Source organism: Andrographis paniculata, unplaced genomic scaffold, assembly GCF_009805555.1.
Source record: "Andrographis paniculata isolate CXL003 unplaced genomic scaffold, ASM980555v1 Contig70END, whole genome shotgun sequence".
Classification (NCBI taxonomy): domain Eukaryota; kingdom Viridiplantae; phylum Streptophyta; class Magnoliopsida; order Lamiales; family Acanthaceae; genus Andrographis; species Andrographis paniculata.
In genome coordinates this window covers 228582-300670 of record NW_026137607.1, presented here as the reverse complement: position 1 = coordinate 300670, position 72089 = coordinate 228582, and the positions used below count along the sequence as shown (strand labels likewise).

The 72089-nt window shown below is 29.0% G+C and overlaps 6 protein-coding genes across 10 annotated transcripts; 3 read left to right on the top strand and 3 right to left on the bottom strand.

Moving 5' to 3' along the window:
• The first annotated feature begins 701 nt into the window (after nucleotides 1-701).
• On the top strand, nucleotides 702-3216 carry LOC127264313 (transcription factor RSL2-like). 4 transcript variants are annotated; one of them, XM_051293783.1, is made up of 7 exons: nucleotides 702-744; nucleotides 895-1007; nucleotides 1541-2119; nucleotides 2217-2462; nucleotides 2557-2622; nucleotides 2715-2780; nucleotides 2882-3216. In XM_051293783.1, the coding sequence occupies exons 3-7, from the start codon at nucleotides 1550-1552 to the stop codon at nucleotides 2978-2980; spliced, it is 1047 nt and encodes a 348-aa protein (XP_051149740.1). In that variant the 5' UTR covers nucleotides 702-744; nucleotides 895-1007; nucleotides 1541-1549; the 3' UTR covers nucleotides 2981-3216. The 4 variants fall into 4 exon arrangements, with proteins under 4 accessions (XP_051149740.1, XP_051149737.1, XP_051149738.1 ...); XM_051293780.1 differs by having other exon boundaries at nucleotides 702-827; nucleotides 895-985; nucleotides 1581-2119; XM_051293781.1 differs by having other exon boundaries at nucleotides 702-1007.
• A 2219-nt stretch (nucleotides 3217-5435) lies between these two features.
• On the top strand, nucleotides 5436-10797 carry LOC127264447 (uncharacterized). Of its 2 annotated transcripts, XM_051293982.1 has the most exons (9): nucleotides 5436-5991; nucleotides 6349-6508; nucleotides 6594-6655; nucleotides 7500-7594; nucleotides 7683-7796; nucleotides 8073-8138; nucleotides 8352-8449; nucleotides 8904-9328; nucleotides 9511-10797. In XM_051293982.1, the coding sequence occupies exons 1-9, from the start codon at nucleotides 5619-5621 to the stop codon at nucleotides 10650-10652; spliced, it is 2535 nt and encodes an 844-aa protein (XP_051149939.1). In that variant the 5' UTR covers nucleotides 5436-5618; the 3' UTR covers nucleotides 10653-10797. The 2 variants fall into 2 exon arrangements, with proteins under 2 accessions (XP_051149939.1, XP_051149940.1); XM_051293983.1 differs by lacking the exon at nucleotides 5436-5991 and having other exon boundaries at nucleotides 6433-6508; nucleotides 7511-7594.
• Nucleotides 10798-33348: 22551 nt separating this feature from the next.
• LOC127264483 (cyclin-D5-3-like) lies at nucleotides 33349-35344 on the top strand. Its single transcript, XM_051294032.1, has 5 exons — nucleotides 33349-33978; nucleotides 34050-34139; nucleotides 34223-34517; nucleotides 34604-34740; nucleotides 34827-35344. The coding sequence occupies exons 1-5, from the start codon at nucleotides 33784-33786 to the stop codon at nucleotides 34980-34982; spliced, it is 873 nt and encodes a 290-aa protein (XP_051149989.1). The 5' UTR covers nucleotides 33349-33783; the 3' UTR covers nucleotides 34983-35344.
• Nucleotides 35345-44606: 9262 nt separating this feature from the next.
• LOC127264480 (probable strigolactone esterase DAD2) lies at nucleotides 44607-46107 on the bottom strand. The gene is made up of 2 exons (XM_051294030.1): nucleotides 45657-46107; nucleotides 44607-45229 (listed from the first exon to the last, which is right to left on the bottom strand). The coding sequence occupies exons 1-2, from the start codon at nucleotides 46025-46027 to the stop codon at nucleotides 44800-44802; spliced, it is 801 nt and encodes a 266-aa protein (XP_051149987.1). The 5' UTR covers nucleotides 46028-46107; the 3' UTR covers nucleotides 44607-44799.
• A 2924-nt stretch (nucleotides 46108-49031) lies between these two features.
• On the bottom strand, nucleotides 49032-52078 carry LOC127264526 (F-box protein At3g12350). Its single transcript, XM_051294095.1, has 2 exons — nucleotides 51065-52078; nucleotides 49032-49597 (listed from the first exon to the last, which is right to left on the bottom strand). Exons 1-2 carry the CDS (start codon nucleotides 51920-51922, stop codon nucleotides 49145-49147), a joined length of 1311 nt encoding a protein of 436 aa, XP_051150052.1. The 5' UTR covers nucleotides 51923-52078; the 3' UTR covers nucleotides 49032-49144.
• Nucleotides 52079-53761: 1683 nt separating this feature from the next.
• On the bottom strand, nucleotides 53762-55398 carry LOC127264424 (uncharacterized). Its single transcript, XM_051293955.1, has one exon. The coding sequence runs from the start codon at nucleotides 55180-55182 to the stop codon at nucleotides 54112-54114; it is 1071 nt and encodes a 356-aa protein (XP_051149912.1). The 5' UTR covers nucleotides 55183-55398; the 3' UTR covers nucleotides 53762-54111.
• Between the last annotated feature and the right edge of the window lie 16691 nt (nucleotides 55399-72089).

The window sequence follows — 72089 nt, the reverse complement described above, 5'->3', positions numbered from 1 at the left end:
AAAATAAATTACAAAAATATTTTTATTAGTGTCTTATATACAAATAAAAATATATTTATACAAAAAATTATATAAATATAAAATATTTTTAATGTCAATTATAACGACGCAATGAGAGAGCAATATTTAGAAGTACAACATATTTCATCGGCCTTTATTTTGATATAAATATGTGTTGATACAATGTTTGAATGTAAAATTAATTTTTAGTATAATATAAAAAATAAAAAATAAATGTTTGATTTAATGTTTTTAAAAGAAAAAATAATGAGATAAATAGTGTTTTTAGGAAAGATCTCTGGAACAAACAAATTATTAATTTATTCAGTTTACCACTTTCTTTCTGTTAGAGCATCTCCAACCGACCTCTATTTATGGTGTTTCAACCCTATTTTTGCGGCCATGCTGCTTCAACCATACGCCATTTCCAAATTTAGAGTTTGCTACAGTGCGCCATTTATTTATTTATTTATTTTAAATTTTATTATTTTTTAAAATTATAAATTTAAATTTTATTTTTAATTTTATTTTTAAATTATAAAAATAAAAAGTTGTTTAAGATAATAGAAAAAATTAACTATTTAAAGAATAATAATGAAAATTAAAATTATGATTAAAATAAAATTACGGAAGCAATTGCAAGTTAAGACTAAATAAATGGCATATTTGTAGATAGCCTAGTGACTTCGTTCATCCATGGATGAACTTTGGGATGCACCAGGAACTACTGAATTGAATTCGGCGGTAAGCTTGCTAGGGTTCATACCATACCGACCTCCCTGTTCAGATCGAATCAACAATTTACTCAAAAATTTTCTACCTCGAAGGTGAATTAGCTACCTCGCAGGGTTAATCCGAATATCCTCGAATTAATTATCTCTCTGCACCAATTAGGTTAGGGCATCTGAGGGACAAAGACCGAGTTTATCGCTTACAATGTCTGCTGCAATGGCGGAACGCCATACTTATCCTCACGATCGCAAAGGTCGACTCTCTCTCTCTCTCAGGTACATTTTCTTTATCCCTCCCGCACGAAGCTAGCTAAATAATTCCACGTTCTCCACCATTTTCTTAATCCCTTTTTAACCCTAATCACTCCTTCTCACCAAACTGCACCACATTATTATAATCTGTGGATGAATCATGAATGAATGAATCCGTCGCTATCAAATGATTAGGTGTAGACAGTTAGCAATTTTTATCTAAAATTAGTTTGTGCTTTCGTTCCGTGCACCAAGTGTTTGTTAAAATGCCTCAACAGCATATTATAATGTAGTACTTTTGTTCTTCCCTCCCTCGTGAGTTGTAGTTTGCCTGTTTTTGGCCCCACAGTGGAGACTTGAGTTTGGTAGGAACAAACATCATTTGTATCATTTTGGTATTGCAATTAAATCATTAAACAATTTGCTGAAGTCAATCCTCACTGCTCTAAAGCTCTGGTATAAATGTGATGCTCGATTATGTGTTTTTGTCATCGCAAATATCCGCCATTGTTGAGCTTCTCTTAAGCTTTTTTTGCTCATTTCTGTAAAATATATAGCAACTGTTAATGGAGACTTTTGGTGCATTTCTTGATGAAGAATGGGAATCATTGAGCAAACTGTTTTCCTGTGAGGATTCTGACTTGCTGCTGCATTTAAACGGCGGCCATGGCGGCGATTTGGCTCCGCCTTTCTTCCCAAATGTGGTTGGGGTTGAAGAGAGTTTGGGTTTCCCCTGCGGCGCAAACTTGTATTGTGTGTCGCCGGAGAGTAGCAACAGCAGTGAAGCTGACGGGACTGCGTTTTTTGCGACGAAAAACCACGGGGCGAATATTGGTGTTAATTTTCTTCAAGATGTTGTTACAACTCAAAATGCTTTCGATTTCTGCACCATGGACAGCACTAATGACGGCCTGATGGCGCCGCCGGTGTTTCCCGACGCAGAAATGGAACAGCTCCTCCAATTAAAAGCTAAAATTATTGATAATTGCCAGTTTGGCGACGCTGGAATCGATCTTGGAGAAAATGTCGAGACAATGCAGCTCAAGAGAAAGGTCGAAACATCGAATGTTCAAACTCCCGACAACAACGGATCATTTGATCAAAGTCCCAAGAAAAGAACCCGAGTTTGTAAATACGTGAGTACACGACCCCTCCCTCGACAGAACTCGTAAATTTTAAATAGATACAATAGTATCTCACGAACTGTTTTTTTTTTTTTTTCGATAAATACAGGAACAGAAAAACAAGAGGAACACACAATCATCGAGAAAGAAGAAAGCCGTCAAGAATGACGAAGAAGACAACAATGGCGGAGGAAATGGACAAACCTCGAGCACCTGCAGCTCCGAGGAAGACGAATTCAATGCTTCCCAAGAACTGAATGGCGGGTCGACTTCTGAATCGAAAGGCTCAGCGTCGAACGGGAAATCGAAGGCGAATCGCGGCCCTGCAACCGATCCACAAAGCCTCTACGCAAGGGTAAAAAATCAAATCTTTATTAAACTCCACGACGACAATCGATCATCTCATCCCTATATATAATCCAATCCTCGAACTCTTTTCTATTCTTCAGAAACGACGAGAACGAATCAACGAGAGGCTAAGGATCTTGCAGAATCTCGTCCCCAATGGAACCAAGGTAACCAAAAAAAAAAAAAATGTTGATCTGATCATCATCGACGACCATTTCACCTAAAAACTGAATTTTCCGACTGCCATTGATTGCATCAGGTTGACATCAGCACAATGCTGGAAGAGGCTGTCCACTATGTAAAGTTCTTACAGCTTCAAATCAAGGTATGTTCCTCAACATTGTATCGATCAAAATCACACAACAAATTTAGTAATAAATTAATTAATCATATCTAAAAATTATTTAATTTCTTTATTATTTGCAGCTGTTAAGCTCTGATGATCTGTGGATGTATGCTCCCATTGCTTACAATGGAATGGACATTGGACTTTACCAGAAGATTGCCCCTAATCAAATCAATTAAGCAATTTATTACATTTCTTGAATTCTCTTACAAAAGGGTTTCTTTTTCTTCTCCAAATCGTAGAATGTGTTGAGCCTTTCGAATACTTTATTAATACAGTCCGTACAGAAAAGAAGAAGCTGAATGTGATGAATTGACAGAGCTTGCAAAGCCCTAATTTTTTTGGCCTTGTATAATTACTACTGTTGTTACAGTGTATATTTATTGATTTTTACTATTGGAATAACAGAAAAGAAAAAGAGTATTTATATATTTTTATTTATTTTGCCTTGAGATATTGCTAGCCGACTCCGTGTCTCAAGAAAATTTTCAACTATGGAGTTAGCCCTGGGTGACAAAATTAAGTACGGCCCGAAAGTCCGATTCGAGTACGATACAAAAAAATTGTATTTGGATTTCAAAAATAGGTTTGAAAATTTTAGGGCCGTGCCTAGCTACGCTAATGCTGTGTCCGGGCTCACGAAGGTCGAGTCGTATTTGGCCCGACCCGGCGCGATTTTAATATTTAATAATTTAATTTTTAATAAATTTATATATAGTAATTTTTTAACAAAGGCAAAAATTACAAGATGACTTGATGGTAAAGGTCTTAAAGTTTGTATATGTTTCGTTGTGGTTCACTTCCCTACTTTTATTATTAAAATATATTTTATTCAAAATTAATTTAAAATTAAAAAAAAAATCAAAAAAAAAAAAAAGGCCGGCATGGCACAGCCCAGTTCACCGGGTCGTGCTCGGACCGGTCCTTCCATACCCGATTGCAATTCGGGCTGTGCTGGCCCAGCATGGCTTGAAATCGGTCGGGTCGGTCCAAATTGTCATCTCTAGTTGGCACACAATTGCTTATCTCTACTTAGGATGTGTTTGTTTTTGGGAATTTTTTTTAAAAATTTATTATTCGATCAAATCTTTTAAATTATATTAAAATTAATTTTATATTCAAAATATTAAATCAGTTCTTATTTATGTTACATCATATTATTATTTCAATTCAAAAAATTTATTATTTAAATTCCAACTTAAAATTCAAATTTCCGGACAAACGGATCCATTACTTCATGTTTTACTTTGGAGGATTATCGTAGATTCCTCTAAATTGAGAGGAATATATTTCTTTATAAAATTTTAAACTCAAATTTTGTTTTGTTTTTGTATATTTGATATTTTCAATGGTTTATATTTTATACTCTTTCTAATATATATATTTTTATTTTGTGTTGTTTACTAAGCATAAAAAATAAATACATATTTTTAAAATTAACTGATGGAATATTATTCTATAAATGATAAATTAAATATAAATATTTATATGTAATAAATACTATAATGTTGTACTTCCTCTGTTCCAAATAATTAATTCACTTTAACTGGGGTACACGTTTTAAGTATTATGTAATTAGAAAATAATTAAAAAGTATATTAGTACAAATAATTAAATTATTACAAATTACGATCAAGATAATTGAATAATTTAATTAAAATAAAAAATATAAATTATAAATTTTAAAATGTATAATTATATTTTTAAAAAGATAAATAGGACCAAAGATATGAAAAAAAAAATGTACGAATTAAGTAAGAGAAAAAATAATATTATTTTATAAATGATAAATTAAATTTAAATATTTACATTTTTTATAGTAATAAATCTATATCGTTGTATTAATATTAAAAAATTATACCGTTAAAATATTACTCATTGTCTAAATTCAAATATTTTATTTAGCATTCGTTTATTATATTCAAAAATATTTTTTTATTTTAAAAAAAATAATTATCATTAATTTAAAAAGATACGGCTTAAAATTATACAAAAATTTTAAAAATAAACTAATTATATATAATAAAAATAATTAATTATAAAATTAATACGTAAAAATAATAATAAATTATAACTTCACTAATAAAAAGTGAAAAATTATAAATAAAAGAAAATTTAAATTCAAAAGATAAATTTAATAAAAATATATTAAAGTAATTTCATAAATAAATAAATAAATTTAGTAATAAATATTTCGTATTTATAAACATAAATATTGCAAAGTTATATTATAACAATCTAAAATTTAAAAAGAAATATATAAAAAACTATAAAAATATTCTATATAATAAAAATAGTAAATGTATTGATAAAAAGTAAAAAATTGTAAAACAAAATAAAAAAAAGTCAAAATTCTGAGATTATATTGCAGAAATATTGAAAAAAATAAAATTCACAGTAAAACTCTTATATATATATATATACTGTATAATATAATATTACCTAAGACTCTTATTTACATTTTAATATTTTAAATATTAATTATTTAATATAAATTAAAAAAAATATAAAAATATTTTATAATGAAGAATATTTGTAAAAAAATTATACAAATCTGGATGGTTTTATCTGTTGATTTTGCCTTTAGTTATGGTTACTATCGAAAGTAATACAAATAGGTAGATGTATTGAAGCGAAAAGGGATTTTTCCCGTCAAAGTAAATTGAAGAGTCAGTCTCAAGGGAGAAGAAGGCTTTTAGCTTTCTCCATCACCCACAATTTCTTGAACCCTTTCCCTTCAATATATACCTACGTATACGCAAACGAATCGCTTCCAGTTATACGTATAATATACGCTCGAAACGATTGTTTGTTGAGATGCGGAATCGGTCTGTGAGCCAGAATCGGGGGGATAGCAGAAACCCTTCCCAGTCTCAGAAGTTCATTCCAAAGGGGGATTTGCGTGACCCTAATTCGCAACAAACCCTATCTAATTCCCTTCGCGGAGGCGGAGATGCGGCGTTTGCGTCGACAAGTAGGGTTAGGATGGGAGGCGATGGGGAATGGGTGAGCAAAGCATTTCCTACCGGAAATTTTGTAGTGTACTTGCCGCAGGATGAGGCGGTGGCGGCGGGGCGCGGCGCCGACGAAGGAGCTCTGGATCCTGTCGAATCGCAGCGCGTTGTTGATTTGTTGAATAGGGAATTGTCTCGGTTGCTCAAGCTCCGACCTAAAGCTTTCTGGAAGGAAGGTTGGGATTCTAGGGTTTTTTTTATTTCGATGAATTTGTTGTTTTTTCGATTATGCTTGATTGACTGTTGTTCTACGTCTGGCTTATGTTTAGTTACATTTGTCTTTTAGATTATGTGAGTAATCAGTAGAAGAAGGCCATTGTAGAAACCTTGTGTAGATTTTAGAATCAACATAAATGTTGTGTAGTGTGTGAAGTTTTCTGTAGGAACGTATTGATTTTAGCAAATGCTGTTAATTCATACGATAAAAATTGTTAGTATTATCATTTTGTCGAGTGTTTTATTGTATCATGAAGGTAAGAGTTTATAAAGAGGAGCCATTGTTTACCTGCAACTTTTTCGATTCTTATCTGCAGTGGCTACTGATGAATCATTGAGTGAGTTCCTTAAAAGTTTCCTGAAATTCAGAAGTAGATGGTATGATTTCCCACACCGTGGAACGCAGGGAGTAGTTGCTGGAGTGATTGTTGGCGAGTTTGATCTTTGCCGGAGGGTCTTCATGGTTCTATATCGAATGTAAGCTAAGAGGGACTCTTTTCTTTTATTTTGTATTTTTCATTTTCGTTTAATCTATCAAGAGATACAATCTCTATTGCCACAGATCATCCAACAGAGACCCGGGAGCTAAGGCCTCTGACACATTGAGTCAAAAAGATCATGAAGGTGTGCGTTCTTGCGTGTGATGATCTTTTTATTATTGTCTGCTAGCATTATAATGCTTGTGCGTCCACCCGAAATTGGTATATGCATTTATGTGGTCCCCATTAAGGTGATCTGATACTTTCTTGATCATTTTGTGTTCGTCATAATATTTATGGTTTGTTATTTCTTGGATCTTTTTGGGTTGGTTATAGTATATTTTGTTTGCGATTTTATTTGATAAACTGCGGTATAAAATTTTAAAGTACTAATTCGGATGTGCCCATTTCCATGGAAAAAGGAACATCCAGATAACTTAATCAACACTTTAACAGGCCATTAAAGCCTTACAATTTCTTGTTTAGATATTAATGCAATTTCATGACTATTCTGTCCATGAGTTGTCGAAATGTTGTTACACGAGTTAGTCTTTTTCCCATCTATGTCTGCATCTTAATTGAGGTAAGAAAACGTAATAACTTTTGGCGTGCACTTTTGGTTTTTTCTTTATTCAGTCTGGTTCAGATGGATGATGTTTCTTAAATGGATATTAGATTACGTTAAATCACGCAGAATAAGAGGAATTTTGATCTCCTCTTGATGGGAACCTTCTCTTCGATAGTAATACTTATAAAAAATCTCTGCTTCCGAATGAATATATGTTTGCTTTTAAATAAATGGGATAATTTTGGATTTGGAATTTTCCTGAGAGAATCAAAGGGATGTTTGCCACAAGAAATTATATATTTAGCTTTGTGGCTGCTGTTTTTATTTGATTTCAATACCGGTGGGGAACTACCAAGTTAATATTAATAAAAGTGTCTTTCAACAATTCTGCAAATGCATTTTTTTAATATTTTGTCTATAGCCCTTTTGCAGGACAATAAGTTGCTTGATTTGCCAACACTGTTGGATATATGTGCTATATACGGCCATGAAAACGAAGATTTGACTCATCTATTGGTATGGTTTTTTCACAAATTACAATGGTGCTGAATTTGTATCGTTAGCTACCTTCCGTCATTCCTTATACGATTACTTATATTTCCAGGTGACCACTGCAATGAAGGCACAACCCTATATCAACGATGATTTTCCTGTCCTGATATATCACTTCCTAAGCATTGTTCAGACAATGTATCAGAGATGCAGCTCAAGTTTAGAGGTCCTTTATATATCTATTCTTTCATTTTACCATGGTACTGTTTCTTTGCATTGAATTGTGTGGAATCTTCCGAATTTACCGTGATGGTGGTCTTTTGTATGGTTCCTGTAAGGAACTTGATGTTCATTCAATCTTGCGATATTAGCTGTCTTTTCGTTTTTTAATATCTATCTTAAAACTTATGGTTTGAATTATACGGTTCATTTGTTTTTTATTTGTCAATGTGAGAATATCGGTGAAAGCTAAAAAAAGGCATTTCCTGGACATTATACTCAGGTTTTGCTTAGCTCTGGTAGCCATCAAGACCAGGGATTCAGTAACGTTCATCATGACTATCTAGGGGTACTCTCGCTTTTGTCCAACTGGTTACGATCGTCGCTGAATTCACATATATTATTTACAATTTGTTCCTCTAAAAGCATGCATTTAGTACAAATTATTATAATGGCGCATGGCCTTTTACAAATGTTGGATTCCATAAGATATTTTTTTACCCATCGATGACGTATAGAGTATTCAACCTTAAATCTGGCCTTTTTCTGATTCTGTTCACAGGTTATGGACTTCATAAATGACTCGGTTGTATCATTGGATTCATTTGTTAATGCCTATAAACAAGCAGCTGCTTATTTCTCTTCCCCGGCCGAGATGGGGTATTTCATATGCTCCCCGATTTTGTTTTAACTTTCAAATGATCACTCTATTGATAGACTGTTTTTAATTTTTTTTTACTAGCACACCATTGGGTTAACTAATCACGTCAATTATGAGATATTTTAGTAAGCCATTGAGTCTTCGGTAAACATAAATCGACAGCATTAATTTGGTTGCAACTTACAACTGACACAATTTAAAACCAAATGTTCTTTACTCTTTATTGAGCATCTTTTTCTATCTTGGTGCTGCTAAAAAGTTGTGTAACTCCCATAACTTAGTTCAGTTTTATCCTTGACCGATTTTTTCTCTCTAACTTGTGGAAGAAACCGTGAATTGTGTTATTAGTAGTTAAAACCAATGAACCATGGGGGAACTGGTTGGCGACTTTCATCTGTAAACTGTTGCAATAATTTGCATGATCATTCGTTATCTGTTTTTTTGCCTGTGCAGTTATGGAAATGAAGACGTGCTGACCACACTTGCAAGACTGCATGACTCGCTTTTGCCGTCTTTGCAGAGGGGCTTTCGTGTTATTTTTGGTGTTGAAGATAGAAACAAAGAAACATCAAATGATGCCCTTTCAAATATTGTTATTAGTCTGAAGATGTTTTCGACAAGGATGGCACAACTCGGATGGAGATTACTGTACCTGTGCTATCTAAGCGATGAGGCATTCGAAGGTTGTGATCCTATTCCAGTTTCGACAAACATGTTCCCCGCAAATGTGGAGGATCCTACGGTGAGGGCGGACATTCTAATACAGACAATAAGAGATCTTTCCGGGGATCAGCCGCACGTTCCCGGGGGTACATTTATCCAGAACATCGAGAAAAACCACAAAATACTTAGTAGGATTGAGTTATTGCGAAAAGCAGGTAAGAATTTTGGTCGATTCATGTCTTTCAGCAAATCATAATTGTTCTTTAAGTACTTTTATAGTAGCGGCACTATTATATTCTGAGATTCTTTCAAATTCGAAGATATTCAAATTTATTTAATTTTCGTAGTTGCTGTCTATGAACTCGGGACTAATAGTGTTTTCAAAACTGGATTGAAGGTTGGCTATCAATGGACGACGAACAATGGCAGTTTCTGTCGAAGATTTTGGATAATCCACCGGCAGATGATACCAAAATGAAAACCGCCGCTCGCCCTGCGGCCGGCGGCAGCAGTATGCAAACAGACGAAGATGCGGCTATCATCGAGTCGAAAATCAGTCAAATAAAGGAGCTGTTCCCGGATTACGGCCGAGGTTTCTTATTGGCCTGCCTGGAAGCGTATAACCACGACCCGGAGGACGTGATTCAGAGAATCCTCGAGGGAACTCTTCATACGGAATTGACGTCTCTCGACACTTCTTCGGAAAGCATCCCCTCATCGAAGCCTCCGTCGGTAGCTGCAAACGACAAAGGCAAGGGGAAACTTGTGGAGGCGACAGTTTCTTCAAGCTCATCGTCGTCGTGGGTCGGGAGGTTTGTGCGGAAAAACAACAACGAATTGTCTGATCACGCGACGCTGAATGCGAAGAGGGAAAAGGAATTGGCGAAAACTGCGGCGCTCATATCCCAATTCGAGTACGAGGACGAATACGACGACTCGTTCGACGATTTGGGGTTGAGCGTGGGAGACTCGGGGGTAGACGAACCCGAACGGCAGGACGATAGACGAGGCGCAGAAGCCAACGACAACGGCGGCTCGACTTCCGGCGCCGCCGACGGTTCGAAATGGAATTCGCGGAAGAAGCCGCAGTTCTACGTTAAGGACGGGAAGAACTACAGCTATAAAGTCGACGGGTCCGTTGCAGTGGCGAATGTCAATGAGGCAAGATTGGTTAACCAGGCGCAGAAGGAACTGATCCACGGGCTCGGACGGGGCGGGAATATTCCATTAGGCGCCATTAGAAGATTGGCGGAGTCGGAAGAGGAGCAGAAGGAAAACGACGGACAGGGGGGCGATGAGGTTGGGGGGCGAGGGGGGCGAGGATCATTCAGGGGCCGGGGGAGACGAGGGGGCGCCCCTTCTCGGCCCCCGCAGGAGAAAGATGAGCAGGAAAACGGCGGCGGCCGAGGGGGGCAGGGAAATCACGGCGGCGGAGGGAGGAGGGGGAGAGGAGGAAGACATAATAATAACAACCATAGGAAAGACAGGGCGATGGGTAAGCATTTTTCTGGGATGCCTGGTCATTATGGTGGCACGTGACGTGGAGGTATATGTGTTTATACTTGGATACATATAAATACAGTTTGTTGTTTTTTTGTTTTGGGATATGGAGGAATTGTATTTTCGTCAGCAGTTTTGTATGGTAAGAAGGTTTTCAATTTTTTTATTATTATTATCCTTGAGTGTGTTATGAGTAATTTTTTTTTGAATAACGTGGGTATACGCAGTCGCTATTTGAAAGTGGCGCACTGGGTAAACTCTCGGCCGAACCTAATATCCTGCAAACCAGATCCAATGGGAAAGTCACACTAGGTGAACTATGTGTGCCAGGTGATCTGAAACGTCGAAGGTTTGAGAATCCATGACTTCACGCTGACAAGTTCAACTCCTACGTCACCACCAAAATAAGTTATTCTAACAAGTTTTTCATTTGGTTTGTTTAAATAAGTTATCCTAACAAGTTTTTCATTTGGTTTGTTTTGATTTAATTAGTATTATAAGATATTAATATAATTATTTTTGCAATATTTTCTTAATTAATATTATATTTTAATATAAGAATTAATATTCAAATATCATCGCCACAAAAATAAATGAGATTTTTAAGTAGGAAGAAGGTAGTACAATTTTTTATATCTCATATAAAAAAATATTCATTCAAATTATTTTATGAAACAAATACTCTTGTATCCATTTTTGCATATTTTATCTAATCTGCCTATATAAAAACACACACACATATATATATATATATTGAAATTAGTTATTTAGAAATTAAAATTATATGTATCAATATTTCTATAAAGAATATAATTTTAAAGAGTTTTTCCTCTCCTTCAGATTACACTCAGCTTCAACCAAAACAATACATATATATTTATATGAATTTAATTTATTTTTAAAATAAAATTAACATAAAAATATATCAATATGTATATTATTTTGTAAAAAATTTAAAATTTATATAATACAAAAAAAAAAAAAAAAAAAAAAAGAGAGAGAAACCCAAAATTTTTTTATAATGCATGCTCTGAGGAATAGGATATTGATAGTATTTTTATTTTAGGATTTTAAAAATAGTAGAAAATTTAAAATTAATGCTCCTTTATGCCACATTACCCGGATACATATTGAATTTAATGAATTAATAAGAAAATAGTTAAATAAGTAAAATAATAATAGGAAATTAATTATTATTTATTATCAATAAATTATACATAAATTCAGCATTGCAGAAAAAATAACATAATTATTCCAAACAGAAAAAACATAATATTGGACAGGTTTAGTGGGTTCTTTTGAGCAAGTTTTTTTTAAAATCTGTGTTCTATGAGCTTGAAAATTTTGAAGTATAAACCCCAAGTGGGCCGAGAGCCCATGAGACAGAAATGAAGTACAGAATTGTTGACCAAGCCCATTAAAGGCCCAATTAGTATATAATTGGATCTTCAAACATCGGCCCAGTATTAATTAATTAGTTTATTTATTTATTTATTTATTATACAATCCCATTTTTCATAAAATTTCAGGATGTGTTTTTTTTTTTGGTTTTTCTTCTCAATTTTTTTTTTTTTTTTAACAAATTTTTTGAAAAAATAAATAATCTATTCTTAAAAAATATCATAGTATTAAATACTCCATCCGTCTCTTTTGAAACTGGTTTTATAATAAATTAAGAATAATAGTATTTTATTGGTTAGTAAAAATGTGTGAGAGATTTTGACATTTTTGCAGTTTGAATTTTTTGTATAAATTTATTTATATGTAATGGTTTATTTGTAATTTAAATAAAAATTAAAAATATTTGAATATTAGTGTATAATTACTTTCTTAAAAAAAATAAAAAAAAATGATTACTTAAAAAATAAGACATACGAAAAATGGTAAAAAATATATTGAATTGAGAAAGAAGGAAATACTCCCTCTGTCCGACTCTAAGACATCATTTATAGTCATTGTATTTAAAATTAAAAATATTCTTATATTTATATAATTTTTTATACATATGTTATTATAATTGTATTGTAAAATACTAATAAAAATATTTTTATTATTTTTTTACTATATTTTTGTATAATAATTAATATTCAAATATGTTACAAAACTCGTATTATTTTACGACAAATCAAATGTTGCATTGGTGATTCAGCAAAGAAATATACCCACATTAAAAATGTATATCCTCCCTTCGTCCCGTTGGAAGGATGACATTTGCTTTTTGCACTTAAATTTTTAAATATTAGTATTATATTGGATTATAGTAAAAAAGACAAAAATATTCCTATTAATATGGTGTAATATAAAAATAATGGCATTTGTGTAATATATTATAAGTTGAAAGGGTATTTATTATGTTAAGTAAGTAGTACAATTACTAAATTAGAAAATAATAACTTTATTTTATTTTAAAATAGACAAAAATAAAAAATAATAACATTTCAATGAGACGTAGGTAATATATATATATATGCCCATTTATCTCTAATAAAGTCGTTATATATTCATATTCTATTCAATATATCGATTATTAGTATTAATATTATTTATTAATATTATTATATTAAGAAGAGGAGGCCATGTGATATGTGAGCACACTGAAAGGTATGATGAGATGAATGAGTTGCAGTCAAAGCTTTGGGAATCCAACCTCCTATTTTCTGTCTCCCAAATATTTCTATATATATTTTAATTAATTAATTTTAGGATACTTGGAATGTTTCTTTACCAAAAATTTTTCTTAAGTTTTATTATTTGAATTATGTATTTTCTGAAAAAATTATATTCTCTTCGTCTCGTCGAAAGATTAGTCATTTTTTATTTTCGTCTGTCCCAAAACAAGGTTATCATTTTCTAATTTAATAATTGTATTACCAACCTAACATAATCAATACCCTTCCAACTTACACTATATTATACAAATGTCATTACTTTTATATTACACAATACTAATGGGGGTATTTTTGTCCTTTCTACTATAATCCATTATAATACTAATATTAAAAAATCTACTTGTAAAAAGTAAACGGCAACCTTGTTCCAGGACGGAGGGAATATTTTTTCTTTTTACAAAATATTCCATTAAATATTATTTTCATATCAAATTTAAATCAATTTTTTTAAAAGAAAAAACTCATCAAAAGAAACACAACTGTGTCCGAAAATATTTTTTTTATACAGTAGATATGATAATTTAGATAAAATATAATTAGAGGTTTATAATTAAAATAAATTAATTCTATAAAAAATATGGAGATTTAAATATAAATAAAAATATATATTTTCATGTGGAGAGAAAATAAAAATAAATGAATTTTAGGGTGTGTTTGTTTGGGAGTTTGGATTTTGAGTTGGGATTTGAATATTAAAAATTTTGAATTTGAATAGTTGTATGATGTAATGTTTTGAATGTAAAATTGATTTTTAGTATAATATAAAAAATAAAAAATAGGTGTTTGATTTGATTTTTTTTTTTTTTGAAAAAAAATGGGATGAATAGTAGATTTAAAATCCAATCTCTCAAACAAACACATTGATTTTAAATGAGTTATGATATTATATATTATATAGTTAATTAAATTTATATATATCGTTTAGTATGTTTTAATTTAATAAATTTTCATATAATGAAGTATGATTTTTATTTAAAATGAGATGAGAGTACTTTTATAACAAATCAAAAAGAAAAATAATTATGTATTTGAATGACAAAAAAATATATTATTTATATATTATTAATATTTTAAAATTTATATGCAAAAAAAGTAAACAACTATATATTATGTACAAAGAAAGAATTTTTATATTAGCAACACTTTTTATACTATCTTTATACCATGGCCTTTTTATATTAATAGTTGAATATTAGTTATTATATATTTTTTTTATTTTATATAATTTGTCCATTTTTTTTATTTCAGTCTATCACACATAATTTTTTAAAAAAAATATAATTATACACTTTAATCGTATTTTAAAATTCATAATTTATAATTTTTTCATTTTAATTAAACTATTTAGTCATATTAATTTTAAATTACACGTCTTCCGGTAAAAGTAGTCCGATTTATAATTATTTTTACTAATATACCTTTTAATGATTTACTTATTACATCATATCTAAAATTTCATATCTCAACTAAAATGGACAAATTATATAGGACGAATTGAGTAATACTTGGTACAAATTAGGAAAAAAATATATATACCTTTATTAATTTCTTATAATACAAATACAATTATATTTGTAAATTAAATTATACAAATGTAAATATATTTTTAATGTTAAATATAATAACGTAAAAAATAAATATGTTCTTTATACGGAACAAAAGTAGTATTTAACCTAAAAACAACTAAAAACTAAAGTGTTTGTTTAAAGATTTGAATTTTAAATAACAAAATTTTAAATTTAAATAATTTAAGTTGTTCGTTTTTTATTTTTGCTTGAATGTGTTTTATATTTTAAGTATGATGAATAGTATTAATAATATAAAAAATAATATTTTATATTAAATTATTAATTTTTATAAATAAATAAAAAGTATATTATATATTGTATTTATATATATTGTATTTTTTTGTAATATAAAAAATAAATTTATTTTATTTGATTTCTAAGAATTTTATTTATGAATTAATAAAATTGTGTAAAGAAATTATTTATTATATAGTTATATCGATATGAATAGTTGGTTGGTGTCAAAGTGCAGAGCAGAGTGTGAGAGTGAGTGAGTGGCAGCCAGCCCACAACCACAAGGAGCTTTGAATTTACAGCGGAAGGGTATTCATGTCATTTTATATTATTTATGTGTCAGGAAATTTAAGGAGACTTTTATATCAAAACTACAAAATAATAATAATAATAATAATAATAATATTCTATCAGTCATGCAAATGTATACTCATTACATGTTTTAATAAAAGTGAGTAATAATTGTTATTTTTTTTTATAGTAAAAAAATACAAAAATGTAATAATTTTTTACTTAATAAAAAACGAAAATATTTTTTATGACAATTCAAAAAAAAAAGTGAACTTAGATTTGAATAACAGAGGAAGTATATTTTTTTCATCTCAGCTAATTTGTCCATTTTATTTGGGACATAAAGTTTCATGTATTATGTAATTAATAATTAATTTAAAAGTACTACCTTCATCCGTCTCTAAATGTCTCATTTACTTTTTAAATTTTGATATTTGAATATTAATTATTACATATAAAAACATAATACAAATTAAGCGAAAAATAACAAAAAATAAAAATAAAAATTCTATTAGTGTTTTATAATACTATTACAATGACATATGTGCAAAAAATTATACAAATATAAGATATTTTTAATGTTAAGTACAATGACGTAAAAGGTAAATGAGACCTTTAGAGCCGGACGAAGGAGTATATTATTAAAAATATTTATGATATAATAAAATAATTATGATATAATAAAAATAATCCTAAATTAGGACTAAAATGACTAAATAATTTAACTAAATAAAAATTATAAATTATAAAATTTTAAAATATTATTAAAGTGTATAATTATATTTCAAAAAAAAATAATAATTTATATGAGACGGACAAATTTGAAAAGTGGACAAATTAAGTGAGACGAAATCAGCACTATATTTATAACTCAAGTTTGAAAATTCTATATCATTTTCTCCTCATAATTTAAAATTTATGTGAGATTTTCTTTGAAATTTAAAAAATATTGCATAAAATTCTATTTTTTTAGGACATTTTTTACAATATTTGAAAAAATACAAAATAATCTCATGCAATTTTTAAAAAATTTATGTAATATTTTTTAAAATACGAGAGAGTTTCATGCAAACTAATAATATTCAAAACTTTTGCATTTTGTTTATATAAATTTTCAAATTACCTTTAAAAAAAAATATTATACCGTCCCTTAATAATCTATCCATTTTTTTATTTTGGTCTATTCCATTCATTTTTTTTTAATAATTGTACTGTTTGCATAACATTACAAATACCCTTTCAATTTATAATATATTACACAAATATCATTAACTTTATATAATAAAGGTAGTTTTCTTTCTACCTTTATTTCTATTACATCCCAATATAATACTAATATTTCTAAAATTTTATAAAAAAAAGTAAATGGATAGATATATATGGGACTGAGGGAGTATCAAATAACTATTTTCTCACATCAGATATTGCTCTTACGTCTTAATTAAAAATATAATTTTTTACTATTTTTATTCATTTCATTCAAAATTATTTATTTTCTACTTTAGTAAAAGTAATCATATATTAGTATCAAACTATTCTTAATTTTAACATAAATTACAAAGGTACTGTTACATATATATATATACTAGAACACGCTCTTGCGCGGTATACCGCGCGACTATTCTATAATGTAATGTAGTGAAACATTATTTATTTGAAATATAAACTGTAAAACAAAAATGTAATCGAATTATTTACGCTCAGGTCGGTGGGTCAGGTCGTTTGGTTTGGTCGGTTGGTCTGGTCGGTTGGTTAGCGGTCGGATAGGCAGGTCGGAAGGTCCTCAGTCGGTTGGTCTGGTCGGTTGGTCCTCGGCCGGATGATCAGGTCGGTTGGTTAGCGAATGGATGGGCAGGTCGGAAGGTCCTCGGTCGGTTGGTCTGGTCGGTTGGTCCTCGGTCGGATGGTTAGCGGTCGGACAGACAGGTCTGATAGTCACCAGATCGGACAGACAGGTCTGATGGTCTGCGGTCGGATAAAGTAGGTCGGCTGGTCTGCGGTCGGATAGGCAAGTCATCTGGTCCGCAGGTGGATAGACAGGTTGCTTGGTGGGTGCGGCCAAGGAGTCTTTTGGTCTAGCGATTGGTCTCTGGATTGGTCGGTTGGGCTATTTGAGTTCTGGAACTGGTGGAGGCGTTTGGCGAGGCGGTTGATGTAACCGACCAGACGACGTTTCAAAATGTTTCGTCTTGGGCGGTTGACGGCGGTTGCTGGCGACGGTTCCAAAACGTCTTTTCAAGCCAGTACAAAGGTAGGGTAAGAGCTAAATTGTCATTTTCGAAATGAGGGGCATGATAGACTTTTCAAGTGACAAATCCATACAATCTCGTGTATAACAACATACAAGTTTTAATACCCAAATCAACTAATACATAAGGTATTGTTACGTACAAAAATAATAATAATAATAATAATGGTAGCAGTGTCTTGAAGGAAGGTAGGACCCGAAGTCGGGTAGAAAAGTAGAAAAATTTGCGCTCAGGTCGGTTGGTCAGGTCGGGAGGTCCTCAAGATGGAAAGTCATCAGGAAGGAAAGTCCTCAAGTCGGTTAGTCAGGTCGGTTGGTTAGCGGGTCGGAAAGTTTGTAGGTCTGATGGTCAGTAGGCCGGATAGACAGGTCTGATGGTCAGCAGGTCGGACAGACAAGTCGGAAGGTCTGCGGTCGGGTAGTCAGGTCGGTTGGTTAGCGGGTCGGATGGTCCATAGGTCGGAAAGTCTGCAGGTCTGATGGTCAGCAGGTCGGAGAGACAGGTCGGATGGTCAGCAGGTCGGACAGACAGGTTTGATGGTCAGCAGGTCGGACAAACAGGTGCGATGGTCAGCAGGTCGGACAAACAAGTCTGATGGTCTGCGGTCGGATAAAGTAGGTCGGCTGGTCTAACAATTGGTCTCTTGAATGGTCGGTCGGGCCAGTTGAGTTCTGGAACTGGTGGAAACGTTTGGCGAGACGGTGCAAGACACGTGTCAATAAAGGAGGAATTAGTGGGCAGTTGATGTAACCGACCAGACCACGTTTCAAAGCGTTTCGTCTTGGGTGGTTGACGGCGGTTGCTGGCGACGGTTCCAAAACGTCTATTCAAGTAATATTTAAGGATTTAGATTTTTTATTTTCAAGCATCTTCAATCAACTTCAACAAAGCAAAGTCAGATTTGGGGATCACCACTTTAAATTTTCAGCATTTTAATTTTCCAATCAATTTCCTTTTATGTACCGTACAGTGTTTAGAGATTCCTAATCTCAGACGCTAAAAAATCAAATTTAAGGTGTTACGTACAAAAATAATAATAATAATAAAAATAATGGTAGCAGGGTCTTGAACAAAGGTAGGACCCGAAGTCGGGCAGAAAAGTAGAAAAATTTGCGCTCAGGTCGGTTGGTCAGGTTGGAAAGTCCTCAGGTCGGGAGGTCCTCAAGACGGAAAGTGGTCAGGTCGGGAAGTCCTCAGGTCGGGACGTCCTCAGGTCGGGAGTTCCTCAAGACGGAAAGTGGTCAGGTCGGGAAGTCCTCAGGTCGGGAGGTCCTCAAGACAGAAAGTGGTCAGGACGGGAAGTCCTTAGGTCGGGAAGTCCTCAGGTCGGGAGGTCGTCAAGACGAAAAGTGGTCAGGTCGGGAAGTCCTCAGGTCGGGAGTTCCTCAAGACGAAAAGTGGTCAGGTCGGGAAGTCCTCAGGTCGGGAGGTCCTCAAGACAGAAAGTGGTCAGGACGGGAAGTCCTCAGGTCGGGAGGTCCTCAAGACGGAAAGTGGTCAGGTCGGGAAGTCCTTAGGTCGGGAAGTCCTCAGGTCGGGAGGTCGTCAAGACGAAAAGTGGTCAGGTCGGGAAGTCCTTAGGTCGGGAAGTCCTCAGGTCGGGAGGTCGTCAAGACATAAAGTGGTCAGGTCGGGAAGTCCTTAGGTCGGGAAGTCTGCAGGTCTAATGGTCAGCAGGTTGGACAGACGGATGGTCAGCAGGTCGGACAGACAGGTCTGATGGTCAGCAGGTCGGATAAAGTAGGTCGGCTGGTCTAGCAATTGGTCTCTGGAATGGTCGGTCGGGCAAGTTGAGTTTGGGAACTGGTGGAAGCGTTTGGCGAGACGGTGCAAGGCACGTGTCAATAAAGGAGGAATTAGAGATTCCTAATCTCAGGCGCTAATTAATCAAATTTAAGGATATTTTCCATATCTTTGAATTTTACTTTTTGTCTGTTGAAAAAATACATCAACACTTTATTTTCATATTTTATTTTTTATTGTTGAAAAATTGCATCAACAACAATAAAAAATAAAATAGAGGAGAATATAGATGAAATGTTTGAGATAAGAAGGGTGACCCTGCATCTCTTTATGAGTTTTGAAATGTCAAAAATAGCAAGGATATTTTAACTTTGATAATTGTTACGCACAAAAAATAATAATAATAATAATAATAATAATAATAATAATAATAATAATAATAATAATAATAAGGATAGCAGGATCTTAAAGGAAGATAGACACGAAGTCGGGTGGAAAAGGAAAAAAAAATTGCGTTCAGGTCGGTTGGTCCTCGGTCGGATGGTCAGGTGCGTTGGTTAGCAGTCAGATAGGCAGGTCGGAAGATCCTCGGTCGGTTGGTCTGGTCGGTTGGTCCTCGGTCAGATGATCAGATCGGTTGGTTAGCGGTCGGATTGGCAGGTCGGAAGGTCCTCAGTCAGTGGGTATGGTCGGTCGGTCCTCGGTCAAATAGTTAGCGGTCGGACAGACAGGTCTGATGGTCAGCAGGTCGGACAGACAAGTCTGATGGTCTGCGGTCGGATAAAGTAGGTCGGCTGGTCTGCGGTCGGATAGGCAAGTCAGCTGGTCCGCAGGCGGATAGACAGGTCGCTTGGTTGGTGCGGCCAAGAAGTCTTTTGGTGTAGTGATTGGTCTCTGGATTGGTCGGTTGGACTATTTGAGTTCTGGAACTGGTTGAGGCATTTAGCGAGGCGGTTGATGTAATCGACCAGACGATGTTTCAAAACGTTTCGTCTTGGGCGGTTGACGGTGGTTGCTAGCGACGGTTCCAAAACGTCTTTTCAAGCCAGTACAAAGGTAGATTAAGGGCTAAATTGTCATTTTCGAAATGAGGGGTTGGATAGACTTTTCAAGTGGCAGATCCGTACAATCTCGTCTTTTCAAGCCAGTACAAAGGTAGGTTAAGGGCTAAATTGTCATTTTTGAAATGAGGGGTAAGATAGACTTTTCAAGTGGCAGATCCGTACAAACTCGTGTTTATAAGATATAATATACACACATAAAGGGTGTGTTTGCTTTGGGGGATTTCCCCTAAATTTGATTATTAATCTAAATTTTTTCTCCCAAAAAACATCAAATCAAACATAAATTTTTTATTTTTATATTATACTAAAAATCAATTTTACATTCAAAACAATGCATTAACACTTATTTATATTACATCATACAATTATTCCAATTCAAAATTTTACTATTCAAATCTCAACTCAAAATTCAAACTCCCAAACAAACACACCCTTACAAAAGAAAAGATATTAAAATTATCTTACATATTTTCACTAATTAATAAAATACTAATATGTTTTAATCTACTATAAAAAATCAAATTGACACTTTCGTCTGGCACCAAGAAAGTACTACTCCCTCCGTTTCCGCTATAGATGATTTATTTTTTCTTTTTAATTCGTATCACACTCATTTATAGTTTTAGTAAAATTTAACACTCTTAAAATTACTTAGCAAATATAATATAGTATTTAAAATATTTAAACACCTATGTTAAAATTTATTTTTAATGATATATATTAAATTTTATTTTGAAAATACTAACAATGCCACGAATATAAAAATTTAAAAAAAAAATATTATAACAATTATAATTAACCTACTAAATTAGATTACCTAAAATACATTATCTATAATCAAATGAGTCTATCTGAACCGGAATAGATGAAGTAATATTTATCTGAAGTAAGATTTTTTTTTTAAATAATAGTAATAAATAAATATTTAATATAATATCTATTATTAATTAAATAAAGTGTTAATATATTCTTAAAATATAGTTTAAATTTTATTTCTTATATATATATATATATATCCACACAAAGCCTAATTAATTCAATGGCATAGCTACTTTTTCATTTATTCATTTTCAATTCTCAAAATTTATTACTTTCTCCGTTCCATATAATTTGTCTCTATTTTTTATTTTCGTCCGTCCCATATAATTTGTTCTTTTCTTTTTTGAAAAATTGATTATACACTTTAATTATATGTTAAAATTTAAAATTTAAATTTTTTTAAATCTTAATTAAACTATTTAGTTATCTTAATCTTAATTTATAATTATTTTTACTAATACACTTTTTAATTACTTATTAATTATATTTTACCTAAATTCTCGTATCTACAGTAATAAGTCAATCTGATCTAGGACGGAGGGAGTATAATTCTTTAATTTAAAGTATGTATGTTTGGTACATTTGAAAAATATGATGTAACATACCTACTAAAATTGTGACAATATTTTGATAGCCATCCATTTATTTATAATAATTGGACCGGTTATAGTCGCTGTATTTTTTTAGCAAAAAAATACTTAATATATTTTTTAAAAAAATTAATATATCACTCATATTTATTATTTTTTATTTTCTGTATGATTCTCTGTCTCACAAAAAATTTAAAAAAAAAATTCATCAAAGTAAAACACAAAATAAACAATTTGTAATTTGGACTTTTACCACATATATTAAAAGATATTTGTAAAATATATTGACTAATAAGAAAATTATATATTGATAAAATAAAATTTAAGCAAGATATAAAAATAATTTCTTATTGTGTAAATGCCAAATTTATTAAATTTAAAAAATAATATAGTAATTGTGGATATCATAGAATGGTAAAAATGTACAGATTGGAGGCAAAAATAATAAATATTCTCTTTGTTTCTTAGCAAGAGATATATTTTGCCATTTATAGCATTATAAATAGTACTCTCCTATTTGCAAAAATTACTTTCATTTTTTCTGTAATTATAAATATTTGTCATATAAAGTGTTTGTAAATAATACTCCATCGGTCTCATATCTATATATCAATTTGTTTTTTACACGAAGTTTTAGAAATATTAGTATTATATTGAGATAAAGTAGAACTAAAGATAAAAATACTAAATTACCTCTATTAGTATTGTATGATATAAAGGTAATGGCATTTGTATAATATATTGTAAATTGGAAGGTATTTGTAATGTTAGGTAGACGGTACAATTACTAAAAATGAAAAAATGGATAGATTGTTAATGGATAAAGGGAGTAGATAGTTTTTTATTTGGTAAATATGGCTCTGATCACTCAATGTTTTTTGATGAAATAATTTTTGGTATGTGATACGATAAATTATGTTAAAAATAAAAAATATTGTAGTATTATTTAAGATCGAATATTTATGTAATGACTTTTTAAATTTTTTACAAGGAATATTTTGATTTTTTTACTTTTGTATAAAATATTTTGTTTTTTTATTATTATTTTTAGGAAATCGCAATTGAAAATGGTGTTAGGAGAAGAGAGTGAAAAATTCCAAGCTCTTGATAAAATATATGTGTAATGTTATATTTGTAATTTATATAAAATTTAAGTGTATTTTAATATTAATGTGTAATATATTTTTAATAAAAATAATATATTAACTTGAAACGATGAGATAATATAATAAATAAAATATTTGTTAAAATATATTTAAAAGTAATATATTATATTTATGATAGTTATTGAATTTAAGATATTCGTATGATTTTTGTTTTATGTAGACGATTTGTATATCATTATAAATATTTACGTATTCTTATTATCGAAATAGAGAATTTCAATTTTATATTTTAATAATATTATTATTTTTTAATCGAAATACAAATAGGAATTTTTTTTTTTTTTACGGTATGTGAACTGTAGAGTATTATTTTGATGTTGGTTGTTTGAACTTTGAACTAGTGCAGTTTTTATTCCTACTTATGTCTTAACCTAAAAGAGAAATAATCAGCGACAGCTTATTTATTTATTTTTCTATTTCTAAGAAAAAAATAATAATAAATCATATTTTAAATGTATTTTTAAATTATGCTAAAACGGAATTTTAAATTACATGCAAAATGTATTAATCTATATATAAAATATCAATTTAGTGTTAAAATTAGTAATATAAATATGTTAAATTATAAACTTAAAAAAACAAAACATAAATACTTTCTTTTGCAATAAATTTCTAACATATTTTTTCAAAAAATTAATATATTATACACGGTCTTTATTTTTTATACTATTATTTACATAATCTACTTATATATTTTATATCAAAAAAAAAAATTCACAGGAAAACACCTTAGAGCTTATTGTTTGGACTTGAGTTTTTAGTTTATGTTTTGAATAGTAAATTTTAAATTAAGTTTTTATTTGATGTCATATAAATATACGTTGATATAATATTTTGAATATAAAATTAATTAATATATATTTTATTATCTCACAAAAAATTAATTATTTAACACAAAATATTAATATTTTATATAAAAAAATATTTCAAACTAAAAATATTAAACAAATACAATATATATACAAAAAAATTAACTATTAAAAATATGTCATGCGCATCCATATAATATATTGTACATAATAGGCTACGGATGTTGTGCTAATCTGTCAAAGTTATGCTGATTTAACCAAATCAACATATGCCAGACACATAATAATATATATTTATACACAATACAATATATGCTTAGTTATAATATAACACATGTTGTATTATAAATATATTGAGATATATATAAATATATATTGATTACCAGTATACATATGCTTATTTGGTCAAATTAGCATAATGCTGACTTGACCAAATCGGCAGTCGATCAATGCCCTACATAATATTATATATTTTATCCAAATTAAAACATATAACCAACATATATATATACAAAAATCAACAATTCACCATAAAATATTACTTCCTCCGTCCTGAAAGTAAATATTCATTTGTTTTTTGTACGTAATTTTAGAAATATTAGTATTATATTAAGATATAGTAGGAATAAAGTAGAAATGATTAAAATAACCTTATTAGCATGTGTGATATAAAAGCAATGACATTTGTGTAATATATTGTAAGTTGTAAAGGTATTTGTAATGTTAAGTAGATAAATACAGTTACTAAAAAAGGAAATAAATACTTTGTTATGGGACGGACTAAAATGAAAAAAATGATACTTTGTTATGGGACGGAGGGATTTTTTTTTATATTATCGACACAATTTTTCGTACTTCACTAAAAAAAATCTCAAACTAAACCATTTAGCAAACAAAGCTTTAATTTTTTACTGTTGAATCACTGCAATTTCCTATAAAAAAAATTATAAATAAAAAATACTCCTATGAGAATTTATTGTTTTACTATTTCAATTTGTCCACCAAATGTATACGCATATTTATTTCAATAAAAAAGTTCAATTACTTTTTATCTATTTATATAATTGTCACTAATGATCCATACATATTTCTTATACTTAATTTATTTTAATTTTAGAATTACATTATCAATCCTGTAAAAATTCTAATTTTGCTTCTACAAAAATATGTATATATTCATATAATATTTTTTTTAAAACTCCATACAAAGTTTTGAACATAAATTCATGTTAAAAAAAAAAAAAAAATAATAATAATAATAATAATAATACTCTCTCCGTCCCAGATACCATGTCCACATTGCCGTTTCTGTCCGTCCCATATACCATGTCACTTTCCTTTTTTGGAAAATGATTACACACTTTAATCTCATTTCAAATTTTTTAATTTTTTTTTAATTTTAATTAAACTAATTAGTTATCTTAATTTTAATTTATAATTATTTATATTAAAAAATAATTATTTTCACTAATATATTTTTAATTATCTACTAATTACATCCCTTCTAAAATACCATGTCTACACTGTAGTATATACGGTATCTGAGACGGAGAGAGCAATAAGTTAAAAAAATACAATATTATATATATATATATATATTATAAATATTGAAAATTCACATTACAGTTGGGTATGGACATCCTCTCCAACCTACCCTACGCCTCCATTTAATTGCATTTATTTCTGCAGCCATCTTTATACTCTCTGCCTATTTATACATTTCTTTTAGCTAAACAAACTAATAAGTTATTTTCTCGGTCCCACAAAGGCTCATTTGGACTTTGACAATAAATTAAAAAATAATACTCTCTCAGTCGTATAAAAGATGTTTTTTTCGAAAATTAAAAAATAATAGTATTTAATTAAAAATATGTATAAAATATAATATTTTTTTTTGTCTCAAAACTATAGTCTGGTTATGTTTGGCACGGAAATTAAAGAATATTGATATTATATTGACAGTGGATAAAAAGTACGGATAAAATTTTTTTTTGCACTTGTGAGTATATTAGTGTAAAAAGTAGTGGCAATTGTGTAATAATAATGAAAAAAATAATTGTAGTTTTATAGTGATATTATTTATGAAAATGAGACTATTATTTTGAGACGGACAAAAATAGTAAACAAAACTATTGTATTGAGACGGAGGGAGTATAAAAGACTAAATTATCTTTGTTTCTTGGAAGATTTTAAAAAGTGAATTAGAGTAATAATCATGAATAATTGTAGAAAAATAGAAATAATTTTGTTGTAAAAGGAGACCACAATTACAAAATAAGCAAATAAGATAATTATTTTGGGACGGATGAAAATAATAAAAAAAAAGACAATTTTTTTGGGACGGAGGTAGTATTACTTTTGTTCGTCTCTCAGAGTTATATTTATTTTTTACATCATTGTACATAATATTAAAAATATTCTTATATTTATATAATTTTTTGTATAAATGTTACAATTATATTAGTACTACAAGGCATTGATACAAGTATCTTTGTCATTCTTCGTTAATTTGTATTCCTTTTTTATATAATAATTAATATTTAAATATCAGCACACAAAAAAATAAATATGACCTTTAGAGTCGGACAAAATAAATATATTTTTTTATTAATGGAAGTGTATAAAATAATTTTAATATTTCTGCTTTTGTATTTTATGTATAAATTAATTTTATATATGATAGTATATTTTGTAGTTTATGTAAAAATTTAAAAATATTTTAGTATTATTATTTAATCGATTTTAATACAATAAATAATAGATACTTTAAAAAAATTATAATAAAAATTTTGGTATTTAATGTATTGTCTTTTAAGATTAAAATATAAATTTAATGTGGTATTTTATTTTATTAAAAGAAATATTACTAATAATAAATAATACTGTCACAACTTTCATAAGTGTGCATTTAAAGAGATCATAACATTATCAATTTTATGATTATTATTATTATTTTAAATTGTAATCCACAATTTATAGATTTATTTTAACTTTCCGTAAGGTTTTGTTTGGATAGAAAGTTTGTGGTGTGTTTGTATTCTTTTGTTTTTGTTTGATTGTTTTTTTTTTTTTTTTCTTTTCTTTTTAGTTTGAGGTGTTCTTGATAGTATTAGATATGAAAGAAATATTGATAATATAAAAATCAATATTTTGTACTGAATTATTAATTTCTTACGTTGATAAAATATATATTATATATTTTATGTCAATATGTGTATATTGCATATTTTTAATTAATATTTATGAGAAATCATTTCATTTAAAAATATTTCCTACTTGATTATTGCATTTTGGTATACAAAAAATTTAGCATTTCACTTTGAACCCAAAATGATGAAATATTAGGATAAATTTAATACTTCCTCTATCTCAAAACTACAGTGTGAGTTATGTTTGGCACGAGATTTAAGAAATATTGATATTATATTGATAGTGGGTGAAAAGTACGGGTAAAAAACTTTTTTGCCTTTGTGAGTGTATTAGTGTAAAACGTAGTGGCAATTGTGTAATAATAATGAAAAAGTAATGATTTATAGCGATATGATTATTTATGAAAATGATATTATTGTTTTGGGACGAATAAAAATAATAAATAAGACTATTATATTGGGACGGAGAGAGTACGTATTACCTTTGTTTTAGCATAAGCATATAAAATGCTTTAATTGTAAGATTTATTTCAAAATATTAGCCCAAATGATGTACAAATTCCATTGGTTGTATTTTCAATTCATTTCACTATTTTATACTTCCTCCGTCCAAATTCTATTGTCCTAAAGTATATTTGTACCGTTTTTTTAGGTGATTGTTTTTTTATTATGAATGGACAAATTTTCCCTTAAGTGTATGGTAGATATTAAAAGTAACAAATGAATGAATGGTAAAAATGTAAAATTTAAAAGAAATAGGACAATAGTTGTTGGACAGTCCCAAATAAAAAAGTAGGACATTAGTTTGTGTACGGAGGGAGTATATAATATATTTTTTTTTCTCTTCAGAAAATATCATATTGTATACTTATTTTATATTCAACGTATTATATTCAAAAATATTTTCTATTTAAAATATTAAATTAAATATATATTAAGATTCTACTATTCCAAAATACACCAAAATATACCAAAACACAACCAAACAAAAAATGATCACAATTTGAATACAATAAATTATTTGTAGATACATGAATGTTGAGTCTCAATCACTAATTCACAAATATATATATATATATATACTTCACATACTTGTGTCATTTTCATGCCATATAACTTGAATAATTTATTTTTCAAATAAGAAATATTATTTTTAATACTTAAATTATGTAGTATATAAATAATCATATTCATATACTATTTTTCCAGCCTAATATTTTATAGAAATAAATAATATATTATTTGTAGAAATGAATAAATATTGTACTGTAAATAATTTGTAACCTAACTTAAAAACATTTCAAAGTACAAATAAACACACAGATGTATAACACTAATTCTCATAATTTACAACAACTAATGAATAGTAATTAACATGTGATATTTTTATGAAATAAATAATATATATTATAAAAAATTTATTATAGGAAAAAATTAAAAACCAAATTAAAAGAAAAAAAATAGTATTTGGTTCTAATATGTAAATTATATAACACCCCCTTATGTTTTAGTAAGAATGCATAAAACACCTCGTATTTTATTTATTGCTTGAAACCCCTTACGCTAATATCAAGTTTGCATGAAACACCCAAAGTTAATGTTTGGTTCTAAATAAAAACCTAAATTACACATGTTTTATACAAATAAAAAACGTAAAATATTTTAAATCATTTTTTAAAATAAATAAATTAATCATTTATTTTATAATTTTTGGGAGACAAATTATTATTTGATTTTTTTTTTATATAAAAACTATAAAAGTAAATGATTTAATCAATTGTTTATTATTTATTTTATTCAAAAACTTATTTAAAATATTTTACACATTTTATTTGTATAAAAATTGTATAATTTAAGTCTTTATTTAGAACAAACTTTCAACTTTGGACAAGGAGAGTGTTTCATGCAAATTTTGTATTAACATAAGAGAGTTTCACGCAATAAATAAAACATGAAATGTTTTATACAATTTTTTACTAAAATACAAGAGAGTATTACATAATTTGCCTTCAATAATATATATAGCTGGTAGCTTTAATTTTATCCTAAAAGAATTATAATAATAGAATTCAAACAAAGTGTCAATAAATTTATAAATACACACGCAAAAGTAAAATAAATAAATAAAAAATAAAATACATAATAAGTGGTGGTCCGAAGCAGAATCAGAATCTAGCACAAATAACCATAACATTGTTGTTTATATATATATATATATATATATATATGCTTATGCATGTTTCTACTTGAGGAATCTTTCAAATTTATTTCTCTAACTTTTTTTTTTTTTAAATGATATTAAATATATTATTATTCATATATATATTTCAAAATTTTAAAATATTAGTCCAAATCTCCATATAAATAGAGCTTATGGTTGTATTCTTTTATTACTTATGAATTTTTATGAATCTCTCAATCCCAAAAATTTTAGCTACATTGGAGCTTAAATATTTGACTTTATCATAATTAATAATAATAAGGTAAATTTAAAAGACGGATAAATAATAATAATTAAAAAAAATTGACGGATAGATGAAATATTAGTAATCGAAGACCGTAAAAATATTAGTTAAAGACTTTCTCTTTCAGGTTGTATTCTTTTATTGCTTATGGTTGCATTCATTTACTGCTTATAATAAATTTATGGGGTTTTGTAATATATTAATAAATAATAATATTATCTACGTTTCAAAACAATAAAGATAATTGGGATGAACACAAGAATTAAGATGGGGATAGCTTTGTAAAAAAGTGGGGCTAGAGTTTCCAAAAATAGAAATGAGATTATTGTTTTGGAACGGACGAAAATGACAGAATAAAACTATTATTTTGAGATAGGAAATATTTCATTGATTAGTGTAAATGTGTAAGAGATTTTGACATTTTTGTCATTTGACTTTATGTATAAAATAATTGTATATGCAATGGTATATTTGTAATTTAAATCGAAACCAATAATATTTTGGTATTAGATGTATGATTACTTTTACTAAAATAAAAAATATATATACTTTCTCCGTTCCCATAAGAAGGATACCATTTTCTATTTTTTTCCGTCCCCAAAATAAGGATACCATTTTCTATTTTTGTCCGTCCCAAAGTAAGGATATCATTTCCTAATTTAGTAACTATATTACCTACTTAACATAATAAATACTCTTACAATTTACAATATATTACACAAATGTCATCACTTTTATAACACACTATATTAATAGGAGTATTTTCGTCTTTTTTACTACAAACTAATATAATACCAATATTAAAAAATCTACGTGCAAAAAGCAAACGGTGTTCTTTTTGCGAAACATAAGTGCGGCCGCTAGAGAAAATATATTTTTGAGTTGAGTAGAGAATACTTGGAGTAATATTTTGTAAAATAAAATAAAATAAATATTTAATGTAATATTTATTGAAAAATTATTAGCGAATAGTGCTAATAAAGTTTTTAAAAAATGTGTACATAAGCAGAATGTAACTTTGTTTAATCCCATCCAACCTAATATGTACAACTTCTATTTGGTCATTCTTAATTATTATTGTCACAGTTATTAGCTATTAAAAGAAATGTGGATTATACTTTGTCAGTTAATAATAATAATAATAATTAATTAATTAATTAATTAAATAAAATAAATAATTTAATTTTTTAAAATTAAAATTAGGCCATAAAAAGGGGGTGGGTCAGTGGGGATTCTTCTGGACAATATGGACAAAAAAAAAACAGGTGATTAAATTAAGGTTAATGCGCATGAAGATCTGTACACTGTTAAAATTCTATTATTTATTTATTTGAAAATTAATTTTGGTAAATAAAATGGCTGTAATTTGTATTGGATCTTGCGTCCTACAGTTGTCCTATGGTGAATTTCTATTTTATTTTTTTTGTTTATTTATAATTTATAATATTACATGTCATTAAAAAAAAAAGTTTATTTTCGTTTTTATAATTCATTGAAAAATAAATCTGTTTTTTTTTTTTAAAAAAATTTTACTTTTTTTTTTTTTTTTTTTTCATAACCTTTTTAATATAGGGAATAAAAATACACACTATATAAAAATTTCTATTAAAAAGGTAAATAAGCCTTGTCGTAAAAGGAATAGAGGTCAGCAGCTCCGGGATCTGAACTCCTGGGATGAAGAGGATGATCTACACCGTTGGAGGCGTAGGTGACAGGCAAATATAGACGTGGATAATATCAGGAGTTGTAGTCCAGGGTGTGGCTAAAGAATGTAAGTGACGTCATAATGGATGGCCCACTGGACCCTGAATTTGGGCTTAAATTATCTCGGCCCAAAAAAAATCATAAACAATTATAATTTGGGTAAATATATTTTTAAGGAATAAATATGTTTTCAGTTCTTTATATAAATACATTTTCATTTGACACTTTAAATAAAATTTGTATAAAAATAATCTTATATCTAACTCGTAGGTTTTGAAAATATTATGTTGGATCAAATATTATCGTGTGTGTTGACATGACACTTCTAAAATTGATATGAACTAGCAGTATAATAATTTTTAGTACAAATTTTTTTTACGTGAATTTAATTTTGTATATTTATTAAAACATTCTCCATAATTTACATATTTGTTTGAAAATTAAATTCATGTCAAAATAGGGTGTGTTCTTTTAATAAAAATGCACACATATATTTTTTAAAAAAATATTAATATATAACGCACATTAATTATTTTTATATTTTTTAGACAATATTTCATGTAATATTACAATAAGAATTTATAGACACATTTTATTACTCATGCATCAATTTTGATATATCTATTTTTAAATTAATAGTTTTTTTATCCATCATCTATCATATTTGACATATAAACAGATAAATATATATATATATATAGGTAAATTATATAACACATCATTGTGTGTTACTAAAAATGCACAAAATACTCTGTATTTTATTTATTAGTGAAGCCTCTTGTGTTAATAGAAAGTTTGCATGAAACACATTCTTTGTCTAAAAATGATGTTTGGTTCAAAAAAAAGACCTAAATTACGTAAATTTTATACAACTAAAAACGTAAAATATCTTAAATAATTTTTTGAATAAAATAAATAAATTAATAATTTATCAATCATTTATTTTTATAAATTTTTATAAAAATCAGACAACAATTTGTCTCCAAAAACTATAAAATAAAGGATTAATAAATTATTTATTTAATACAAAAAAATTATTTAAGATATTTTGCGCTTTTTATTTATATAAAATTTACGTAATTTAGGTATTTATTTAGAACTAATATCAGTTTTTGACAAGAAGAGTGTTTCGTGCAAATTTTATATTAACACGATGGATTTCACGCAATAAATAAAACACATATGTTTTGTACATTTTTACTAAAACATAAGGAGATATTATATAATTTACCATATATATATTTGACTCATTTAATTTGATAAAGTAATAGATTAATTAAATTAAATTATATTAAAAATACAATATTTATTTAATACGGCGCAAAAGTGAGGTATGCATGAGAACACAAGTAACTTAATTACATAAATGTTTATGAATTGAAATGTTCATTTTATATTTATAATTTTGTTTTATTTATAATTTTGTTTTACGACGTAAAAATAGTAATATTTATTTTTTTAATGTGACACCTAAAATTTAAAAATATCGAAAGTTTGAAGCGAAATTAAATTATTTTATTTGTTCACTGTATATTTTTTTATGATTGTTAATAAAAAAATATATATATTTTTATAAAACATCATCTTAAAATAATATATAAGTCAAGATTTAAATTATTTTTAGATGAAATAATAATTGAACTTAAATTGTTGTAAGATATTATCTACGTCTACTCACAAAGTTTATATATATATATTTTTTATTATCTAATAACAAATTAATCATTTAAAAAATACTCGATTTTTTTTACAAATACTCTTGCGTTAAACTGTAAAAAAATTTAAAACTTATATCAATAAAATTACTATCACACACAACACATTCATTTATTCTTTCCGTCCGGTTAAAAAGTTCACATTTATTTTTAGTGTGAAATTTAAAAAATAATAATATTTTAATTATAATAGGTAAATTAAAAGTATTTATATAAATAAAAAAATAATATAGTTAATAAAATTATTATTTTATAATTAAATGTCCAAAACAAAAATATATATAATTTATAGGTGGATTTAGGAAAGTGTACAGTAAAATAAATTTAAATAAAAAAAATAAAACAAAGCCATGTAGTAGTAGTAGTAAATAAATGCAAGTATGGAACAGCCTACGTTAATAAGATTTATTTGACAACTCACTTTTCCACGTGTCGCCACACCGTAGGCCCACGTGTCAAAAGAATACCTCCGTCAAAACCATACCTTTTTCATTCAATACTTTTTACACACACACTCACTCACTCACTCTCTCTCTATCTCTCTCTTTCTCCTCTCTCAGTCAACAGAACCTTTCTCTCTCTCCACGGCGGCCCTTCCATTTCCACCACCGCTCTCCGCCACGTCGCCCCACCTCCGATTTCAACTTCATTTTCCTCTTTCCCCATTTCGAACAAATTTTAGCCCCTCCATAAACCATAATCTCCTTCCCACATATATATATATATATATATTTAGATAGAGAGCGAAACAGAGACTTACACAATACATACACAGATACATACAGAAAAGCTACTGTAATGGTTTGATTATAACATTGTCTATTATATATATATATAGAGAGAGAGCACAAATTTTCCTTCGAAGCTCCATAGATAACCTAACATTTTTTTCTCCCCCTTTGCTCCAAAAAAAGCACAAATTCGAGAAATTAGGGATGGAAACTTCTCGAAATGTAGCTGAAGAAGAAGAAGAAGAAGAGGAGGAAAATTACGACGAAGATTCCATCAAAATGTTCCTCGAGAAAGAATCTCGAGCTCGAAATTTAGGGCTACGAATTAGGGGAGACGTAATTCCTCATCCAGATTGGGTTCTAAGGGCGCGTTTGGATGGAATTTCATACATTCTCAAAGTCAGTTTTCCTACACATTTACTGATTACCAAATTATGCTGTTGTTATTAATTTTTGCCAATTTTTTGCAGACAAGAGATCGCCTTAAGCTCAGAAGCCAAACAGCGTATGCATCAGTGACATATCTTGATAGATTTCTTGCAAGAAGAAGATCTCTTGATGTAAGTCTTGTTGTCCTAATGATTTGAGCATTGATTTTCTTGACATTTTTTTTGGTATTTTATAAAAATATTTATATGTGAAGGAAGAGAAGCAATGGGTTGTGAGGTTGCTGTGCATTTCATGTCTTTCAATAGCTGCAAAAATGGTGGAAATGAAAGTTCCAAGATTGTCTGAATTTTGTTGTGAGGGTTACACTTTTGGGAGCAAAATTATACAGAGAATGGAGGTTTTGGTGTTGAACACATTGGAATGGGAAATTGGATTAGTTTCACCATTTCATTACATTCAATTTTTTGCAAGAAAGTTTCTTGAAAACACACCAAGAAATAGTGATGCAATTTACAGAGCTGTGGATGTCATTTTGGGCACAATGAGAGGTAACCCTTTGTAAAATTTAATAATAATCATTAGATGGATTTTTACACTTATAACTCACAAATTAATTTAATTTTAATTTATGCAGATGTGAAAATAATGTGTCACAGGCCATCTGTGGTGGCAGCAGCAGCCACACTGATTGAATTTGATCAATTCTTGAAAAGGGATGCCATTGAACATACATTGAGGAGTTTCTTGATTTCAAGTTTGCCTTTCCAAATTGTGAGAATTACAATTTTATTTTTATTTTTATTTTTAACAAAAAAAATAAAATTGAATCCCATATTGAATTTAATATGTTATTCCAGGAGGAAATCATGGGTTGCTACTACCAAATTCAACAAGATTTATTACAGAGTGATCATGGGATCTCATCTTCTTCTTCAACAGCAGCAGCCATTGGTAAAAGAAAGAGGCTTGTGTTTGATCATGAGAATGATGATGGCAAGAAGAGAAAGCCTTGAAAACACCACTACTTAATTTGGCAGAGATTATGTGAATTTTTCTTATTTATTTTGGACTAATAAGTAATAATCTCTGCCTATATATATATATATATATATAGATACATGATTCTGGAAGAAGAAAGAAAGAAAAGGTGTGGAAAAGAAAGGCAGGAAAAAGACTTCCCCAAAGACCAAAAGTCCACAGCTCAAAAAACAGCTACTATTATTTTCTTGATATTTGTCCCATTTGTTTAATTATTATTATAATTATTGTTTATTTTGATGTTTTTAAATTTTAAAAAAATATATATATTCCTGTGTAGATGGAGCAGCCCTGGATTTTTAAGGGTAATTTTTTTTTTTTATTTTAAATTTTTTGAGGGGCCCTTTAATGTTCTTCTTCTTCTTCTTATCCTTTTTAGAGTCTTGATGGGGTTTGGGGGAGCTGTTGCAGTGATTTGATACATGTTTGTTGCAAATTGGCTATCAAAAAAGATGATTTTGTGAGTCTGTGAGGACTGGTTTTTGTTTGAATATGTTTGGGGGAGGCACCCCTACCCTACCCCCACCCCACCCCACCCCCTTTTTGTGGTGTTGAGTTTTCATCCCCTGTTTGAGAAAGGGGCTGTCCATCATGGTTTTTGCCTGGTGGAAAAAGAGAAGCACTTTTCAAGGGGATGTTGATGGAGCCCATCTTTTTTTTTTTTTTTTTTTTATAAGTAATTAAAATATATATATATATATATATATATATGTATGATAGTATTTGTGATGTAGTTGAGAATGATCACATCAGTCAATAGGGCTTTAGGTCTTTCTACTGTTGCTGTGGATTTATATTTGTTTTGTTTTGTTTTATGTGTGTATGTATGTTGATGGGATTATAACTAACAGGTGTTGCAATGGGGGATGATGATTAGATTTATTATTAATTTTTTTTAAATAATATTCTCTCTCCTAATTTTAAGGATTTTTTTTTTTTACATTTTTTTGTATGTTCTATTAAAATTTGTTTTTTATTTAATTTTTAGTAAAAATAATTATGCATTAATATTAAAATATCTTTTAATTTTTATTTAAATTAGGGATATAGTAATACCTCTATCCACAGTCAATTTATCAATTTGTATTTGACCGTTATTATTTTTAACATTAAAAATAACTTTATATTTGTATAATTTTTTGTACAAATGTTATTACTTTCTCCGTTCCGGATATTTTGTTCGCATTACTGTAGACACGAGAATTTATAAGGAGTATAATTAGTAAATAATTAAAAATATATTAGTGAAAATAATTATTGTATAATAAAAATAATTATAGATTAAGATAAAGATAATTGATTACTATAATTAAAATTAAAAAAAATTATAAATTAAAGTATATAATTATTTTTAAAAAAAATAATAAAATAAATAAGACAGACTAAAATAAAAAATAGAACATGAAAAATGAAACAGAGGGAATATTAAATTTATATATATATATATATTTTTTAAATTAGAAAGTAATTTGTTTGAAGGAACTTCATAAAGTGGGCATATATATATATATATATATTTATTTATTTATTTTTATTTATGAGTAAGGGAAAGTATAAAAAATTTATGTTTGACTGGATAGGAGGGAACTGCAAGAAAGTACACAAATCTGATACAATACAATGATACAAGTGCTACTACTTTATGCAGGCCATTCTTGGCCGCTCCCTGGTCTTCGACTCCTGGATCCCAACAATGAGTTTATTTATTTGCTATTTTAATTCGCCCCAGATCAATTTATTTAATTTTTACTAATTTTAGTATCAATATATATAAAAAAATTCTATATTTTATTTATTATTACAATAATATCATCAATATAATTTAACTCAATACAAAGAAGACGATTAGCCTATTAATTAGAATTAATTAGTACCGTGTCGATTACATTTAATCCATTAAATTATACTCCTCCGCCCCAAAAGTATAGTCTTATTGTATTGGACACGAGATTTAAGAAATATTATTATATTGGTAGTCGGTAAAAAATAAAGATAATTGACTTTTTTACCCTTGTGAATATATTAGTGTAAAAGTAGTGGCAATTGTGTAATAATAATGAAAAAATAGGGATAGTTTTATGGTGATATGGTTATTTATGGAAATGATACTATTATTTTGAGACAAAATGATAAACAAGATTATTGTATTGGGACAGAGAAAGTACTATTTTAATCCAATAATTAATACTTTATCCGTCCCAAAAGAATTGTCTTATTTTTTCATTTTCGTCTGTGTTTCCTTATTTAGTAACCGTAGTATTCACTTTATAACAAATTATTCCTCTTTTTTTAAACTATCCCTGATTATTACTCTAACGTACTCTTTAAAATTCTTAAAAAAAAATGACATTTTACTTTATACCTGTTTTTAATTAAATACTGTTATTCCTTAATTCATTTATCACCTCCCAACTTCCTTCATCCAACATGTATAGATTGATTTATTTTCAATTGTTCAATAATTTTCTTTTATAACCATAATTTTGATTTTATGTTTATTTAAATATTAATTTCACCGTAAAATTCTTATTTGCGAAATTGATTATTTGAATAAATTACTTGGCAATAGCTTATCGCTAGTTCAGATTTGAAGTGGGCTATGTACTCGAGAGACTTTATTTTATTATTATTAATTTTTAGTAATACAATATGATTGAATAATTAAAGTATGAAATGTATAATTAAAAGTACAATTACGAAATTAATTTTATACAAATTAATTAACATTCTAAGGTGTATAGAAAAATTACGAAATTAATCCGTAACAAGATTTAATTACAAAATATTCATATAAATAAAACTATACTATTATTATGTTATTTTAAGTTTGAAGTATTGTATGAATGCATAATTTGATTTACCATTCAATATTATTTAATTTTAATTCTCATATATTAATATTGAAATACTCTATTCATCCGTCTTTCGAATTTATGCAATTTTCCTTTTTATTTTTATTTTTTTTTTGTCTAAAAAAATCTAAAATAAAACGTAGCATTAAATTCTAAGCCCATCAATTATGCTCATTTAAGCCCAACAAATAATGAGCCTACGAAAAAGTATAGACCCATATTTCCAGATTTTGGGCCTTTATTTTATACTCCCTCCGTCCCAGATACCGTGTCCGCTACACTGTATACACGGTATTTTAGAAGGGGTGTAATTAGTAGATAATTAAGAATGTATTAGTGAAAATAATTATCCTATAATATAAATAATTATAAATTAAGATTAAGATAACTAATTAGTTTAATTAATTTTTTTAAAAAATAAAAAATAAAAAGTGACATGGTATATGGGACGGACAGAAACAGAAACAGCAACGTCGTCATAGTATTTGGAACGGAGAGAGTAATATTTAGCTGATCCATATTTAAAAAATATATATATAAATAAATACTATCTCCACCTGGTTAGTGGTACTTTGTGTAAAAAATACTTCTTCCGTCCTTGTTGTAATAATAATGAAAAAATATGAATAATTTTATAGTGATATGGTCATTTATGAAATTGAGACTATTATTTTAAAATGAACAAAAATAGTAAACATGCTATTATATTGGAACAGAGAGATTATATATTTTTTTATACTTTAAGGAATGTAATTATATTCAGATAAACGAACGTAATTTTGAACAGATATCTATGAAGTATATGATTAAACTTACAAAAAATAAATAACATTTTGTATTTAAACAAACAAAAATGACAATATTTAATTCCCACCCACAAAATTATAATTTGTGAAAGAATATAATTTTAATATATATATATATATATTTTAAAAGAACAATTAATGAATAATATCAAGTTGTATTTACTCACTTTTGAAAATTGATGTTACTCTGTGAAGATGAACTTATGACTGATGGACTCGGGGTTAAAGAAAAGAATTCAAATCACAAAATATATTTTTTTATTAATAGGTAAATTATATAATACCTCATTGTGTTTTAATAAAAATGTAAAAAATATCTTGTGTTTTATTTATGGCGTAAAATTTCTTTGGGTTAATGTAAAATTTGCATGAAACACCATATTTGTCCAAAATTGATATTTGATTATAAATAAATACCTAAACGCAAGTGCAATAGAAATAAAAAAACACAAAATATCTTAAATAATTTTTTTTGAATAAAATAAATAAATAAATAAATTATTAATTTTTCATCTATCTTATAGTTTTTAGAAACAAATTGTTATATGATTTTTATGAAAAATTATAAAAATAAATAATTGATCAACTATTTATTTATTTATTTTATTCAAATTTTTTTTAATAATTTATGTTTTTTATTTGTATAAATCTTGTGTATTTTAGATATTTATTTAGAACCACGTATTAGTTTTGGACAAAAAAGTATTTCATGCAAACTTTACGTTAACACAAAGGAGTTTCGCGCAATAAATAAAACACATGTGTTTTGTGCATTTTTATTAAAATACAATGGAATATTATATAATTTATCCTTTATTATTATTTAAAAAAAAAAACCAAAACTGAAAAAAAAATAAAAAGGGGCTAAATTAATGAAAGCATAATGGTATAATTATCCAGAGAGTTGTTGCTTTCAGAGTTACTGTATATATTCCACTGAACATATATGAAAGGCTACCGATCATCGATTCCTGGATTTAGGCCGAAGGACACTCCAATACAATACGCATCAATTTTTGGGTCCCAATTTCTGGATTCGACCAAAATTCGGATTCGTCGATATACATATATACAAAATTAAATAAAATATTGCTGTGAGAAAATGAGAAAGAATGCAAATAAAAATTATAAAGGTTTTACGTGGTTCGATGACAGTGTGTCAACCTACGTTCACGGGCAGAAATCAGAGAGATTTTATTATACTGATTCAGAGATTTACCATTATGTCATTCGACTAAAACCATAGTTGTCTATTTATAAGCACCCAAAAACACTCTAAATCTTATGTCTATTTGTTATTAATTAGGATAAGCCCAAAAGGAACCATGCCAATTGAAACAACCATTTCGCTTTCGTTTCGAGTCGGGTAGACCGCTAAATCCAAGTTACATTTCAAGAATCTCCGCCTTGACTTGGAGTTTCTCCAACCGCCAAAGGTTTGTCAGTATCTCTCAGTCGTCTTCTTCCTGCCAGATGCCCCGAGAGGGCTTTACTTCCTGCGAATATTCACCAAGTTCAAGCAGTGCTCAAACTTCTCCGTCGGTAGAGCCTTTGTCAACATATCAGCTGGATTGTGTTATGTAGCTATTTTCTAAATAGAAAATTTGTCTTCCTCCAGAACATCACGGATAAAATTCAATCTTACATCAATATGATTGGTTCTGTCATAATACACTGGATGTTTAGCTAAACTCAAAGCACTTTGACTATCACAGAATAACACCAGTTTCTCCACCTTCAGACCCAAACTCTACACCAGACCATATAACCAAATACCCTCCTTAATACCTTCAGTCATTGACATGTATTCCGCCTCAGTCATCGACAGTGCAACCGTAGGTTGTAAAGTAGACTTCCAACTGACTGCACATCCAAACAGAGTGAAGATAAAACAAGTCAGTGATCTTCGTTTCACCAAATCACCATCGTAATCAGAGTCTGCATAGCCAACAAGACCATCACTATGGCCTTTATCATCATATACCAGACAAATATCAGACGCTTCTTTCAAATATCGCAAGATCCACTTTACAGCTCCCCAGTGAGCTTTACCCGGATTAGCCATAAACATGCTCACCACACTAACCGCATAAGCGAGATCCGGTCTCGTACATACCATCGCATACATAAGACTTCCAACTGCACTTGAATATGGAACCGTCTTCATGTAACTAACCTCTTCATCTGTAGCCGGTATAGTGCTTCGATCAAGTTTAAAGTGTGCCGCCAAAGGGGTACTTACCGGTTTGGACTGATCAACAGAGAATGCCTGCAAAACTTTCTCAATTGAGAAACCCATAGCCGTCTTGCTTCTCTATCACGCCAGATCTCCATACCAAGTATTTTCTTTGCCGCACCCAAATCCTTCATTTCAAACTCACCATTTAGTAGAGCCTTCAAGTAATTAATTACAACCATATTTTTAGCTGCAATTAACATATCATCCATATACAACAACAGATACATAAAGGAATCAGTAGAAACTTTCTTCGAGTAAACACAATTATCAAACTGATTACGAGTATAACAATTACACACCATGAATGAGTCAAATCTCTTGTACCATTGCCTCGGAGATTGCTTCAAGCCATACAGAGATTTTTTTAACAAGCATACCTGGTCCCCTTTAGAACTGTAGAACCCCTCCGGTTGAGACATGTAAATTTTTTCTTCTAGATTACCATGAAGGAATTCTGTTTTTACATCAAGGTGCTCCAACTCCAGATCAAAAGCACCCACCATTGCCAAAAGAACCCGAATGGTTTTGTGTTTCACCGCAGGAGAAAAGACTTCATGGTAATCGATTCCTTCGTTATGTGAAAACCCTTTTGCCACCAGTCTCACCTTGAACCTATCAGGTTCAACACCAGGAATTACCTCATTTTTTTTAAAGACCCACTTGTATCCCACTGGCTTCACCCCTTTTGTTAGTGCAACAAGATCCCAAATCTTATTCTTTTCAAGAGACTACATCTCTTCATTCATTGCCATAATCCAGGTTTCTGCATCTTTACTCGTCACAGCTTCTTTATATGTCTTTGGCTCATCAGAGCCAAGATCGTCACCAACCGCCAGTGCATAAGCCACATAATTCATGTCACATGTATTGACACATCCTGCAAACCTAGCTGGTTTCTGAATATTTCTCTTTCCATTTCTTGCTGCTATGGAATCTTCAACCCCAGTACCAGCGTCATCAACTTCTCCCTCAACCGGTTTTCCTTGAGGTTTTGACTGATCTGTTGATCGGATTGATCAATAGTATTATCCTGCTGCTCTTCCTCTAACACAACTCTGTCAGAAGTCTCAAACTCCACCCTCTGGTTAGCACCACAATCTTTTGCACCTGCAATGCTTTCACAACCTCTACTCTGATCAAGCATAGCAGATTCATCAAAGGTTACATCTTTGCTAATAAGAAATTTACCAGCACTTTTACCTTCTGTACACCACAGTCAATAACCTTTTACTCCTGTTGCATACCCTAGAAATATGCATTTTACCGCCCTTGGCTCCAGCTTACCATCATTCACATGAGTGTATGCAGGACATCAAAATATTCTTAGATTAGAGTAATCAGAGGATTTAGGGGACCATACCTCTTGAGGAGTCTTTACGTCAATTGCAGTTGATGGAGATCTACTAACCAAATAGCTAGCAGTGTTTACTGCTTCAGCCCAGAATTGCTTAGATAAGCCAGCAAATATGCGCATTCACCTAGCACGCGCCATGAGGATTTGGTTCATTCGCTCTGCAACTCTATTTTGCTGTGGTGTGTGTCGTACAGTGCGGTGTCTCACTATACCTTCTTTCTTGCAGAAATCATCAAATGGAGCGTTGCAGAACTCCAACCCATTATCAGTTCCGTTTACCTGTACGTTTTTCAACCATGGTCTTCCACTCATTGAACTTCCCAAACACCTCATCTTTAGTCTTCAGAAAGTACAACCAGACTTTTCTCGAATAATCATCTATGAAAGTGACAAAGTAAGAATACCCGCCCTGCGATTTCACCGGAGAGGGACCCCATAGATCTGAATGAACATACTCCAGAATTTCTTTTGAAGTGTGATGACCGGTACTGAACCCTGCTTCCCATTTACACAAGCCTCACATAATTGAATTTTACCTATCACATCCCCACCAAATAAACCCTGCTTGCTCAACACAAACAACCCTAGCTCACTAATGTGACCTAATCGACGGTGCCACAAATTTGTCTTGTCATCATGTTTATCCAAGGACGGAGATACCGCCGTCGTTCCCATCACTGAACTGCCCTATGAAAAATAAATTTCATGCTGCAGTTTTCCCTTCATCATTACCAGAGCACATTTCGGAACTTTCACTCACTCACCTTCACCATGATATTTTAAAGCATTCTTGGCTAAGGTGCCAAGAGAAATCAAATTCTTTCTAAGTTCAGGAACATACCAACAGTCAAATTTTCTGACAGTACCGTCATGCAATTTTATTTGCACTATTCCACTCCCCTTTATGGCTAGAACCCCATCATCACCTAACTTCACCGTTCCATTCCACTCTTTAAAAGAAGTTAGTAGATCATGAGAGAACGTCATATGGTGAGAAGCACCGGTACCATAATCCAGGAATCAGCAGTACTAGCACTACACGCTGTCAGAACTTCACCAAAGTCCCCATCATCAGAACTATCTTGTACCACAGCAGCACTGCTGCCACACTGATACTAGAATCAACTTTTGTATTTCCCTTCTTCTATGGACAATCCCTTTCCCTTTCCCTTGCAAAAATAACACTTAACTTTATTAGAGGATTTTGATTTTGAATGCGACCTCCCATTCCCGTTACCCCTCTCCTGTGGTCTTCCCCTACATGCAAACAGACATGAACCAGAACCCTCTTCCAGATAAACATTTCTTTTTAATTCCTTGGACATAAGGTCATCTTTCACATCATTAACAGAAATTGTAGTTCTACCATATAGCATAGTATCTACAAAATTCTCATATGAACCAGGTAGTGAACATAGTAAAATTAGGGCTTGATCTTCATCATCTACTTTATCCTCAATCCCTTGAAGATCAAGAATGATACGGTTAAAGGTATCAAAATAATCCTTTACCTGAGTACTTTCAGACATCTGGAGGGTGTAAAGACGTTGCTTCTGATATAACTTGTTCGTGAGAGAGTTGTTTTGGTACTTCTCATACAGTTTATTCCATAACTTAATAACTTAAAAGCCGTTGTCTAATCTACAACCTCCCGTAACACCTTATCAGTAACTGACAGCAAGATTGCGGAATGAGCCATTGCCAAAATCTCCTTATTTACCTCCTCATTCGTGTCTTTAGGAAACTTGTCTTATCCCTCCAACGCAGCCACACATCCTTGTTGAACCAGAATTGCCCTCATCTTGACCTTCCAGAACGTGAAGTCATTCGACCCATTAAACTTCTCTAGATCAAACTTATACGAAGACATCTTCAATTAATGAGATATGACTCTGATACCATTTGTTTTGAGAAAATGAAAAATAAAACAAATAAAGAACACAGAAGTTTTACGTGGTTCGATGACGGTGTGTCAACCACCGTCAACCTACGTCCACGGGCAGGAACCGAAGAAATTTGATTATACTGATTCAGAGATTTACAATTATGTCATCCGGCTAAGAACAATATCTGTCTATTTATAAGCACCCCAAAACACCCTAAACCCTAAGCCTATTTGTTATTAATTAGGATAAGCCCAAAAAGAACCCTGTCAATTTAAACAACCCTTTCGTTTTAATTTTGAGTCGGATAGACCGCTAAATACAAGTCAAATTCCAACAAATACATAATAATAATTCCATTTTTAATTCAAAAAAACAAAAAAATAAAAAGGCTACTTTTTGAGAACCAACTTTTTAAAAGTAAAAAATTAACTGAAAAATAAGAAGAGGGACATAAATAAGGTACTGCAAGTTAATCACGTGACACGCACGCGCGCGTAATTAATTAACCTCTCTATTCCGTCCCCATTTGCAAAACACCACTCCACAACTGCCCGCCACGTGTCCCAAATTATACTTTTTAAAAAAAAACAAAAAACAAAAATACCGATTTCCGCCGTCGCCGTCGCCGTCGCCGTGTCCCCCATAGCCGTCGTGCTCATCGAGGAAGCGCTCGCCGGAGCTCTTGTGCGAGAAGGTTGGGGGCGGAGAGGTGGGGGAGATGACCTTCTATGTCGAGCATGTGCACCGTGGTCCGCCCTCCGAGGTGGTTCTTAAGGTACGACGCGACCGACGCCGGCACGGCGGCGTCCTTCGCCGTCTGAATGATGGAGCAAGGAACTTTGACGAGACCGAGCACTCCTCTGAGGTCGCTGTTGAAAACTGTTCGGGAAACGAATAGAGTGATGTCCGGACGCATATTGAACAGCGTCCGGCTGAATTCCCGCACCGCCTCCGGCACGTCGGCGCCGACGGACAGCGGAGCGAATCCGTGCACCCACGCCTCGTAGTTCGACTCCATCGCCGAGAAAACCTCCTCGATCTCGCCTTGCTCGAATCCGCCGTGGTAATTTTTGTCGTTCAGAAATCTACAGCACGACGATGGAATAGGTAATCCATAAATTTCATAGCCAAAATCATTCCGATTTGGTTTCAGTGTTGAATTACTTAGATGTATAAACCCTAGGCAAGCAAAATCACGATTAAATCCTTCGATTTCACAGGCAAAATCATTTGAATTCGATTTCAATGTTCAATTAGATGTATAAACCCTAGGCAAGCAAAATCACGATGAAATCCTTCGATTTCACAGGCAAAATCACGATGAAATCCTTCGATTTCACAGGCAAAATCATTCGAATTCGATTTCAATGTTCAATTAGATGTATAAACCCTAGGCAAGCAAAATCACGATGAAATCCTTCGATTTCACAGGCAAAATCATTCGGATTCGATTTCAGATGTATAAACCCTATGAGAGCAAAATTATCCCCAAATTGAGAACAGATAAGTTACCTCGGAGAGGCGCCGATGAGGATGAGCTTGGTGAAGAGGTCAGGGCGGCGAATGGAGGCGAGGATTCCGATGGTGGCGGAGATGGAGTGGCCGACGTAGGTGCAGCGGTGGATGCGCAGGGCGTCGAGGATGTGGAGGAGGTCGTCGACGAAGGCGTCGAGAGAGGTGTAGCGGCGGAAATCGAAGTAATCAGGGTTGACGCTGCCGGCGCAGACGAGGTCGTAGAGGATGAGGCGGTGGTCGGCGGCGAAGTAGGGGAGAATGCGCTGCCACACCGACTGGTCGGTGCCGAATCCGTGGGCGAGAACGAGATTCCGGTCGCCGGAGCCGACCACGCGGACGTTCAGCGCCTCCAATATGCTTTGCCCCATTTTTTTTTTTTTTTCAATTTATTTACTTTTTTGGATTCTAAATTTGCGAATAAAAAGATGGCTTGGGGAGGAGGAGTTATTTCTTTTTTTAGGAACTGAAAAAATCTTGGGGGAGAAGTTAGAATAAATCAATTTATTTTATTTTATTTTTAAATGGGAATATATGCCTGTAATTTATAAGGAGTATGCTTTTGATATACTTTTATTCTCAAATATAAATAGTAAATAATTAAAAAATATATTAGTAAAAATAATTAAAAATTAAAAATAAAATAATTAATTAATTTAATTAGAATTTAAAAATTAAAATATATAACTTTTTTCTAAATAAAAATAAAAATATGAACATAATAAATGAATAAAAAGGACGAGGGAGTAATAAATCCAAAAACTATATATATATAAGATCACCTATATACTGTATATATTTTATTCATTTATAAAATATCAATAATTCAATTTTAAATATTATTTTTTATATTATCAATATAATTCTTTGTGTTTAATATAATAAATACATTCGTATAAAAATAAAAATTTCTATATTGTTAAATTTTTAATATATGATATATGTTTGTTTAGTGTTTGTAGTATTAAGTATTTTTATTTTTATACTATGTTTAATTATTACTCCCTCCGTCTCATGTATTATGGGTCTATTACTATAGATACGAGAATTTAGGTAAAATGTGATTAGTAAGTAATTAAATAATGTATTAGTAAAAATAATTATCGTATAATAAAAATAATTGTGGATTAAGATTAAGATAACTAAATAGTTTAATTAAGATTAAAAAAATTATAAAATTTAAAATTTTAAAGTTTAAAATGAGATTAAAGTGTATAATTATATTTCGAAAAAAGAAATGGACAAATTACGTGGGACGAACGAAAATAGAAAATAAGAATAAATTATGTAGAACGAAAAGAGTACTATTGACTAATATTGATTTAATTAATGTTTAATTAATGTTATAATTAAATAAATAGATTTAACATGTGCATAAGTATTTTTAAAATATATTTAATATAAATATTATACATTATTATACATAATCAAACAAAAACCAATTTTATAAGAAAAGCCTAAAAAAAGAAGTTCGAATATTTATAAATTTATTTATTCATAAAAGAGCCATAAAAGAATATGAATGAAGATATTTAATTAAAAAAATTAGAACATAGTACTAAGGCCATCCCATTTGCTTTTGCAAGTGGCTACATTACATTAAAAGTACAGTTGATCTACAGTAATTTTATTTCAATTATAAACTTCAGTTTTTAGTTTAAAAAATATATTCTCTATATATTCATCTTTTATATTATTTTATATAACTTTTTATATTTATAAATTACACCATAATTTTAATTTATTTTTACATTAGATGCATACACATATAATTTATATTACTTTTCAAACAGTAAAATTATATATCAATTTAAAAAATAAAATTATGCATTATTTTTTTAAAAAATAAAATTATATATTACTTTCAAAAACTAAAATTATATCGCTTTTAAAAAATAAAATTACATACAATTTTTTAAAATATAAAATTATATATCATCTACTGAAAAAATTAAAATTACACAATACATCCAAAAAATACAAAAAATATAAAAAACACCACAAAAATTCCACTCCAAAAATAGAGTGGAATAATAATGTTACTCCATTTTAGAGTAACACTTTGCATATCTGCAAAAATGGCCCTCCCCCTCCCCCTTTCATTTTTTGTACAATCCACTGCATAAATACAATAGGTTGGAGATGATCTAACCAAAAAATAAAATTAAAATACTATTGAGAAGGTGGATGTTTTTTATTTTATTTTTATTATTTATTTGAAGAAGGTGGATAGTTTGAATTCAAAGCTTATTGCAAATTGGGACCAGACCAAGTGACAAATTTATGATTAGTGTTAATTTAATTGGCTTGTCCTGTTCCTTACTATATATATATATATATGTGACACTATTATGTTTGTTCATTTTTGTTTGTTGTTTTTTAATTTATATTTTTGTCCTATTCCTGAATAAATAAATAAATATATATATATATATGACACTACGGTTAAGTGACAAAAGATATTACTCACTGCGTTATCCGAATTTGTGCTCATTTAATCATATACGAATTTTAATAAAAGTGAGTAATATCTGTTAATTTTTTTTATAGTAAAAAATAGTACAAAAGTAAAATAATTTTTAACTTAAAAAAAAATGATAATATTTTTATTTTTCGATAACAACGAAAAAAGAAAAATGAACATAAATTTGAACGACAGAGGAAGTATTTTATTTTTCTATAAGAATAATATATTTCATATATATTTACTTTTCACCTATAATTTAACAAATATTATATATATATATACGGGAGAATTACATTTAAATTTGTACACAAAATATAAATATAGTACATATTTTTATTGCACATAATGTCTGTTGTTTGTAACAAGAATATGTGTTGTTTATTTATAATTACAGTGTATGTGGTATAAAAATATATTATGTGCCAAAATCAACAGTTACATATGGTATTAGTTCACATATTATATTTGTATTATATTAATGTAAATGATGTGTTGTCAATAGTAATATCGTATACTCTATCCGTCCCATAACAAAATATCCATTTTTTCATAACAATTTTTTTTTTTTTGGTAATTGTACTATTTACCTAATATTACAAATACTCTTACATCTTACAATATATTATACAAATGTCATTACCTTTGTATCGCACGTACTAATAATATTATTTGTCATTTCTATTTTACTACGTGAAAAAAACAAATGAATATTTCTTGGAGGGAGCATTATTTATTAAAAAATTGTGTGTTGTTCAACATTGTGTTGAATTATAAATTCAATACCGCTATATATATATTTAGTGGTTATGGGATTTTTGTAAGTAAAGATTATGTTGCCTTATATTTTAATTTAATAGTATAAATAAATAAATATAAGTTTAAGAATATTTATAATACCACTAAGTTGCATGCAGAATGCAGATTTCAAATTAAACGGCGTCTATGTACACCACGACGAATTTCAAGAAAAGAAATTGTTCGATTCTAGTTTTGTATATAGTTACCCTAAATGCAGGTAGAGTCAGCCATTGCTTGATTCTGCAGCGGCATCCAGAAGGCGACCATTTTCAGAAATACGCCTCAAGTCTATAATGTAACTGTCGCGCAGAAACCCGAAACCGAATGTCCCATTCTGGTACTGCCAGATTCTCCCCTCGACCTGCTGAGGGTCTAGAGTGGCGCCGGGGATAACCAAGTCGTAGCTCGAATTGATGTAGAGCATTCGCGTGACTGCGTCGTTTGTGGACAATGAATGATCGGTTTCTGGTGGTGGCCTGAGATGCAACCGGCTTTTGTATATGAGATCCTCTTCCACAGAGAAGGGGCACTCGATGAAAGTTGAACTTGATGTCCAAAATACGGGGGCATTGTAGGCAAGGGGTCTGCTCGAATCCCCAACCTTTCGACAAGCAATACCCCCAACATCATCGTACGACACGAGATAGAAGTCCAAACTCGTGTCGTCACAAATACCCTGAACAATAAATCGAATTTCTTTAGAGGTCGAATATAGGGCTAAAAATGCAATAATTTCTTTTCGATTAAATCTTGCAGCATTTTTTCCTCTGCATATCACAAAAATGAGAGAATTCGTACCAGTTGTATCCTTCGGAAACTATCAAATTACGGTAACCACAATACAAATATATCGCTATGGTATATTCGCAAAACCACATCAGAATATTTAGCACGGAACTTATTTACAAGAGTAAATTGCATACTACCTACCAATGTTTTATTATAAATGCATAAAATACCTCATGTTTTATTTATTGCATGAAATCTACAAAACATCATTTCCATCCAACGCTGACATTGGTTGTAAATACGCATCTAATTATATAAGTATTATACAAATAAATTGATTGAAATGCCGTAATAAGCTTCTTTGAATAAAATAAATAAATGAAAAATTGATCAACCCTCGTTTCACAGTTGGAAAAAATTATGGAGAGAGTGTTATGAGCAACTAATGTTAATGGAAAACTATGCACAAATGTTTCAAGGTCTTGTAGGTACAATAACACAACCCACTTTAGGCTCAGATTCAGTAAGAAATGAGTCTACACAATATCTGTAATGCAACAATCACAAACTACTCAAATCACACTGAAGCAAAGATCGATCTCGGAGATCACTAACAGAGGGCCTAATGTGTAATAAATCATAGAATTAATCAATACTATGCGAAACATCAAGCTCAAGAGTCATGAAAACAATCAAGAAACTCCAACAAAACGCCATGAATACCCCAAAATCAATCATGAATACCTTCCAGAGAACAATTCGCAATTTTGACAAAATGCAACAATCACACTGAAGTGAACGATCTTCGATATCACTAATTAAGGGCCTATTGTTTAATCAATAATAGAACTAATCAAGCATAGTATACTTTTACGAAACATCAAGCTCAAGAGTCATGAAAACAGTCAAGAAACTCCAACAAAACGCCATGATTACCTTAATAATGAATACCTTCCAGAGAACATTCACAGTTTTGACAAAATGCAACAGTCACAAACTACTCAAACCACACTAAAGCCAACGATCTCCGAAATCACTAATTAAGGGCCTCTTGTGTAATAAATCATAGAATTAATCAAGCATAGTATACTTTTACGAAACATCAAGCCCAAGGGTCGTTAAAACAGCCAAGAAACTCCAACAAAAAATGCCATGAATACCCCAAAATCAATCATGAGTATCTTCCAGAGAATAATTCACAATTTTGACAAAATGCAACAATCACAAACTACCCATATCACACTGAAGCAAACGATCGATATCGGAGATCACTAACTGAGGGCCTATTGTGTAATAAATCATAGAATTACTCAAGCATAGTATACTTTTACGAGACATAAAGCTCAAGGATCATGAAAACAGCCAAGAAACTCCAACAAAACGCCATGAATACCCCAAAATCAATCATGAATACCTTCCAGAGGCCCTGCAAGGGGCGGCCGGGTTTGGGTGAGCAATTCACAATTTTGACAAAATGCTCAGGTTCCCATCTCTTCATCCTCCCCTGCTTCTCCTTCTCCCTCCGCCTCTGCCTCCTCGAAGCTCCATTGCCCCCAGGGCTCGTCCTGTTCGCAAAATACTGATAAATTTCTGTCATCAAACTGTCGGGGGGAGATCCGTACACATTTTCATACTCCTCGGTTTTCGAATTCCCCAAAAACGGCGCCTTACTGAATCCAGGAAGCCCTAAATTCTCTTCCAAAACAACATGGCATTCACCTATGAAACAAACGTTTACATGAATCAATTCACTCTCCAATATCCCCGATTCATCCATCAAATCCCCCTCCGTCAACGCACACCGTCCATCCGGATCGAGATAGCTCACAGGCTGTCCGTCGGACGCGACGCTCATCCATAGAAACGGTTTTTTAACCACCTCATAACCGCGATTTCTCGCCGGAGAAATCCTCGAACCAGAGATATAAGACGGTCCCCATTCGAAGAACACCAGCGGCGGCGGCGACGCCACCGAGTCACCGCAGCGACGCCAGAATCCAATTAGATTCTCGTACTCGTCGAGGATACGGTAGAGGCGCTTGTAGGAGATCTTACCCCCGCCCCATTTGTTGATTAGGGTTTTGGAACCCCAGCGTCGATCGCACATGGAGAACCACAGGCGCTGGTCGTGGCGGTAGAGGGAAACGAAACGCTTGCAGGTGGAGGCGAACACCGCCAAATCGGAGGGGCGGAGGAACGACAGCACGCAGAGCTGCACGTCCTCCGGGAAATCGCCGAACGTTAATGGAATTGGAATTGCAGCTGCTTCCATGTCTTCTTCCTCGAATCGATGGATTGATTACGCAAAATTGATTAGAAATTCAGAAATGGGATCGACGATGATCTTGAATGGCCTCGCCGGAAGTAAGGACCTGAGAATTGGGAATTTTGGGAGACTCTTTCGTGTAGACTAGGATCAGATACTGCAACTTCGTCAACAATATCCAATTAATTTTTTTTATATATTAATGAATTAATTTACTTCTATTTTTAATTTTAATAATAATAATAATTAATATTCACATTTTAGATTTAAAAGTAAATAAATAAATAAAAAATGTATGCAAAGTAGTAATAGTACTGCTACTCTCTCGAATTAATATTGGTTACTCACTCAGTCCCGTGCAAAGTTGCCGTTTATTTTTTTTTATTTTTTATTTTTTATTTTTTTTACTGTGTAATATAATATTAATTGGAAGGGACGAAAATAAAAAATAACAACTTTTCAATAGGACGGAGAATATTAAGTTTCTACACTAATTTTTTTAAAATAATTTTGTATAAAAATAATAAAAATTATATTATATATTTTTGTATTTATTAAAAAAATTGATAATTAAAAGTAAAATATTAATTTTTATATTATCTATATAATTTTTATATTTTAAAAAAAAATTATTAAAAAGAAAAACACTATCAACGAACTTTAGTACATATATATTTAAATATTATTACTTCCTCATTTTGCTAAAATTATATTAATATATTTTTTTAATTGTCCACTAAATTTATATACTGTATATTCTAATTATAGTTAATAAATTTGTTTATTCATAACTTTATTATCTCTGTCTTAACAAATAAGAATAATAATAATTTGGCACTATTTTTTTATATTTTATTATATAACATTTTTTCAAATTTTTAATAAAATTATTATAATATTATCAATTTACCATATCACATTTTTATCAATTTCTTTATAAAATTCTTACAATATTATTAATATAATGTTCCCTTATTTCTAAGATTTTTTTTTTTTTTTTTTTTTAATGTATGTGACCCTTATTTCATTTCAATACTAAGATATCATTTTCTAATGTATTGTGTCCAAACAAGCTTATAAAGATTTGTGTTTTGGTTGAAAATTTTTTTTATCCGAAATATAAAAAATAAAAGCCTGTAATTTATTGATTTTTTTTAAAAATATATTAGAATATTATTTTTGTTTGTAAGAATACACCAATAAAATTTTCAAACAAAATTAGTACTCCTTCCGTCCGGTATCGTTTATTTTTTGCACGTAGATTTTCGAATGTTAGTAGTATAATAAGTTATAGTGAAAATGACGAAAATGCTCCTATTAGTATTGTATAATATAAAAGTAATGACATTTATAAAATATAGTGTAAATTTAAAGGGTATTTATTATATTAAATAGGTAGTACAATTACTAAATTAAAAAATAATAACTTTATTTTGAATCAGACAAAAATAAAAAATGGCAAAAATGAAGAGAATATATCACTTATTCTTTTCTTATAGTCAGATGAAATGGAGAGAATATATCATTTATTCTTTTCTTATCGTCAGTAAAAATGTAATTGTGTTCACCCAACCACCTCAACTTTTTATGAATATTATTTTTTTTAAAAAAGAAACAGCTTGTTGTTTGTGAAACTTAAAAACTTCTTTGGTCCTAGCATTTCATTTTTACCTAAAGGGATTTTTTGAGATTTTTAAAAATTAGATAGGGATTTTTAAAAAATTTTGAAAATTTGAAAAAAAATAAATTATTATTTAATTTAATATTTTATAAAAAGAATATATATTTAATATAAATTTTTTAAAAAATAAATAGTACCGAATAAGTAAAAATGTATTGCCTAAATAGAACTATAATTAAGAGAATAGTACAAATAATAAACACCTTTCCTTACAAATTACCGGAATACAAAAGGACAACATTACCCTCAGACACATCCCAAAATTTCAAACAAACCTAGCCTGACCTCATTCCTCCATCTATACATAATACATACACATACACATACAGACATACATGCATAACGTCATTATTATCATTATATATATATATATTTAAATATTTATTAAAAACCTACTTAAACAACAACGCCTCTTACTTGATTGATTACACGTTAATCACATATACACAATTTTTTTGGTCTTTTAAATTATTTTTTATTTAATTAATTATTTATTTATAATTAATAATCTCGATCATATTTCGAGGGTTGGAACTTCATCTTCGTCGTGAATCCTCCACAAGAACTGGTAATCCTTCCCCTGACGGCACGTGCATCGCACGCACCTGCAAATACTATCCAAGCTTTTCTTCTCACCGTCGGTTTCCCACTCGATCTTCACTCTGCATCTGAACCCGGTCCGCGTCTCCAACCGGGGTTCCGAACCGGAAAATTGCAGAACCACCTCCCCGCCGATTCTCCGGCTTCTTCCGCCGGTGCCGCCGCCGGCGCAGTCAAGCCAAGGACACTCCGGCTGCCCCACCATCTCCTTGAAAGCTGAATTTGTAAGCCTGACTTTGTTGCGAGAATCGGAGATGATCACCGGCGCCTCCTCCGCCTCCACCAGCGCCTCCACGTCCTCCGCCGACACGGCCGTGTTCACGCCCGTGTCGTCGTGGATACTCATCACAGTTATGCTCGACCCGACCGGCCGGACCGGTTTCGGCGAAATGACCGCCGGTTTAACCGGCTCGTAGAGCTGAGCCATGAAGTCAAGTTCCTCCGGCGACTGGGCGGCGGCAGGCGCCGCCGCCGCCGTCGTGTTCAGATCAATTGAAATTTCCTTCCCAGATCCCGACCGCGGAGTCCGCGGCGGCGCCGGACAGATCACCGGCAGCGACACCGACTCCGACAGCGTCGTCACCGCCGTGTCGAGGCCGCACTTGAGCGGAATCAGATTCCGGTAAATCGGAATCTCCGGCTGAACTCCGGCGGGACGATTGAACCCATGCATAGCCAAATTCCTCGCCGGAGAATCCCCAATCTGGTAAGGCGGCGCCAGCCCCTGCAAGCATGCCCTCGTCCGCCTCACCGGCGGCGGCGGCGCTGCAAACGCCGCCGTCCTTCCCCGCTTCCTCGTCCTCGTCGGCCGCGCCTGCATATTAGCCCAAACATTCCTCAAATACGGCGACTTCTTAATCCCGTCGGGGAGGGCAGAACCGTCATTTTCCTGCGAGGCCACCTCCGGCTTGGGCGCAATCGGACGGTACCTGGACATGATCTCCGCCGTCTTGGCGGCGGCGCAAGGATTAATAGTCCGAATCATATTACAAACCCTCTAAATCTATTTTTCTCAAAAAGAAAAAGAAATCCCCAAATTCGAAACCCTAAAATTGAAAATGGCACAAAATGAAGATCTGGAGAAGGGCGTAGAATCGGAAGAAGGTGGAGGTTAGTTTTAATGGAAGGTATGAGCCAATGAGAAGAAGGCAGGGGCGTCGACACGTGGCAGTGTACGGTGGGGTACGTGTTTGAGGAAGTAAGAGAAGAGGACATGTGGGATTTGTAAAGCAGCATGCAAGCTTACACTTAACAGTGCCTTCTGATATATATATTTGTCTGCACACTCCCACTAAATTCATTTAAATTTAAATTTAAATTGACAGAAATATTGAATAACGTGAACGAATGGGGATTGGGTGGGATGGTTATTTTTAGTAAATTTAAAAAAATAAAATAAATAATAATGAAGCGGTGATGGCACTCAATTTTATTACAAGGAAGGGCCTATGGTGCAGGTACGCGTGTGGCGTAGGGGTGCATGCATGGCTACACCTATCACAGCGGATTCCTTTCGCCAACGTCACTATTCCTACGTTCTTTGCATGTTTAGCTCCGCTCGTCGGTCCATTCACAGCCTCGATTATTTTTTTAACAACAAATCTTTATATTTTATTATAGGTTTAAATTTAAATTAAATATTGAGTTAAATATGATTTATTTATTTAAGTATAATACTCCGTCGTCTCAAATACTACTCAATATTTGAGTTCGACACAAAAATTTAAGGGGACGTTTGGTACAGAAAATAAAATTACAGAGAATGACAGTAAATAATGGAATTGGAGAGAAAGAGAATTGAGTAAAGAATGTGAATTAATTCTTTTGTAAAAAATTAAAATAAATGGACCGGACAAGAATAAATAATTAATCTAACAAAAGAGAGTTTTAGCGAGTGAAAATTCATAAAAAAAATATTTCTAGTGACTTTTTTTAAAACAAAAAATTATAAATTATATACAAAGTTTTGTAAGATCTTAGTATAATTTTTTTAAAAAACAATTGTAAAAAATTAAATACTTGAATGATAAATTAAATATAATTTTTGTAAAACTAAAATAATATAATATAAATATTATAAAAATTAAATAATAAAAAAATTAAAAAAAAAAATATATATATATATCATTTCTCTCAATTTCTCTAAATATATGAGACAAATAAAAACAGAAAAATGAAAACAAATAAGAGAAATGGAACTGTCAATTCCCTGTACCAAACACACCTTAAATGTATTATTAAGTAAAATAATTTGAGATATTTAAGAGATTAGGTAATGTGATTGGTGAGAAAAATTCATATATTTTTTTTCTATCAGTGATGTGATGAGATAACGTGAAGTGTATATATATATATATTTTTTATATATAAATATTATTATTTATTTCTAAATTTAGAAATGATACAACGAGTTTGAAACAAATAAAAAAATAAATATTGCATAATATTTGAGATGGAATAAATATAATTATAAAAAAATATAAAAATATTTTTTTTCGTTTGGGTTAAAGGTATATATTTTGTGAGATAAAGTAAATTTAGGTATATAGTATTTTATAAATATATAGTATAATAAAGTAATATAAAATTTATTTTATTATAGACATTAGTGAGATTAAAAGAATAAGAATAATAAAATAATGTTGTTTTGTTTAATTGTGAGATACTTTTATGAAAAGAAAATAAATACACTATTTTTATTTGAATAGACATAAATGACTATATAGATATTTTTAATTATATTTGAATGAAATATACTATAAGATATTAATATTATTTTTTAAAAATTAAAATTCGATATAATATAAATATTTATTTATATACAATTAGTATAAATTAATTTTTAAAATAATTGATAATATGATTTCATTTTCAATTTCAAACAAAAATTATTACTTCAATTATGATATTTTTTTAATAAAAATGTACTTACTTAACCACACAGTACATGTCCAACACTTTTGACTTTAAAAAAGAAAAAATCAAAGACTTATAACAAGTGTTTTTAATTTAAAACACATACTATGTTGTTTTCCCACTGTTGACAGTGGCAGAACCAGCTTCTGAATTCTGTGGGAACAGAGTGTTGGTTCATTTTTATCTATCTGACACCATTGTCTTTGATCCCTGAACATAGTAGCAACATTGGGTGAAGAGAAAGGAGGAAAATAAATAAAATGTAAGAAGAAGAAAAAAAGTAAAAGAAACACAAATGTCATCCCTTGTGGTTGAATAACATTTAACTATAATATTATATTTTTTTTTTGATACGTAAATATATTTTTTTGTGGGACTGGGACAACTGTCCCTAATCCCTTAATAGTTATGCATCGGCCTGTCGATGATATCACTACGTAGTAGTGAGAATTCTCTCGTCGTCGATTTTGAGATTAAATTTTTTGATCCAGAGAAAACGTAGGGATCGAATCTCATACCGTCCACATGTCAAGGAAGTGCTCTACCATTTGAGCTATATTTCCTTCGCTAGTTTTTGTTGATTTAGGGTGTAGAGTTTTCAATTTGGTATTGTTAAATTTACGAGAATAGAGAATTTATCATAAATATTTATGAAATTTATGTCTTTTCATACGACATCCAACTTATTTAGCACGAGTGAAGTAGAACTGATAGGATTCTTCTTATGAATCAAAATTTCATTTCAATTTTTGTACTACTTCCATCAACATTATGAGTTTTATCTTTTATATAACAAAAATTTATTAATCAATAAAGTATTAAGTTCAATGGAATAAAACAGAATTACAATACTATAATAAAACAATATAGTTTGAGAAGAAAATTGATAAAAATAAAATAAAAATATTTATAGAAATTAAATATAAAAAAGACATGGACAAAAATCTACAACTTCAAAGGCAATAATGCATATAAAAATTCTTTCAGTAAAAAAAAAAAAAAAAAAACATTTTTCATATAACTTTCCCTATGTAGAAAATGCTTTCATAACTTTTCCCTAAGTGATTTTATGTATAATGTGTTTCTTTACTTATGAAACAATCCGCACTCAAATATTATCTTGCATATTTGTTTTAAAATCTTACGATATCATTTACACTAAACACGATCATCGACAATACTAGACAAAGTATAAAAGATCAAGATTATTCAAAAAAATTCTTTACTAATGTCGCAAATATTTAATTTATGCTACGAGTACGATTGCTAAATTTTAAAGAGAATATACAATCCGAGATTTCTACAAATTAAAAACTAATAAATAATTTAATAATATTAAATCGAAAAAAAGTTGACCCTAAATTTAAAAAGATTAATTGATATTGAAAATTCTCAAATATTAACAATATTAAATTAAAAAATTAAATTACAAATAGTAAATTTAATTTTGATTTCAAATTAAAATCATTGTTCTTTAGTTTATATGTTTTTTAATAAAAATACATTCTTTATTCTCATCATAATAAAATATACAATATTAATTACTATTATCTTACAAAGAATAAATTTTATATAATATAAATATTTATTTATTTATAATTAATATAAATTAATTTTTAAAATAATTGAAAATATGATTTTTAATTTCAATTTCAAATCAAAATTATTACTTCAATTTTCATATTTTTTAATAAAAATATATTACTTAACCACACAATATATTGTCCAACATTTTTTATTGAAAAAAAAAAATCAAGGACTTATAACAAGTGTTTTTAATTTAAATCATATATTGTATTAGTTTTTTCTGTTGATAGTGGCAGAACAAGTTTTCGAATGATGTGGGAATAGAATGCTGGTTATTTTCATTTATATGACATTTTTTTTTTTTCTGAACACAATATTGAATTCTGTGAGAACAGAATATTGGTTATTTTCATCTATCTGACACTATTTTCTTTTATTCCTGAACACAACAGCAACATTGAGGTGAAGAAAAAAAAAAGGAAAATAAATAAAATGAAAGAAAAAGAAAAAATAAAGGAAAAACAAATGCCATATGTTGTAGTTGAAACGACATTTAACTATAACGATAGAAATTTTTTTGACAGGTAAATATACTTTTTTGTTGGATTAGGACAATTTCCTCCTAACCCTTTAATAGTTATGCCCCTACCTGTCGATGATAACTACAAGAAAATATCAATTTTGTAACGACGTTTTTTCGTTCATAAATCCAATTTTTCCGTTACTAATGCTATTAGTGACTGAATTGGGGATAAAATTACGTTAGCTACGTGAACTGCAGGAACGAAATTCCGTTACAAATATATATTTTTTTTGTAGTGATTCGCTCGTCATCGATTTTGTGATTGAATTTTTTGAACCAGAGAAAACGTAGGATCGAACCTCGTATCTCCCTCATGTAAATGGAATGATCTGCCATTTGAGCTATATTTCATTTGCTACTTTTTGTTGCATGTCACTGTTTCTCTCGTCAATGTCACTATCCCTACGGTCGTTGCATGTCTAGATCCACCCGTCGGTTCATTTACCGCTCCGATTATTTTTTTAACAACATATGTTTATGTTTTATTATCAATTTAAATTTAAATTAAATATTGAGTTAAATGTGATTTATTTATTTAATATCTTAAGTATAATACTCTTTCCGCTCCAAACTCCGTGCAACATTTGAGTTCGACACAAAAATTTAGGTGAGTAGTATTAAATAGGGTAAGTTGAGATTAGATGATGTAATTTAAGAGAGAAATACATATTTATTAATTTTATTAAAGTGAAGTCTATATATTTATATATATATAATTAATTGTTTCTAATTTCAAAAATATTACAGTGAGTTTGAGACAAACAAAAAAAAAAATATTGCATGATGTTTGAAGAGAATATAATTTATAATTTAAATAAATGTAAAATATTTCTTTCGTTTGAGTTAAAGGTATTTTTTGATTTTGTACGTAGATTTAGGTATATAGTATTTTGTAAATATGTAGTGTAATAGAGTAGTATAAAATTTATTTTACTCCAAATATTAGTGGGATAAAAAGAATAAAGATAATAAAATAAAAATTATTTTCGTATGTAATTGTAAAATACTTTTACTAAAAAGAAAAATATACAGTATTTTTTATTTGAACAGACATAAACGACGATATAGATATTTTTAATTATATTTTAATAAAATTTACTATAAGATATTAATATTATTTTTTAAAAAATAAATTTTATATAATATAAATATTTATTTATTTATGATTTATATGAATTACTTTTTAAAATAATTGAAAATATAATTTTCAATTTCAATTTCAAACCAAAATTATTACTTCAATTATGATATTTTTAAAAACAAATACATATTACTTAATCACACAATATATGTCCAACACTTTTGATTTAAAAAAAATAATAAAAAGTCAGACCCATAGCAAGTGTTTTTAATTTAAAACATGTATTGTATTGTTTTCTTCCAGATGATAGTGGCAGAACCAACTTCTGAATTATGTGGGAATAAAATATTGGTTATTTTCATCTATCTGACACCATTTCTGTATTATTGAACACAACACTAAATTCTGTAGGGACAGAATGCTAGTTATTTTTATCTATCTGACACTATCTTAATAACACAATATATGTCCAACACTTTTGATTTAAAAAAAATAATAAAAAGTCAGACCTATAGCAAGTGTTTTTAATTTAAAATATATATTGTATGTTTTCTCCCATATGATAGTGGCAAAACCAACTTCTGAATTCTGTGGGAATAAAATACTGGTTATTTTCATCTATCTGATACAATTTCTGTATTATTGAACACAACACTGAATTCTGCAGGGACAGAATGTTGGTTATTTTCATCTATCTGATACTATCTTCTTTGATTCCTGAACATAGCAGTAACATTGGGGTGAATAAAAAGAAAAAAAATAAATGAAATGAAAGAAGAAAAAAAATAAAAGAAAGACAAATGTCATGACTTGTTGAAGGGACATTTATCTATAACGATATAATTCTTTTTATAAGTAAATATATTTTTTGTTGGACTGGGACCGCTGTCCCTAACCCCTTAATAATTACGCGCTTGCCTCTACCTTCCGTATGTAAAGGGAGCGCTCTACCTATATTTCCTTCGCTAGTTTTTGCTGATTTAGGGTTTAGAATTTTCAATTTGGTATTGTTAAATTTATGAGAATAAAGAATTTATCATAAATATTTATGAAATGTATGTCTTTTCATGTAATATCCAACTTATTTAACACGAGTTAAGTAGAACCGATAGGATTCTTCTTTTGAATCAAAAATTCATTTCAATTTGTGTACTTCCATCAACATTATGAGTTTTATCTTTTACATTTATAAAGTTTAGTTTACGAGATAACAAACATTTATTAATCAATGAAATATTAAGTTCAATGGAATAAAACAGAATTACAACGCTATAATAAAACAATATAGTTTGAGAAGAAAAATGACAAAAATAAAATTACAATATTTTTAAAAATTAAATATAAAAAAGACATGGACAAAAATCTACAACTTCAAAGGCAATAATAATGCACATAACAATTCTTTCAGTAAAAAAAAAAACATTTTTCATATAACCTTCCCTATGCAGAAATGCTTTCATTAACTTTTCCCTAAGTGATTCTATGTATAATGTGTGTTTCTTTACTTATTAAACAATCCGCAATTAAATATTATTTTGCATATTTGTTTTAAAATATTACAATATCATTTACACTAAACACGATCATCGACGATACTAGATAAAGTATAAAAGATCAAGATTTATTCAAAAAATTTCTTTACTAATATTGCAAATATTTAATTTATGCTACGAGTATATGATTGCTAAATTTTAGAGAAAATATACTATACAAAGTTTCTACAATTTAAAAACTAATAATAAATTTAACAATAATAAATCGAAAAAAAGTTGACCCTAAATTTAAAAAGATTAACTGATATTGAAAATTCTCAAACATTAACAATATTAAATTGAAAAATTAAATTACAAATAGTGGATTTAATTTTGATTTCAAATTAAAATCATTGTTCTTTAGTTTATATGTTTTTAATAAAAATATATTATTTATTCTCATTATAATAAAATATACAATATTAATTACTATTGTCTTAGAATAAAATTTTATATAATATAAATATTTATTTATTTATAATTAATATAAATTTATTTCTAAAATAATTGAAAATATGGTTTTTAATTTCAATTTCAAATCAAAATTATTACTTCAATTTTCATATTTTTTAATAAAAATATATTACTTAATTATACAATATATGTCAAACATTTTTTATTGAAAAAAATAAAAATCAAAGACTTATAGCAAGTGTTTTTAATTTAAAACATATATTATATTATTTTTTCCATGTTGATAGTGGCGGAACCAGTTTTTGAATTATGTGGGAACAGAATGCTGGTTATTTTCATCTATCTGATACAAATTTTTTTATTCCTAAACACAACATTGAATTATGTGAGGACATAATATTGGTTATTTTCATCTATTTGACACCATTTTCTTCTATTCCTGAACACAGCAACAACATTGAGGTGAAGAAAAAAAAAAGAAAAAAAAAAGAAAATGAAAGAAAAAGAAAAAATAAAGGAAAAACAAATGTCATATATTGTGGTTGAAACAACATTTAACTATAAGGATATAATTTTTTTGACAGGTAAATATACTTTTTTGTTAGATTAGGACAATTTCAACCTAACCCTTTAATAGTTATGCCCCTACCCGTTGATAATATCATCACGTAGTGGTAAGAATTCTCTCGTTATCGATTTTGTGATTGAATTTTTTGAACCAGAGAAAATGTAGGATTGAACCTCGTATCTCCCGCATGTAAATGGAATGATCTACTATTTGAGCTATATTTCCTTTGCTACTTTTTGTTGCATATCACTATTCCTCTCGCCAATGTCACTATCCCTACATTCGTTGCATGTCTAGATCTGCCCGTCGGTCGATTCACTGCTACGATTGTTTTTTTAACAACATATGTTTATGTTTTATTATCAATTTAAATTTAAATTAAATATTGAGTTAAATGTGATTTATTTATTTAATATCTTACGTATAATACTCTCTCCGTTTCAAACATCGTGCAACATTTGAGTTCGGCACGAAAATTTAGGTGAGTAGTATTAAATAGGGGAAGTTGAGATAATTTAGAGATTAGATGATGTGATTTAAGAGAGAAATACATACTTATTAATTTTATTAAAGTGAAGTGTATATATTTATATATATAATTGATTGTTTCTAATTTCGAAAATGTTGCAGTGACTTTGGAACAAATAAAAAAGAAAATATTGCACGATGTTTCGGACGAAGAGAGTATAATTTATAATTTAAATAAATGTAAAATATTTCTTTCGTTTGAGTTAAAGGTATTTTTTGATTTTGTAAATATATAATGTAATAGAGTAGTATAAAATTTATTTTACATCAAGTATTAGTGGGATTAAAAGAATAAAGATAATAAAATAAAAATTATTTTCGTATGTAATTATAAAATACTTTTACTAAAAAGAAAAAATATACAGTATTTTTTATTTGAACAGACATAAACGACGATATAGATATTTTTAATTATATTTTAATAAAATTTACTATAAGATATTGATATTATTTTTTAAAAAATTAAAATTTTATATAATATAAATATTTATTTATTTATGATTAATATAAATTACTTTTTAAAATAATTAAAAATATAATTTTCAATTTCAATTTCAAACAAAATTATTACTTCAATTATGATATTTTTAAAAACAAATACATATTACTTAATCACACAATATATTAATCACACAATATATGTCCAACACTTTTGGTTTAAAAAATAAAAAAAAAAAACCCAGACCTATAGCAAGTGTTTTTAATTTAAAATATATATTGTATTATTTTCTTCCAGATGATAGTGGCAGAACCAACTTCTGAATTCTGTGGAAACAGAATACTGGTTATTTTCATATATCTGACACATCTTCTGTATTCCTGAACACAACACTAAATTTGGTAGGGACAAAATGCTGGTTATTTTCATCTATCTGACACTGTCTTCTTTAATTCCTGAACATAGCAGTAACATTGGGGTGAAGAAAAAGAAGGAAAATAAATGAAATGAACGAAGGAGAAAAAAAAAATAAAAGAAAGACAAATGTCATGACTCGTGGTTGAAGGGACATTTAACTAAACAATATAATTCTTTTTATAAGTAAATATATTTTTTTTTTTTATGGGATTGGGATAGCTGCTCCTAACCCCTTAATAGTTAAGTTCTACCTGTAGATGATATCATCAAGTGTTGAGAATTCTCTCGTCGTCAATTTTTTGATTGAATTTTTTGATTCGGAGAAAATGTAGGGATCGACCTCGTACCTCCCACTTGTAAAGGGAGCGTTCTACCATTTGAGCTATATCTTCTTCGCTAGTTTTTGTTGATTTAGGGTTTAGAATTTTCAATTTAGTATTGTTACATTTATGGGAACTGAGAATTTATCATAAAAATTTATGAAATTTTTATCTTTTCATGCGAAATCCAACTTTCTTAGCAAGAGTTAAGTAGAAGTAATAGGATTATTCTTCTGAATCAAATTTCATTTCAATTTATGTGTACTACTTCCATCAACATTACGAGTCTTATCTTTTATATTCATAAAATTTAGTTTACGTAACAAAGATTTATTAGTCAATGAAGTATTAAGTTCAATGGAATAAAACATAATTACAACACTGTAATAAAACAATATAATTTGAGAAGAAAATTGACAAAAATAAAATTAAAATATTTTTAGAAATTAAATATAAAAAGATTTGGACAAATATCTACAACTTCAAAGGCAATGAATGCACATAACAATATATCCATAGAGGTAAGAACAACAATTTTCATATAACCTCCCCTTAAATGTTACAAAAGTTCTTTCATAACTTTTCCCTAAGTGAATTTATGTATAATGTGTTTTTCTTTATTTATTAAACAATCCACACTCAAATACTATCATGCATATTTGTATTAAAATCTTACAATATCATTTACGCTAAACTTGGTTACATCGACAATACTATATAAAGTATAAAAGATCAAAATTTATTCCAAAAATTTCTTTACTATTGTCACATATATTTAATTTATGTTAGTAACATATGATCGCTAAATTTTAAAGTGGAGACTATCCGATGATTCTACAAGTTAAAAACTATTCCTAAATTTAACAATATTAAATTTAAAAAAAAAAATAAAATTAGACCCTGAATCAACAAAAGTTAATTGAAATTGAAAATTATCAAACATTAACAACATTTAATTGAAAAACTTGATTAAAAATAGTACGTTTATTTTGATTTCAAATTAAAATCAACATTCTTTAGTTTATATGTTTTGAATAAAATCCATTATTTATTCGCATCATATTAAAATATAATTTAATTTCAAATTTAAATTTAAATTAAAAAACTTTAATTCCAGATTCCTCAAAAATTTTTACATAATTTTTTACATTCTCGGAAGATTTTTCTATAAAAAACAATAAGAGAAAAAAAAATGAAGAAAAAAATTGTTTCTAACTCCAAATTTTTTAAAATTTTCATTTTTCTCAACATTCTAGACAATTTTTTTTTTTAGAAAAACAACCAGAAAAGAAAAATTACGAAAGTGGTTACTTAAACTTAAAATTTCTCAAAATTCTCAACATTTTGGGTAGAGTTTTTTTTTAAAAAAAAACAAACAGCCAAGAGAACAAATACTTTACAATTCTCAATATTCTATGCATGTTTTTTCTTAAAAAAAAAAGGTCAGAGAATAAAAAGGAAGCAAAATGTTAATTAAACTCCAAATTTCTCAAACTTCTCAATGTGACAGATTTTTCCTAAAAAGAAAAAGAAACAAAGTTTCTTATAACTTCAAATTCCTTATCATCCTCAATATTTTAGGCAGGTTTTAAAAACAAAAATAAAAATTGTCGGAAATTTTTTTTAAAAAAAGGTTAATTAAACTCCAAATTTCTCAAAATTCTCAACATTCTAAGAAGTTTTTTCAAAAAAAAAAAAACAGAATAAAAAATGAAGAAAATTACTTAAGCTTCAAATTCCTTCAAATTTTCAATATTTTAAACATATTTTATTTATTTATTTATTTTTTTAAAAAAAATAGTTAGGGAATAAAAAGAAGAAAAATGTTACTGAAACTCCAACTTCTTCAAAATTATCAATATTTTAGATAGATTAAAAAAACAAAAAACAGTAAAAGAATAAAAAAAAGAAAAAAAAAAGGTTATTTAAACTTTAAATTTCTCAAAATTCTCAATATTTTATGAAAAGTTTCTCATAGGTAAATTATAATTTATTAAAAGATATAATTAGGGTTTGTTTGCTTTGTGTTTTGGTTTGAATTTTTTTTTTTTTATTTATTCTTTATGTATAGTATAAAGAATTGTGTAGTTAATATAAAAATACTATAGTGTAATAGAGTAAGTATAAGAATTATTTTACTTCAAACGTTAGTGAGATTAAAAAAATAAAGATAATAAAATTTGTTTTACTCCAAAGGATTAATTGTGAGATATTTTTACTAAAAATAAAATAAATGCATTATTTTTTCTTATAGATATAAATGATAATAAAGATATTTTGAAATTTGAATTTAATAAAATATACTATAAGATATTAATATTATTTTACAAAAAATAAAATTTTATATAATATACATTTTTTTTATTTATGATAAATATATATTAGTTTTTTAAAATAATTGAAAATATGATTTTCAATTTCAATTTCAAATCAAACTTATTATTTCAATTTTCATATTTTTAATATAAATATATTACTTAATCACACAATACATGTCCAAAAACTTTTGATTTTAAAAAATTAAGGACTGGAGAATCAGTTTTGAATTCTGTAAATGACAGAATATTTGTTCATTTTATCTATCTGACACTATTTTGTTTGATTCCTGAACACAGTAGCAATATTGAATCAGTTTTGAATTCTGTGAGAGACAGAATGCTTGTTCATTTTATCTATTTGACACTATTTTGTTTGATTCCGAAACACAGCATCAACATTGGGTAAATAAAAAGAAGGAAAATAAATAAAATGAAAAAAAAGAAAAAAAAATAAAAGCAAAACAAATGTCATATGTTGTGGTTGAAGGGACAATTAATAGTGACATAATTTTTTTTGACACGTAAATACTTTTTTGTTGAATTAGGACAATTTCCTCATAATCTCTTAATAGTGATACCCCTATCATGATATAATCACGTAGTGGTGAGAATTCTCTCGTCGTCGATTTTGTGATTGAATTTTTTGAATCAAAGAAAACATAAGGATCTAACCTCGTATCTCCCGCATGTAAAGAGAGTGCTCTACCATTTGAGCTATATTTCTTTCGCTAGTTTTTGTTGCATGTCACTATTCCTCTCGCCAACGTCACTATTCCTACGTTCGTTGCATGTCTAGATCCGCCTGTCAGTCCATCACGGCCCTGATTGTTTTTTGACAACATATGTTTTTGTTTTATTATCGGTTTAAATTTAAATTAAATATTGAGTTAAATGTGATTTATTTATTTAATATCTTAAGTATAATACTCCATCTGTTTCAAATACCGTACAATATTTGAATTCGGCACGAGAATTTAGGTGAGTAGTATTAAGTAGGTAAGTTGAGATAATTTAAAGATTAAATGATGTGATTTAAGAGAGAAATACATATTTATTAATTTTATTTGAGTGATGTGATGAGATAAAGTGAAGTGTATAAATATATATAAAAATATAATTAATTATTTCTAAATTCGAAAATGTTACAGTGAGTTTAGGACAAACAAAAAAAAAAATATTGCATATTGTTTGGAATGGAGATAGTATAATTATAATTTTAAAAAATGTAACTATTTTTTTCCTTTGAATGAAAGGTATTTTTTTGATTTTGTAGGTAGATTTAGGTATATAGTACTTTATACATATATAGTATAATAGAGTAGCATAAAATGTATTTTACTCCTAAGTTTTAGCGGGATTAAAAGAATAAAGATAATAAAATAAAAATTATTTTCATATGTAATTGTAAAATACTTTTACTAAAAATAAAAAGCGTAAAGTATTTTTTATTTGAATACACATAAATGATGATAAAAGGATTTTTAATTGTATATTAATAAAATATACTATAAAATATTAATATTATTTTACAAAGAATAAAATTTTATATAATATAAATATTTATTAATTTATAATTAATATAAATTAATTGAAAATATGCTTTTTAATTTCAAATCAAAATTATTACTTCAATTTTAATATAAAAATCAAAGACTTATAACAAGTGACGCGGAAACAGAATACTGTTTTGATTATTGGTTTCTCACGTGTAAAAGGAATGCTCTACCATTTGACCTATATTTCCTTCACTTTCTTTTTTTTTTTTTTTCGTTTTTTTTGTTGACTTGAGGTTTAAAATTTTTAATTTAATAATGTTAAATTTACGAGAATAGAGAATTTAAATATTTATGAGAATAGAGAATTTAATAATTCTCTAGCATTTATAACTTTTCACTGGGGGTGTGTTTGTTCGGGGGTTTTGATTTTGAGTTGGAATTTGAATAGTAAAACTTTTGAATTTGAATAGTTGTATGATGTGATATAAATAGGTATTGATGTAATATTTTGAATGTTGAATTGATTTTTAATATAATATAAAAAATAAAAAATAGGTGTTTAATTTGATATTTTTTGGAGAAAAAAATAAGATAAATAATGGATTTAAAATTCAATCCCCCGAACAAACACACCCTAAGTAATTTTATGTATAATGTGTGTTTACTTACTTATTAAACAATCCACACCCAAATATTATCATGCGTACTTGTATTAAAATCTTACAATATCATATATACTAAACAGAATTACATCGACAATACTAGATAAAGTATAAAATATCAAGATTTATTAAAAAAAAAATTATTTACTATATGAGGATTCTACAAATTAAAAACTAATCCTAAATTTAACAATATTAAATGGAAAAAAAAAATTTGACCTAAATTTAAAAATGTTAACTGATATTGAAAATTCTCAAATATTAACAATATTAAATTGAAAAACTAAATTATAAATAGTGGATTTAATTTTGATTTCAAATTAAAATCACTCTTGTTTTGTTTATAGTTTTAATAAAAATATATTATTTATTCACATCATATTAAAGTATTATACAAATTAAAATTTAAATTAAAAAATTTAAACTCGACTCCTCTAAATATTTTACATTCTTGACAGATGTTTCTAGAAAAATTAATCAGAAAAAAGAAGAAAATTAAGTAAACTTTAAATTTTTCAAAATTCTCATTTTATCATATTCAAGACAAATATTTCTAGAAAAAAAAAAACAATTTAAAAAAAGAAAAAATAAAGTCAAAATCAGAGAATAAAAAGGAAGAAGATAATTACTTAGAACTCCAAATTTCTCAAAATTGTCAATGTAACATATTTAAAACAAAAAAAACTGTCTAGAGTCACAAAACAAATATAAAGAAGATGGTTTTTTTTTGTTCTACATAATTTAGTTATGTGCTTAAAATAAATGATGAAAAGTGTACTAAGAGAGTGGGGGCAAGAAATATTTATTTCAGTTTTTCTAAATTTTACTATTTGAATTTTATATTTTTTAATTAAAAATATTTTTTTTATAAAATATTTCATTAAATATTATTTAAATGCACAATTTAAATCAATTTTTTTCAAATCAAACCCAAAGAAATAGACATTTGTGTTTTTGTTTTTACAAATTTACTGTGTATGTATTTGTAGGCAAGAGACCCGTATATAGACAATTCTATGGTCTGCAAGCCCGAACAAACACACTTAGTATTTATTGTAAAATAGATTCGTTGACTACATCATTTCACCCCATATTTGTAGTCATATGTCATTTTTCTCGCATATCTGTACATTAATATTTGTATAATACATTAATATTTGTATAATTCTGTTTTGGACTATTATTTCATAGAAATCTGACAAGATCCCCACATGTCCATGATGAAAAACCTAAAAATATATGTTATGTAGATATCATTTTATTCATTATTTACCATATGTATATTTGACTTGTAGTGAACTTAAATCACATTTCTATAAAATTTTCTTACAATGTTTTTTTAAAAAAAAGTTAGAAATATTTCCTACTTCAACATAATAGTCAATTATTATTTTCATTATCGCCATGCACATATGTATATAATAAAAATAAACAATTTTAAAACTATCAAATCAACATATTTATTATCGATATTCATCAAAATTAGAAAATCAAAATCAAATCTCTAGATTCAAATGAAAACAAAATCTCAAATTCTTTTTATATTAAAATCTAATCCATAGTCAAATAAATTCATAAACCAAACTCAAATAAACAGACCACAATGTCACCTTCATTCACTCATGCATGTGTATATTTACACCCATTTTCTTTCACCGGATGTGCCTTCTGCTTCTACTCAAACTTGTCATATGGTGTGTTTTTTTTCCCTGTTGACAGTGGCGAAACCAGTTTCTAAATTCTGTGGGGGGGGCTGGAGCTGGTTCATTTTCATCGATCCGAGACCATCTTTTTTTATCCCTGAACGCAACAGCAACAGTGGACTGGATGAAGAAAAAGAAGAAAAAAATAAATATACGAAGAAAAGAAGAAGAAAAAATATCATAACTTGTAATTGAAAGGACATTTAATCATAACTATATAATTTTTTTGCATGTAAAGATACTTTATTGAGAGATTGAGACAGCTGCCCCCTAACTTCTTAATAATTATGCTCTTATCTGTCAATGATATCATCACACAGTGGTTATAATTATTGGCCCCAAAACAATTACGGTTCCTCGATTCCAGCCAAATGGGGATTGACATATGGTGATAGTGTTTATTATTATTATTATTATTTTAAAATTTATAAATCAACCTAAAAACTACTATATTTTCAAATTAATAATTGTGAATCTCATTTTGGACTATGGAACAATTTATTCAACCATAGCAAGAATTGTTCTCCTCCAAACAAAGAACTCGTCAACAATGGCATCGCCTCAAGCCTTCTTTATCATTGTCTTCCTTGTTTTTGGTATATTTGTTCAGCTCCGCCCAAAGACCTTGTCGTCAGCTTTTGGTACGTTGATGTTTTGTTTTTGCTATTATTTATTTATCTCTAAAATCAATGATTTGAATATTCTTTCGACGTTGATTTTATGATTGAATTTTTGATTTAGTGTTGTTAATATTGGAGAAATTTTAAATTCTTGTTACTTTTTGTTGGTTTCTATTAACAGAAACACCCAAAAGAATGTGTGGATCAAAGATCGGACCTCTTGCATTTAAAGGAAGTGCTCTACCATTTGAACGATATATATTTCCTTCGGATTGTGTGGCGATTGTCAGCACTCAATCAACGTAAATTGATAAGACGAGTAATATATGCTTCACAGTACATATTTTGTCTACACATCATAAAATTTCATAATATAATAAATTATTAAGTTTAACTGAATAAACATATATATACAACACATCATAATATATAAATTTTATATAATTTATTTTTATATAATACAATATTAAACTGCTGCTATGTATACTTATTTTGGGATGTGTTATTTGGAGATATTTTTACATATTTACTATTTATTAATTTTTTTCTAAAAACATAAAATTGAATATATATTTTTTTATTTTTATACTCCCTTTGTTCGAACTTAATATATTATTTTTACTATTTTTTTATCTGTTTTATTTAAAAGTATTAATTTTTTAATGTAATTCATATATAAATATCAAAATAATTCTAATTTTTATATAAGTATTCATTTTCTCTGTATTTTTCAAGACAAAAATAATTAAAGTACCTTTACATATTTTT

Bases quoted from the DNA above. Each gene is read 5' to 3' on its own strand.
- LOC127264313 (XM_051293780.1), top strand. From the start codon at position 937: ATGTCTGCTGCAATGGCGGAACGCCATACTTATCCTCACGATCGCAAA. The intron at 2,463-2,556 runs GTAAAAAATCAA...TCTATTCTTCAG, and splicing joins CACAAAGCCTCTACGCAAGG to AAACGACGAGAACGAATCAA. The intron at 2,781-2,881 runs GTATGTTCCTCA...TATTATTTGCAG, and splicing joins TCTTACAGCTTCAAATCAAG to CTGTTAAGCTCTGATGATCT.
- LOC127264447 (XM_051293982.1), top strand. From the start codon at position 5,619: ATGCGGAATCGGTCTGTGAGCCAGAATCGGGGGGATAGCAGAAACCCT. The intron at 5,992-6,348 runs GTTGGGATTCTA...TCTTATCTGCAG, and splicing joins TAAAGCTTTCTGGAAGGAAG to TGGCTACTGATGAATCATTG. The intron at 6,656-7,499 runs GTGTGCGTTCTT...TTTTGTCTATAG, and splicing joins GAGTCAAAAAGATCATGAAG to CCCTTTTGCAGGACAATAAG.
- LOC127264483 (XM_051294032.1), top strand. From the start codon at position 33,784: ATGGAAACTTCTCGAAATGTAGCTGAAGAAGAAGAAGAAGAAGAGGAG. The intron at 34,140-34,222 runs GTAAGTCTTGTT...TTATATGTGAAG, and splicing joins CAAGAAGAAGATCTCTTGAT to GAAGAGAAGCAATGGGTTGT. The intron at 34,518-34,603 runs GTAACCCTTTGT...TAATTTATGCAG, and splicing joins CATTTTGGGCACAATGAGAG to ATGTGAAAATAATGTGTCAC.
- LOC127264480 (XM_051294030.1), bottom strand. From the start codon at position 46,027: ATGGGGCAAAGCATATTGGAGGCGCTGAACGTCCGCGTGGTCGGCTCC. The intron at 45,230-45,656 runs GTAACTTATCTG...GTCGTGCTGTAG, and splicing joins CTCATCGGCGCCTCTCCGAG to ATTTCTGAACGACAAAAATT.
- LOC127264526 (XM_051294095.1), bottom strand. From the start codon at position 51,922: ATGGAAGCAGCTGCAATTCCAATTCCATTAACGTTCGGCGATTTCCCG. The intron at 49,598-51,064 runs GTATTCATGATT...TTTATTGTTCAG, and splicing joins CCTTGCAGGGCCTCTGGAAG to GGTATTTGTGACGACACGAG.
- LOC127264424 (XM_051293955.1), bottom strand. From the start codon at position 55,182: ATGATTCGGACTATTAATCCTTGCGCCGCCGCCAAGACGGCGGAGATC.